A 72089-nucleotide genomic window follows, 5' to 3' on the forward strand; every position below is an offset into this window, starting at 1 on the left:
CAACTATTCTGCCCAATTGGCATTCTGGGTTTTCTCAAAATAGCATAAAAACCCTATGGAACCAATTGCAGGGTAGATAATCTATATAAGTCTGAGATAAATTCTACCATTTAAGAAAATTGAAGAAGAGGATAGACAGCTTATCATCTAACACTGTTTCCTTCTGGTCTGTCTTGTAAGTTTGAATATCTCTGTTGGGAGTCTTCAAGGACTGCACATAAGGAGAAAGGTGCCAAAAGACTAAATAAAGCAATGATTTTTTTTTTCTCATAAAGCAAAGAGAATCTACTAATGCTCGCCTGGTGAGTTTGACGTCGATCTTCAGCAAACTTCTAGAATAGATTATTAGGAAGATGATTTCTGAGCCCTTAGAAAGAGATTTACTAATCACTAGAACCAGCATGGGTTCATTAAGAACAAGTCATGCCAGACTAAGCTCATTTCCTTTTGGATGGGCTTACAAGACAAAGCTGCAAAAATCATTTACCTGGGCTTCAAAGATCAGGACAAACACTTTTGTGATGTCCTGGAGAACACAGAGAAATGGGGGATGGCTGATAATATGGAGAGTTGAATGTTTCACTTGTTAAATGGGCATATACAAAATATATGGATTCAATGAATTATTGTAAACCCAGGAAGACACTTGGATAAGGATGAGATATTGACCAAGTGGGACTAAGACCAAGCTTGAAGGGATATTTGTATACATCTACAACAGAGAATAACAATTCTTATTGTTGTCATCATTTGGTCTTCTACTTAATAGTATTCTAATTATGGAACACCTTTACCTATTATGTTTTATTTCATCCTTACAACTTGCAAAATAAAAATAGTAATTATATCCATTTTACAGAAATGAAAATTAAAATTAAGGTTGTACTATTCAGTAATTTACCAAAAGGATGAAGAATTATGAAACTTAACATAAAAAACAACAACAACCACCCACAATTCTTACTCTGATGCAGTTCAGGCAAATACCAAATTGTATATTTCAGGTTCAAAATTAACTGCATCAACTCAGAGTGAAGGCAAGAATTATCAAGCAGTATTTCTAATAAAAGACATGGGGTTGACGCCAGTTATCTTCAAATCTAGAATAGGCCCACTTAGTATGAGTGTAGTGGGTTTACTAAATATGCTATTGAGATCACAGGGATATATTCATGAAAACATAATGCCTATCACATTGCAGGTGATAGTTTCTTTGTATCCAAAATACATCAGAGCATCTCTAAGATATCATTTTACACTGGATGCTCTATTTGAAGAAAATTGAGATGTTTTACTTGGAAAAGCAAAGAATTCAAGGAAAATTTTTGTGTTACACATTTTCTATGGGCCAATTGGCATAAAAGCTGATAGGAGGTGGCTCTCAAAACGTTAAAAATATTTCCCCATCATTCACAGGTACCTGATAATTGAAGGGGCAGTATGCAGCAAGACCTCCTGAATCTAGAAGTTTTCAAAAAGCAGAGGTTGATCAGACACTTTTTTGGCTTATTGTAGAAAGTTTATGCATTGTATCATCTCTGACAGCCCTTTAACTTCTAGGTCTATGTTCCTTAACTGTGTCTGCATGAAGATGGTCAAATACGTCTTTAGGTTATCAGTCAATGAATTACTCAGGACTCACGGCTAGGCCCAAAATGGAATGAAAGCTTGAATAATATCCTACAAATTAAGGGAACTTTGGCTACTTTTGGCAAGTTTCCTTCCACAGGCCATCCTTAGAGGATTTGTCTCAAGTTCAAAATTAATTCTGGCCCCTACTGTACATTCTGCTAGCTTATGAATTCATGTAGATTGTTCATGGATCTTTTGCATGTGGTGCCAAAGATGGCCTTCTGAAATAAGAAGGGATTTTTACCACAAAGTCATCCTTGGTAGGTCAGTAAATCATGTGAATGGCTTGAATTATTCCTTAATTCTTACCACAACCAATTGAAAACATGAGTCCAAGCCAGGATTCTATAGAGTTAATTTACCACATGGTATGATAGCTCTGGCTAAAAGTGCATTGTTGGGGGCAGGAAGTGGTTTCCAGAACATCTTTCTTCTCCAGGCCTGCTGCCACCAGTAATGGGGTTTCCTTTTCAGGGATTGCCCCAGAATGGAGACCATTTCATCACATTGGTTCCCTCCTCAGCTGGAGAATCAATTTCTCTCTCTTACAGAGGGAAGTTGAAAGAATTTGATGTACAGCAGAGCATGGAATCCTGTGAGGGAAGGGGAAAGATAAGAGAAACATTGGAGAAATGTACAAGTATTTCTTCTTAGTTAGTTTAGTGGTCAGCTTTCATAGTCAAGGAAGGAAAAAAGAAGGGGGACTGGAATGGATTTCCATAGGAGGTCCACTGGTTCAGTATTAGCAGTGGACAGTGAATTAGGCCAAGGCACCTCCTTCCCTTGAGAGTGCAAGGTCAGAATCTCACAGAAACCTGACACGGCATAGCTTAGTGGTTATAAACACAAACTATGGAGCCAGACAGCCTAGGCCCAAATTCTGTCCCTAACACTTGCTAGCTGTGTGACCCAGGCAGTTTGCTCAACTTCTATGTGCCTCCTTTTTCTCTTTTGTAAGAAGTGTGAATAATGTTAGTACCTATCTCATAGATTGGTTGTTAGGATTAATAAATTTAAAGCTCTTGAACAAAGCCTAACAAATATTAACTGAATATGTGTGTTGCTTAATAAAATAAATAAAAGAACCTGGTAGGAAGGTGGTCAATTTAGTAAATACGTACCTATATATCTACTATGTTGCAGATACTGTGTATCTGAGAGTTCCAGCTTGGAAGCAGGCAAAATTGAATTTTACTTCTGGCTGTGCCTTTATCTGGGAGCTGGTTGGCCTTAGGATTTAACCTCTTGGAGCCTCTGTTTCTCATGTGTAAAACATGGAAAATAATAAGGAGTCTCACGCAGGGTTGTTGTTAGGAGTAAATGAGATATTATCTATAGGTGTGACATATAAAAATGGGCTCAGTAAGTGGCAATATATGACTTTTGTAAGCTGGGACCTAGAAGACAAATCTTAACAGGAAAACATGCCAAATCTTACATTTTCGTTAAGAAATACAATTGAAAAATAACACATCACTTACAGTAGTAAAAGACAAGGAAGAATTAAATTGGCAAGAGCTTGTGTGAAAAAGAGCTGTGGGTTTTAGTTGACCACAAGTTTCCTATGAGCCAACAGTGTGATTTGGCTGCCTGAGGACTAATGTAATTCTAGATGGCATTAGTAAAAATGGTTAGTTGAGATGCCACAAAGTAATGATTTCACTGTTCTCTATACTGTGCTGGTCATATTGCTAAAGATATATGGGACTGTATTCTGCTTACAATGTTTCTGGATGGACAATGACAAATTCATTGACAAACTGTTCAGGAGTGGTGACCTGGGGTGGGAGGGATTGGAAAACTCTTTTATGAGAATGAGATGAAAATAATCCAGGGAGGGAAACACTAAACAAATATTTGAAGCAATTATTTTTTTTCTATTGGACATGATACAGAACATATCCTATACCCAATATGTCAGTGAATGCTGTTGTTTCTTTCCTCAAATTATAGCAATAATCCTGCCATTTCTCATTGCTTCTTTGGCTACCATCCTGGCCTCACACAGCCTTTCTTGCCAAGATTGTTGTAATCACCTCCTAGCACATCTCTGTTTCCACCCTTAACGCCTCAGTCTGTTCTTTCTCCACAGAGAAATCTGCATGGCCCGATTTAAATATAACTCCATTGGCTTCCTATTTCAATCAGCATGTAAGTCAAAGTCCTTACAAAGACCTCCAAGGTCTTTCTTGGCTCAGTTCCCATTACCTCTCAGACTTCATCTCCTTCTAACTCTCCTCCTTGCTTACTCTGCTCCGGGCCATGCCAGCCCACTTGCAGCTCCACAGAGCAGCCAGGCGTTGTCCTGTCTCAAGGCTTTTGCACCTGCTGTGACTTCTGGCCAGAACCCACTTTGCCTAGATATCTGCACAACTTGTTCCTTCACATCCCTTAAACCATAACTCAAATGTCACCTTCTCAGTGAGGTCTTCTCAACCACCCTTTGAAAATTGTGACAATTTACTTTACAAAATGTCTGTATCTCTCTTTCCTGCTCAGTTTTTCCAAATAGCATTTGTTACCATATAATTCCATATTTTTAACAATTATATTAATTATCTGTTTCCCACACTAGAAGGGCAGGAGTTGTCATTTCTTTTGCTCACTATTTTATACAGTGTTCACAAAAGCGTCTGCCATATAGAAGGCAACCAAAAAATATTTGTAGAATAAACATATATAAAACGGACAAAAGTACTGCTCTGGTTGAATCTAGCAGGAGTGGGGTAGGCATGAATTCTGCCATCTCTGGAGCTTGGATTATTGATAGTTGACAACATAAATGCATTTGCAAATAAATGTTCACCAAACTCTGATAGCACCAGTGTGTCTCATCAAATGGAAGGGAAATCTCCACTTTCCAAACTTTGTAGGAAGCAGATTTGCTCTGGGTTGCAACTTGTGGCAAAACTGGAGCCAGTGAGTAAGGAGGGAACACACACAGGCAGATAAAGGATCAATAGAACAATTTGAGATTTGCAAGGATCATAATGTGGTGAGCTTCCTGTCCCTGGAGGTGTACAAGAAGAAGCTACCTATCAGCTTTACTATAAAGAAGATCCTGTACCGGATGGGGAATTGAGCCACACTGCTTTGACAATCTTCATAGCTCTGAGATGTTGAAGCCAAAGGCGTGGAAATTTATATTTGTGTTCTAAAATTTAGGAGAAGTCTCCCTTTGATGTTTCTTTTTGGAGTTCCGGAAACAAATTCTCCTGTCATAGGTTCATTCCACCCTAATTGAGATTCCATTTCCCAGAAATTACCTGATGCTGGGCTGATGATTAGAGGCCAGCCAGGGGTAAAGGGACTGATTCCCATGGCAACCGGGTTGAAAAAACATACCATGTGGAGAATTGTCAGCAACAAGCTACGTTTGCATTATAAATAGATATTTAATTCATTGAGATGGTTTGTGACGACAACTGCATTATAAATAGATACTTAATTCATTGAGATGGCTCTGACAGCAAGTAGGAAGTTAAATCCCAAAGCCATTCTTTAAGTATTTCACAGTTAATTGACAACTGTTTGTTTCCTTCTAATACATATATAGAACTTGGTTCTGTAAGTGGAAGAACGATACACGTGAGTGGCTTTTTCAGAAAGCCAGCTAACATTTCAGTGTTACAATATTTCTATTTGTTTTTCTCTGAAAGGTTTATCAAACTTTTCTCTGATTGCCCGAGTATCTCTGTTTGACCCTCTTTGACACAAAAGACCCCAGGTTCAATGTCTGGATTTCACAAGTGTCTTTTTCTGTCATGTTTGTCTTTCCTTTATCCTGCTTTTCTGACTAGGAGATTTCTCTAAACTTTACTCCTTGGCTCTCCCATGGTTTCTTCCCATTTCTTTCTCCCTTGGTGAACAGCTAAAACAATCGAGAGATCACTTCCTAACTTGCACGGCCCTATCACTAGCCTTGACAATATACACTTTGAAACACCCGAAGATCAGAAAACAGAATCCGTCCTGATCAAAGGACTTTTATCCTAAAACCAAGGACCAAGGACGGGCCTCCTTCCAGTGTTCAAAATGTACAGCTTGATTGAGAGTTAGGGATGCAGAGTTTGAGGGCAGAGAGTGCTGTTCAGCACAAAGCAATAATTAGGCTTGGCTAAATTCAAATGTAAAAGCACTTTTAAATGCAATTTTTAGAACTGCTATAAGAAATTAGTATAAGCGACTAATAGAATCTCATCAAATGGAAATCAGAGTGGGACTTTGTACTTCTACATTCCAAAAAGCTTAATACAAATTAGTCTATAATACTCAGAGTGTTTCATTCTGTAAGGATTAAGGGAAATGGGATGCGATTTTTTCATTAACTTGCTGGGTAAATAAGCTTCCTAATGCAAGAATATAGGAGCTACTTTTTAAACTTTATTGTAACCAAGGATAAATAATGCACTGTGTGCAGAACCCTTGCACATTGTTCTAGTGAACAGTGTTTGCTTAGAATTAAACAGTGTTGAGAGTCAAGGAACTTTAGGGTCATGTTTGAAGGGGTCATGACCTCCTCTAGGTCCCATAGATCAATTCTTCTGAGGTCTTGAACAAGGTTCAAGGAACTAGGTAAGCCTCCTACCCCAGTTCAACCCACCTAATGTGTACTGAATTTCCACTCATGGGGTAAAGAACATGCTGATCCAGAGAGAGGTTAGTGTCCAAGAATGACAGCCAGCTCCCATTTGGGGTCCTGGAAGGAACATTAGGTGTTCTCCCACTCCAAACTACATGTCAGCCAGGCATGGTGGCACACACCTGTAATTCCAGCAGCTCGGGATGCTGAGGCAGTTCAAGGGGAGCCTCAGTAACTTATCGAGGCCCTAAGCAACTCAGTGAGACCCTGTCTTTAAATTTAAAAATATTTTTAAAAGGGCTAGGTATGTTTCTCAGTGGTTAACCCCATCTGGGTTCAATCTCCCATACAAAAACTAAAAAAACTAAAACAAAAAAGTACTCCCAAGCCGAGCATATTGGTGCATGGCTATAATCCCAGCAGCTCTGGAGGCAGAGGTGGGAGTTCAAAGCCAGCTTCAGCAATTTAGTGAGGCACTAAACAATTGAGTGAGACCCTGTCTCTAATAAAATGCAAAACAGGGCTAAATCTAGGGCTCAGTGGTTGAGTGCCCCTGAGTTCAATCCCTGGTACTGCCTCCCCCCCCCCAAAAAAAAAAAAAACAAACTCCCAAAACAACAAACTACCCATGTCACCTGCTTCCTTACTCCCTGAGTTCCCACCACTAGAAGTGCACACCTTTAGGGAACTGGGGCTGTCTTTAGAGTATTGTCTTTTATCAATTGTTCATACTTTATTAAAAGGGAATTAATATATACCCTATAATTGCTACTAAGTATCACAAAGCACAGTTTCAAAGTTCTACAGAGAGCCAACCCTGCTGTGTGAAAGCAGGTGTTCTAACATGGTGAATACAAGGTAACATTAGAGTTTGTCTTCAGGCTCAACTTGGACAGAACATTGCCATTCATTCATTCATTCATTCATTCATTTCAATAACGGGATGGAAGGACAGAAGAATACTTCTTTTGGTGACCACATCTCAAACCAAACTGAGTTGTGGAGCTGCCCCCCTGTTCCCCATCCGTCCTTGTACTCCTTTTTCTGTACTTGTAGCCCTGTGTCTTCTTTTTCTGCCATGGAGATCAGTTCCAATTCACCATTTCTGCTAAGTTATAAGTGGGCAACATACCAATAGAAGACTATTGCCATAGTTTTTGCAGTTATATAGTGAATACTCTCTTTATTCAGAAGAATACATTTTAATAGAATTCCATGCACCAGTGAATCAGTACAGTGAGGAGTTATAGGGGTAAGGAACCTCTCTTTGGGAAACATTTCATCCTGGTAGAGCTTGCAACTCCCAGAATCCCCTTCACCCGGCTCAGGTGATTAGAGGTCAAGGAGCAGTAGATAGGGTTGACACTCAGGGTAATCAGCTGGATTTCCAGGTCTCTGAGGGTAAAGGAAAGGAGAGGAAAGCTCTTGTAAAGGGGATTATTATATCGGGACTGGCAGTTCCACTGAGATTCCCTGAGAGGTTGAGGAGGGAGAGTTAGTAGTGGTGTCTGGTTCTCCTTCTTGGTTACACTCTTCAAGGACTATAGTCTGATCTCTTCCATCTGTCTCCGAGCCCCTGTGTAAAGAAAACGACATGAGCAAGGGAAGATTCAGAACAATGAGCCTGAATCCAAGTCACATGGTACAGCTCAGATCCTGGAGGAGTATTTGGACCATTGTCCAGCAGCTCTCAGCATCCAGAAGGAGCCGGAGATGAGCACTTACCTGGTTCGGAGTCGAGGCCACTTTTTCCACTCTATGGCTAGCACCACCCCCAAGGCTACCACAACCACCACAATCAGGCTACTTCGGACAATGTTACCCACGGTGCATTCTTGAGCAGCAGTCCCTGGTGTATATAAAAGAGCAGAATCAAAGGCCATGGAGGTTAGCAAGTGTATGTTCCCCCTGGATCTCCTGCTACCCCCTCACTCTAGCCTCCTCCAGAGCTACGTGGGAAGGGTGAGCAGAAGGGGTGATCAGTGGTGGCACATATGCCACTAAGGAAGATAGCTCTCCTTTCCTGGTGGGTAAGAGGCCTTGAAGGAGTCCTGAACTGATATCTCACCTCATCACCATCCTTAGGAGAAAGATGACATTTGAGGTTTCCAAATCTCAAGTCCCTCCTCTCTCCTGATTTGGATTGTCTCTAGAGAGGCAGTCCCTGAGATCTCAGGTGTGTCAGGCCAGGACCCTTAGAGAGGGATTATGCACTCACCTGCTGCTCCCACCAGCTCCAGGGAATCACTAGGCTCAGACCAGATATCAGGGAAGGCCTGGAGGCGGTAGCTGCAGCTATAGTTCCCAATGCCTTTTCCTTCCATGTTGTTGATGATAAAGTCACCATCCTCTGAGAATTGCTGAGGTGCTTCCTCACCCTCTTGTTCCAGGACAAATTCGACACCCGGAAGGGGGCCTCGGCACTGTAGGGTGATGTCCTTCCCTAGCTGGAACACAGTGCTGGGCCAGGCTGCCAGAGAGGGTTTAGGAGGTTTATCTGCAACCAAAAAGAACACAGAATTCAGAGAATTGATCCCGAACTCAGCCCGACCCTCTGTGAACTGCTAAAGCTACACAATCTAACAGCTTGCTTAAGTATCCAGGACCTTACCAGTCACCCAGATCTCCAGGGAGTCACTGTGATTTGAAGCAGCGAGGGGAGCAGAGTCCAAATAATAAACACAGCTATAGATCCCAGAATCTTCACCTCTCACCACTGGCATCCAGAAATCAGCCCTGTACCCATTTGGCCTCTGTTGCTCTAAGGGCTCTTGAGACCCTTCCTTCAGTAGGACAAATGTTGAGTCTGGCAGTTCCCCTTGACATTGAAGAGTGATATTTTCTCCAGGGGCCACCATGGGACCAGGCTGGACTAAGAGGCTGGGTTTGGGGAGCAAGCCTGGAAAAGATTAATGCTTGGTCAGAGACAAGAGGACACTATCCAGTGCATCACCCCTGGATTCTCTGATAAAAAGGAAAGATTATTGCTTGCCTTTCCTCCAGCTCTTTGAAAACTATTTCCCATGAACCAGTATATTCCCTCCTGTTTACACTCCCCTGCATGTTTCAGAGCACCAGCCCATACCTGTGACTATGAGTTCCAGGGTGTTGCTAGGCTGTATCTTGATAGAGCTGGTCCAGTCAGGGTGGTAGTAGCAGCTGTAACGCCCTAGGCTAGCACCAGATATATTGGTGATGGGAAATGCCCCATCGTTACTGGTGGATCCCCAGAGCTGCATTGAAGTGGGTCCAACTTCTTTGTGCAGAATGTACCCTACTCCATGGACAGGACCTTGGCACCAGAGAGTAACATTCTGCCCAATGGCGACCACAGAACTGGGCACAGCAAACAGCCATGGTTTGGGGAATGTGTCTAGAAAGAGAATAAAGGTGGATTGTGGTGAGTACAGCAACTTGTCCCTCCCTGAATTAACCCTTTATCTTTTTCCTGGATATAGTTGTTCCCCTCAAGCCTTAGTCTAACCTTTCAGGAAGGAGTACCCTCTTTAACTTGTGCTCTATTTATCTCTATCCCAGTCCCATATCTTGTTTGTCCTTACCAGTCACCCAGATCATAAGAGGCATACTGAGATATGAGCCCCTGTTGGACATGGTTGTCTCATAGTAAATACAGCTGTAGTTTCCAGAGTCCTCTGTGCTGACAGTATGGAGGAGGAAATCAGCTGAGTTCCCAGAGGCACTCTGGAACTGTATGGGAGCCTGGGTTCCCTCCTGCAAAAGGGCAAACCTCATGCCCTGGAAAATCCCTTGGCAGCGCAAGGTCACATTCTTCCCGGGAAGCACCACAGGTCCTGGCTGTGCCAGGAGAGTGGGTTTGGGGTAGAATTCTGAAATTAAAGAGATCACAACGTGAGAGAAGCCCACCCACTGTGCTGTGAAAATAGCTTTTATAGCCTTATCATAAGAAACAATGTTACCTAATGAAGAAAACACAATTCTACCAACTCAAAGATAATTATTTATATATTTTCCATTTATTTTTTCTAGATATGCCCATGTCCATGTAGCTATAAGTATTTACATAAATGGGATTCCACTGTCTTCACAGTTGGGTATTCTGATATTTTCATTTAATTTTATATTGTAAACATTTTCCTATGACGTTAAACAGCCTTTGAAAATTATCATTTGCAATGGCTGCCTAACATGCAGCTGACATTTCAAGGTCTTCTGTTCTCTTAAGGCCATCCAGCCCACCAATCTCTGACAAGCCCAGCTAAAGAAAAAGTGGACATTGAACCTAATGCTCAAGGCCAAGCCACAAAAAGATTTTAGAAATATGACAACTTGAGCTTTGCTCTAGGTTTGAAAATCCCCATCTGCCTCACTTCTTTCCTCAGAAGTGAATTATTTGCCTCTCCCCTCTCCTTTGTCTCTCCTTCCTGTAATAACATGAGCAGCTGTCCCACATGGACTGTTCACCATGTGCCAGGCGCTGTCCTAAGCACTTAGTGTCTTTTAGAAGGAACATTTCTTCCTCTCCCACTGACAGGCTTTCCACTTCACTGTCCTAGGGTGAGCACCACATCCACCAGGATTTCCCCCTTCCTAACCTGTCACCACCAGCTCCACAGGGTCACTAGGCTCAGACCAAATAGCAAAGTCATAATAGCGGCAACTGTAGTTCCCTCCATCACCAATGCCCACTGAATCGATCACAAAGTTAGCTGTATTGGCCCCTGGATTTGCCCAAGACCGGTCACTGGCTGCTATTTCATTGCCATCTTTGTAAAGAATAAAGGTCACGTGCTGGTGAGGGGTGGAGCAGTTGAAAGTCACTCGGGCACCAGGGGTGACCACAGGGCTGGTCAATGTCTTGAAGAAGGGCTTGGAGTACATTTCTAGAAAACACACACACACACACACACAAATAACACAAAACTGAATTAAGAAAAAAAGCAAATATTGGTTCTAGGAAGCTGCTCTGTTTTCAATTATGTGTTAATTCAGAAATAGGTGCATTTAAAAATCTTACATAGGTGAGTGCAGTGATAAACACCTGTAATCTTAGGAGGTTGAGGCAGGAGGATGGAAAGTTTGAGGCCAGCCCCAGCAACTTAGCAAGGCCTTGATCAACTTAGCAAGACCCTGTCTCAAATTTTTTAAATTATGTATATATGAAGGGCTGGGGGTGTGTGGCTTAGTGGGAAAGTGCCCTTGGGTTCAATCCCTAGTATCCCTAGTACCCCCCCCAAAAAAATATTACTCAGGGATCCATCACCCCCGTGTCTCATTGCCTCCATATGAGTCCTCACTGTCAATGGGGCAGGCAATGGACACTAGTGAAAAGTGCGAATTTTCACTGGGGCTTTGCTGGTTCTCTGAGCCTCAGTTTGCCTATTTGGACCAGAGGGGGGAAATAGTAGCTGCTCCACCTCCCTTGAAGATTTGCTCTACAGTTAAATGAGATAATTGATGGGAAAATAATTATAAAAATTAAATCACCCTCCACAAACCCAAGCTATTAATAACGATTATGGCTATTAATATCATGCAGCCAGAGGCCCTGGCACTCCCAGCGCCACGCCTGCCTAGCTCTAAGATTGGACACAGGCTCCTGGGACCGGCAGGAAAGTTTGCCCTGGGGAGAGGCTTTGCCTCCCCCTCCTCCCTCACACACCCTTTTCAGCTCTACCTTTTATGACAAGCTCCAGGGGCTCACTGGGCTCAGACCACTTAAAGGGGCGCTTTTCAGTGTGCATACGGCAGCTATAATTGCCTTCGTCTTTATCCTCCATTCTTTGGATTGTAAAGAAGGCTTCTCTCCCAACGGCACCAAGTTGCTGGACAGGTTCCTGTTCTCCCTCCTTATACAGAGCAAAACTCATGCCTGCCAGCCATCCTTTGCATCGGATTTGCAGTTCCCGGCCCCAAACTGGGGGAGCAGCAGAAATGACAGGTTTGGGGAGGATGTCTGGAAAACAAAATGGAGTGGGAAAGGAGTCAGAAGTTTGGAAGTGCTCAGATGGGACACTCAGAGTCACTTTGTCAGCAAAAAAGAAATCCATCCTGGGCTGGCCCTAGGCTCTTCCTGTCAGGCTCCTCTCACTCTCTTCCCCGCCCCTCCCCCATCCCAGGGCCCCTCCTCTCCTCCCTGCAGCACAAGAGTCCCAGGGTCACTGGGGATCACTCCAGGGGGATCCTTTGCCTTTTCTTACCTGTTCCCACCAGTTCAAGCGCCTCACTAGGCTCCGACACAGCCATTTCCTCCCATGAATGGCAGTGGTAACTCCCGGTGTGGCTCTGGGTCAGAGCGCCAAGGGGGAAAGCAGCCCGGACCTGCTCTGAGGCCGGGCGAGTTGCAATCCACCCAGTCCCGTCCTTCAGCAACACAAACTCCTTAGTTGAGCCAGAAGGGCTTCTGCACCAGAGGGTTAAGTTCTTCCACGGGGCCAGAGGGAAGTTTGTCTCTGCCCACAGCTCAGGCTTAGGGGTTGGCATGATTATTTCTAGAAACAGCAGAGTTAATGAAGCCATTCTCCCTCCTTCCTTTCCTTGCCATTGAACCCCCTGCCCAGATCACATTGCCCACCTCCCCTTTCGACCCCAAACCGAATCCTTTCCTTCCTTCCTTTCTTCCTCAGGTGCTGGGGAAGGGGGAATCTGATGTGTCAGTGGAGCCTCAGAAAAGTGCAGAAGCTTGGGGGAAATTTTGCAGGCAGAAAGGCAGAATTGGAGGCTGAATTTTGCCAGCAGCTTTAGCAAGTGCCCCTTCCTGGCTGTCCTTCCCTCCCAACCAGTCACTCCCTGGCCACTGACACTGACACTCTGTAGTTATTTCGGATCTCCAGAGAGGAATGTCCCAGTCTGGAGCAGGAAAAACTCACCAGTCTCTTCTGTCAATACCCCATTGCACAGTCCTGCAAAAGAAACTGCTGCCAGGGCTCTGCCCCCTCCTCCACAGGACTTCACCCCGGCCTTCTGCCCAGGCCCCTTCCCCACCCCCTTGTACTCACCACAGCAGAGAAGGGCAGTGATTATGAAGAGCATGGTGACCCCTTGAGCTGTTCCCAGCAACCAGGCTTCTCTAGCGAGACCAGAAAAGAGATGAGAGGAGTTGCTGGGATTAGGGGGAGGGCGGAGAGAAGGGGGCGGCAATTTATGTCATTGGCTTGCTCACTACCCAATGGGGATTGGGTAAGGCCAGGATAATGGGATATAATCTTTTCTGACATCGATGACTTTTCTTTTGGAGGGCCTAACTACCTATAAACCCCTTGCTCTTTCATGACCCAGATGCCCCCCTGCCCCTTTCCCTCACCCCAGCCTATATCATATGTCAGCTCCCCATGGCCTCTGATCAGACTGTTGCTGGAATTGAGATATCAAATGGGAAAATGCTTTTGTACCTGTAGTTCTCAGAACTCCTGCAGCTCAGTGTGATCGGCAGCTCTGGGTGGTGAGTGTGGGGTGGAGGGAGAGACCTTGAGTATTTCTGTGTCATCAAGTTTAAGTTTGGCAGCAGTTGTTATTATGGCAGTATTGGTCCTCAGACCGACCTGCCTCACCTGCCTTTGTTATGGAAGGGTTGCCTAGGCAGCCGTTGTGAATTACCAGAAGACTGTCAGTGCTGAGCTAAGCTTGTCAGAGAGTGGGATTCCCCTCCCCCTCCCATATTATGACAGTGCAGCAGTGTTGGAGTATGGGTCCTTTAGAATTACATGATATTAACCCAAAATCCATTTGACACTTTCTATTTAGAAAACACTGATGCACCCAGCTCCTTCCTGATGAGGAAAACATGCTTTTGTAGCTGTTTTCTCTGAAATCAGATTTCTGATCTTATTCTTTGATTCAATGCTCCTAGACTGGGGTCAGGGCACATGAAGCTACATTTTTTTCTAACTCCTGGCTTGGGGGTTATCTTTATGTGCATGAGACTCAGGACAGAATCTGAACCAAAGGAGAGTTGAACCTCACTGAAACTTTTGGAAAACTCAAAGAGTGGTGGTTTTTGCAGAAGCCTTTGGTGTCGCCCCCTCTTGGTACCCAAACATTCTACCCCGCAGATCCCAGCGGAAAACACAGACACACATAATCATAGTCATCATCCATTGTGTATTGAATACTCCCAGACACACAAAGGTCTATGATCACAGTGGCAGAGGGGTACAGCCAGAAGCAGAGGGAAGAGGAAGAGAGCAAAGCATTCAGGAGGTGACGCCCCCACTGGTCTGGAGCTGCCATTTCTCTTCTCATTCTCAAGCGGAGTAGCCAGAGACAAGCCACAGGGATCAAGGAGAGAGGTGAATAGCCCAGAGGACACCGAAGGATCAAAGGAAGTAGCAGGAGAATCTGTTTGGCTTGTCATTTTGAGGGTCAGATGAGACAGTCTGACTCCCTGGCTCCATCCATTGCCTCATCAGATGCCTATTCAGGTTAAGACTGTATTCCCAGGATGCTCTGCACAGGTGTTTGGAGGCCAGAGTGGCAGAGAGACAGGTTTCTAAGGCAACTAGGATGGGCCGCAAGGCTCTTTAGCCCTTGAGAGTTAGGGGTAAGGGTGCAGAGTTGAGGTGGGAGTGGATAAGAACCTGGGAGACAGGCAGCATGGCTTGTTAATAAGAGAAAAAGTTCAGATCAAGTTTAAAGAGAGAAACATTAATCATGCAGAGGGACAGGGTGGTTTGTGGGTTTGGTCATTCTCAGAAGGGATAGGGTTAGTGAATGTGGTTCTGATAGCTTCTCCAGCCTCTGAGAATTATGCATTTCTCCACCCTCTGGCTTGGGCGATGACCCCTCTGTGAGGTGAAAGAGAAACAGCTGGAGTGAGAAGGTCTTGTTTCCTAAACCCAGAAGATGGGGGGGGGGATACATAAGGTGTGCCCCTGTGCCTTGTTTCAAATAGGGTGTAACCAGTTTCTGAGACTTGGGGATCTTGGACTGAACTTGGGCAGGAAACAGGGTCTGGGGCCAGATAGTTACCTGATTCTGAGTCTCCGACACTTCCACCTTATCCACAGTACTACCACCAGCAAGGCGACAAGCTGCACAATTAGGGACAACCTGATAGCTTCATTCAGAACGTAATTCCAGGTGAGAAAGCCTGTGACCAGAGAAGACCAGAAGCAGGGGCCTTGATGGAGACAGGGACAGGTACATGAATATATTCATGGGGGGAATGCGGAGCAGATTACTGAGAGTGCTTCTGTGGGGGAAGGTAAGGAAAAAGTGAACTTCTTTTTCATGGGAACTTTGGAAGTTCCTGCTCTCTGCCTTTGAATGATTGTTAGACCACCCCCAGGGGAAGGGTGCCCAAATCCATGGGCCCTGACTTCAAAGTTCCCGAGTCCCCTTTTCATATCTTTCTGGGCACTGCTCTGAGATCCCAGAATTATGAAGGGGCGTTCCTGTGAATAGTTATCCTCTCACCTGCTGGCCCCATCAGCTTCAGAGGCTCACTACGATGAGACCAGATGTTAGGATGTGCCTCTACACGATAGCTGCAACTGTAGGTGCCTATGCCTTTCCCTTCAACATTAGTAATGATGAAGTCACCATCCGCTGAGAATTTTTGGAATTTTTCTTTTTCTTCCCATTCCAGAGAAAATTCAAGTACTGGATGAGATACTCGACACTGAAGGGTGATGGCCTTGCCTAGCTTGAACACAGTGCTGGGCCAAGCTGATAAGGTAGGTTTAGGGGGCTTATCTGAAACCAATCCAGAGATGAGAGTTAGAAGTAACCTTGCACTCAACACCCTCTTCCCCACCAGAAGTTTATAAGCTGCCCATTTGATTATCTCTTCCTTTCCATTTCCACTTGATCAGTGGCTTCAAAATTTGACCATGTACTAGAATTCTTATGCTATCACCTGGGTGCTCTAACACTCATGGTTTCTATCTTCAATGAGGAAGAAGTCATATCTGTAAGCTTCTTCTGGACTAAAGGACAATACTTTTTTCCTGGGGTTGCAGTGGGGTTGGGCCATGTTGAGAGGTTAGGGCTTAAGGAACAAACCTGGGAGAGAAGGCCCCTAAAGGATTTGGAGAAAGTTCTATACCACCCTCATAATATGTTTATCCTTGGCTCATAGCTCCAGGAGAGTGCAAAGGGCCACTAGCTTCTTCTTAGAACACTGTAATGGTGATAGAAACAAATAGGTTGGTGATAAAAACAGTTGTTAGCACTTGCCTACAACCACAAGCTCCACAGAGTTGTGTGTTGCCATCTTAATCGAGGTCTTCCAGGGGAGAAGATAGTGGCAGCTATAGATGCCACTATCACTGTAGGTCACATTGTTCAGGAAGAATGATTTGGTATCATTGATGCTGGTGGCATCCAATAACTGAAGAGGTTTGTCTTCTCCTTTCTTATAGAGTGCAAGCCCCACTCCATCCACTTGTCCTTGACAGCGCAGGCTCACATTCTGACCCATTTGGACCACAGGACTGGGCTGAGCAAGTAGCCGGGTCTTGGGGAAAGAGTCTAGGACAAAATGTAAATATAAAGAACTATACAGTCTAACTCCCCCCACCCCGAATTTACCCTTGGTAAATACTGACCCAAGCCCAGTTACACAAATACTCCTCTTTTCACCACTGTTAGCCCTGGCTGCATGACTAGGCTCTCCAGGGGGCCTAGAAGGAGTTTTATATCCTTAGCCCCTACCATATGTTCCATAGCATACCCCTCTCTTACCAGTCACCCAGATTTTCAGGATATCACTAAGGAGTGAACCCCTGTATGACCCATCATAGTAAAAACAGAGGTAATGTCCAGAATCTTGGCTCTTCAGGGACTGGAAGAAGAAGTGTGCCTCGTTTTTTATTGGCTTCTTATGGTAAAAGGACTTCTCCAAGTCTTCAAGCTTCATTAAAGCAAAGGTCATGCCATAGATTGGCCCTTGGCACCTGAGATTCAGGCTTTCCCCAGGTGCCATCATGGGCCCCGGATAGGCTGTCAGAGTTGGTTTGGGGTAGAGTCCTAAAAAGGGAAGAGACCCTGAAGTTAGAAGTGGAATGATTCTTCCCTATTTTTATTTTCCTAGTTTCTTTGGATAATAAGTGGTAACTGAAATTTGTCCTTTTCTCCCTTTCTTCCTTGGATCTCTGCTTCCTCTAGGCCACAGTCAGGGTAGGTTCACCCACGCCCCTTCCCTCTCACAAGACTATCAGCTCCACTGAGCTCTGATCTTGTGTAGGTGTGTGTCTCAGTGCAATATCTACATCCATAATTCCTTGCATCTTCAGGTACCTGAAATGACAAATGTAGCTCTTCCAACCACCTGCAAAACCAAACCTCTGAAAATGACTGATTCCATCTTTGTAGAGCATGAATATAGAATAATATTAAGGAGAGCTTTTTAACACATTAAGCCCACTTAAGATCCTACTTCCAACATAGGTTTGGAGGAGGTGGATAAGGAGGGTTTAGTCAGTAAGTCTGCAAACCAACAAAATCTCTGTTAATGGAGTCCCACCCCCATTTCCATGAATTCTTCTTCCAAAATGATTGAACTATAAAAGATCAAATTTCACTCCCATACCACCCCTTACCCCACCCCAAACCCAGGTACACCCACTTAAATGGATCAGCTTTGTCATACTTTCATGGAGCATTTAAGAGGTGTCAGGCATCAGATAATTCTAGGAGTACAAGGGTTAAGAAGGCACCATCACTACTAGCAAAAAGTTCATGGACTAGTGGGGATACTAGTGGAGGATTCTGGTGAACAGGTAACTACAGTAGTGTGTGTTAGTGGAATCTGTGCTGGAAGGGCTTGTGTACAAACATTGATACACACAGTTCAAACAGACAGTGCTTTGTTCTTTGATCCTCAATAAAAAGCTATACTAATATAATGGTAATATCTACCATTTATTGAGAACTCATATGCCAGGCACTGTACAAATATTATACTTAGGCAAATCCTCACAACAACCCTGTGAGGTAGGCATTTTTCTTATATCAATTTTGCAGATTAGGAAACTGAGGCACAGAGAGGAATCATACAATAGGTTGGATAGATATTGTTATCTAATTTTAAAGTGGAGGAAACCAAAGCACAGAGAACTGAAGTGAGTCACTCAAAATCACTCAGGGAGGCAGTGTCAGAGGTGAAACTAAGAATCAGGGTTATTACTTCTAAGTCCAGGGCACTTTGTGTAGCACCCACAGTTTTCTCCCAAGTCTATTTAGCTTGATGGAGGGGACTAAAGCAAAAGTGAACAATTCCATATAAAAGCATCCAGGCCATTGGGGCTGGAATATGTGTCTGGCATTTGGATACTTGGGGAGCCCTCTTCTGTGTCTAGAGCTTGGTGCCATCTTACTGGCTCTATTGATATGGGGCTGAAATAATTTATCAAGCCATTTCTAAAATGCAATCTCTCACTTTTTTCACTTGTCTTGTTTGTTTTTAATCATCAACAATAGCAATTTTTTCTATTAACTACACTTAAAAATAACAATTGCAAAAAATAATTTAAAAATCAGTTTATAAATTTAAATTTAGATTTAAAAATTGGTTTATAAGACTGCAGTAGCAGTGCCTGGCACATTAGGTGCTCAATAAATACTGAACAAATAAATGAATGCATAATATTCAACAAGTAGAGAAAGTACAAAGCTATGATGAAAGTTTCTGGGCAGTTGGCTGGGCTCACTCACTAGCCAAATAATTGGCTCCCATCCATCTGCCTTGCAGCGTGTGTGATTCTAATTTACATTATATCTTAGTAAAATGTCAGATGACTCTACCTCATGAACCTTGCAGGGTGTAGGAACTAGTTGAGGAAAGTAAAACCAGAAACCCTGGCTCAACCAGCCATGATCCCTGGGATAATAATTGTAAGATGCCAGCAGCCATGGCCACACCCACCTGCTACAACCAGCTTCAGGGGGTTGCTGGGCTCTGACCACAGAGTGGGGAGCATCTGGATGTGAGTGCGGCAGATGTAAACTCCTTCGTTCTCAGGTGTCATGTTGTCAATGGAGAATATGGCCATTGTCCCGGTTGGGACTTGGTAATCCACTGGCTCTGCGTATCCCTCTTTAAACAGCATGAACACCAAATCCTGTAGCCAGCCATGGCAGAGGATGTTAACATTGCATCCAGGAATAGGTGGGGTCTCAGCCTGGATCCAAAAGATGGGCTTAGGTAGCTGGCCTGAAAGAAAAAAAAATGAACTGGAATTAGGTAGAACAAGGATAGTGCTGCCTGGAGAGCTGCAGAGGAGAGCTCTACTTTAAATAAGGCTTCCTTGCATGATCCTTATTTGCTACCCCTCCTTCCCCCACTTCTGTTCCAGAGTCTATACCTTTGCCACCGTGCATTGCCTAATACAGAGTAGGTACTTATTTACTAACTGTGGAATGCATGTTTCCGTGCATTTGACATAAGTGAATGAATGAATTAAACAAACCCTGCCCTGGAAAATCAGGATCTGAATCCCAGGAGTTGGAGGTTATTCATGAGTATGTATCTCTGTCTTTTTTACCTGGTGCCTCTAGCTCTAGAACTTTACTGGGCTTTGACCAGCCTGTTTCCTTCCAGTAGCAGCACCTGTAAAGACCTGTATTGGACTCAGTAAGGGCACCTAAGAAGAATGAAACTTGAAAGGTCTTGTAGGAAGGGCGGATCCAGGTCATCTGTGTCTTATCCTTCAGCAGCAGGAATTTGCTTGATATCCGAGAGGGGCTTCTGCACCAAAGTGTGATGTTCTCCCAAGGAGCCTGGGGGTAGTTGGACTCGATCCACAGATCCGGTTGAGGTTCCATTCCTGTCATTCCCAAAGATCATAAAGATGTGAGCAGTCAGCCCTCTCCAACCCATAAAGTAGCCCACAATGTAACTCAAAACTAGCTCCAAGCCAGATCCCTCCTTTTGCCTTTCCTTGGGGGCAGGAGTGTCTGCTTATGTGGGACCCCAGGATATTTGTTCAAGGAATCGAAAATGAGTTGGGGAGTACAGTGCTTTCCTTTGCATCTGAGATAATGCTCTTCATTTTTTTTTTCCTTGTGGGAAACCAAGGCATAAAGGGAGAGGCTCTGATTCCCAAGCAGCTCATCTATCTTTGGGATCTCAAGGCAGTTATGTTCAGGGTCACGCAGGCAGGACAATGTCTTTGGATCCTATGGGAAAGAAGGGACCTGAGGGGTGGGATTCACTTACCTATCGGTGTCTTCCCTAGACTCAGCCCTAAAAAAAGAGATTATGGGTGAATTAGAGCCCCTCTGTCCCCACTCTTCCCTCCAACCTTAATATTCTCCTCTCCCTCCCAGAGATACATGCTCACAGGGGTACCTATGATGAAGTCACTTGCCCCTCAACCCTTCCTTGTACTCACGAATGCAAAAGAGCAAGATGAGGAATGTCCGTAGCATGGTGGCCCCCTCCCCTGGTCTGTCCTGGATTGTGGGGCCTCTGGTGCTGGTCGGCACCCTGAGTCTCCGATTTTGCTCCTCAGTATGTAGTAGGATCTAAAAGCAAAACTGTTTTTACACAGGGGACTTGTTATGCTTCTCAAAGTTTAGTATAAACCACTGAATTCACTCAACAACCCTTCATTCTACTCCCTCACAGGCACGCAGGATATTACAAAGCTACCTGCTTCATCCTCTCCTTGCCCTTACTTTTCACCTGCCCATCTCCTCACTGTCATTTTTGTAGAAATTTCTACTTGTCCCTGGGATCTCAGAGGCTCAGAAGGTGGCCTAATGTAAGCCTGCAGAAGCCCCATGGAATGAAGGAGATGGGAGATATAGTCACCTTTTCAGATCCTTTGTTCAGAGAGTCTCTCTCTCTCTCTCTCTCTCTCTCTCTCTCTCTCTCTCTCTCTCTCCAACAACTTAGCAAAAAAGGCATTACTACCATCCCCATTTGGTTGATAAGGAAAATGATGTTATTCATTCACCAAAGTCAAAAGTTACTAAATATTCAAGCCAAAATTCAAATCCATGTTTAACTTCAAGGCCTATGCTCCCCTCTCATCCTCCCTCAACCCTCCAACCTAATGTTATGAAGACATTCTCTTCTCATTAGTATCTTTTACCCCCCAATTCTCAATCCTTAAGTAGGAAAATCAAACTGATTACACTTAATTAATATAAGGTATAAATGATTCATTGCCCACCCATAACTTCTAAGCAGTTTTTATCACTGCCCTAAGGAAAACGGAAGTGTTAGAAATTTTAGGAAATACCACAAGGATGTTTGAGTGCAGGGAGGCCTTCTGATTTTTCCCGAAGTCATTATGGACTACAGGCCCTGCATAAGGTGAACCCCTAAGCCTTTGTGTCTCTCCCCTTCCCCAAGAGTAAACTTCACCAAGCAGAAGTTGTGTACCCACCCCCACAAACTCAGGCTAATTCTCCTCTACTAAATTTCTATTCAGAGTCTGAGATCTCCTGCTGTTTAATCAGAACTCAGTGGAGTAGGGTAGTGGTGGCTCCAGAACAGAGAAAGGGACTAATTTTGCTTTTCCAACTGACTCTGGGACCTCAGCCTCTAACTTGGTCCAGTGCTGACATTCAGCAGAATGGAGGAACAGGAAGAGAGGAAGATTCTTTTTCAAAACCTCTGGACTAGAGACTAGGTGGACAGTGAGAGATCCAAGAAGGCAGTGCTTCATTTTTCATTTCTCACTTTGTATTGAAGGAGGCTTAATTTACCCTCTCTGAACTTTTCTTACCTGTTAAATGGGGGAATTATCTACCTAGTATTGCTATTGTGGTAGATTAGAGAATATACATATTGTGTCAGCACATAGTGGACATTTTGTGTTAAAAGGTGATTATTTTTTTTCTTCTTTCCAAAGGGATGTCCAAATGGTGTAGGACCCTGAAGATGCTCTTCCTCTCTCAGTTCCTGCAGCCCCTTGTTCCCACTTTTGAGGGCCAGGCCAAGGCTTGGATGCCACCCTGTTGCTTTGTTCCCCTGGGGCACTGGGCCAGGATCTATTGGGGGAAGCCAGGTTCTACTGCCAAGGGAAAGGTTTGACCTGGGATTCTACCCAGGAAATGCCATCTGAGGCTCCAGCCTTTACACGTGGACCCCCAAATCAGGGTCTTCACTTCCTGGGGGCTTGAGTGGATTCAGGAAACCTGGGCTTCTCAGAATAATTGACCATTCCTCAATCACTGAGGAAACTATATCATTTATATCGAGCCAAAATGATTAATCTTATGCTCAGGGAACATGGCAACAGCCCTAAGCTTCAGGTTAATTGGCCACGCCCATTTTTGCCCTTTTACCCCCCCACCCCCACCCCCAACTTGGGCTGTTTAACCATTTTACCCTCTCTTTCTACTCCACCCCAAGCACTTTCCCCCCACCCTTAGGCAGCACCGCAGTGCTTTTGAGGGTGACATACCCGAAATTTCTAATGGCTCGCCCCCTGCATAGCTTTGAGGGCTCCAGCAATCAAAGGGGTTGGGCTCGGCGGGGTGCCGGTTGCATGCTCCGCTGAGGGTTGGGAGGGAAGACTGAGAAGGAAAAGGGAAGATATCTACAGTGCCCAGAGATTCTCAGCGAGGCAGGGCTGGGATCCGGGGAGGGAAGGAGAAAGGCAGGGATGAAGGGGGTAGGGGGACAAACTGAGGAGCAGTTTACAGCAATTAATTACAGTAAGGAGACTCTTTCGGGGTTTTGTTTAGGATCTGGTGGCCAGTAATTAATCTTCAGCCACTGGACTATGCGCTCATTTGCAGGTACTTACGGTAGTTGAAGGCCCGCTCCGATGCTGGAGATTCTCCAGTGAGCTCCTCCAGATGCAGCAAACTGCCCGGCATGAGAAGAGCTGTCTAAGGACAGCCTCTCAGGCTCCGAGCCCCGCCTCCCCTCTCCCCCGCCCGCTGCTGGCCCGCCCCAACCTCCGCACCTCCTTCTCTGGGCTCCGCGAGCCCACCTCCGCCAACTCTGCCTAGCACCTGCAGTCCTCTGGCGACCGGAATATATACGCCCCTCCCAGCTCCCCGCCTCTCTGCTGACTCCCTGCAGAGGTTGCCCAGCCAAACTCAGGCCCCTGCCCCCTGCCTGTCGCTCAGAGTCTCATTGGGTCACCGTATCCTGGAGGGGGAGATGGCCAGCTCTTAAGTCAGCCAGAGCTGTAGATCCTCCTCGCCAGCTCTCAATTGCCATTAAAGGGCTCTCATATATTCCTGGGCTCATTTAGTGCCCCAGGGGTTCAGAAACATCGCTACCATGGTTTAGATGCCTACTATGTGCCCCCGACCCCTGAGCATCTGTTTATCTCTAAGCTTCACAACCCTGCAAGATAAGTGTTTCTTCCCTCAGTTTTACAGATGAGGAAACTGAAGCTCAGAGAGGGTTAAGTAACTTGGACAATCTTCAAAGTCCAGCTTGGGATAAAAGCCCAGGCTTTAGAGACATACAAATTTAGATTTCAGTTCAGGTTCCACATTCAATAGCTGTGTGACCTCAAGCAAGTGAATTACATTCTCTGAATCCCAGTTTCCCTGTTTTTAAAATAAGACAAGACAGCCTAGTTCATAAGACTTTAATGAGATAACATAAGTAAAACTCACAACAGAGTAGGTCCAGCACAGTAGGTACTTACTAAATGGTAGCTGTTGCTGCTACTAATAGTAGTAAGCATTGTTAATCTGCAAAGCCTTCCTCAACTTTCTTAGAGCAACATGAATTTGATAATATAGAACAAACTTTCATGAATTGTTGAACATGAAATACCTTTTAACATGATAATGTATGGATGAGGCACTAACCAAAAGCTCTTGACATATAACATGTGATAGGATTAAACTCAATGGACTCACAGACCAATTGATTAGCAATATGTACCTCACAAACCAATGGGTTAAAAAATAGCCAAACATTTCTTTATATGCATGTGCCTTTTTTAACCTTCATAAAAGATTATGGGTTATCTAATGAAAAATACCTTAATTTGGGGCTGGGGATGTAACTCTGTTGGCAGAGCTCTTGCCTAGCATGCACAAGGGCCTGGGTTCAATCCCCAGCAGCACCATAAATAAATAAATAAATAACTGCTCCTTCTTTAAAAAAAAATAACTTAAAAATACCAGAAAACTATGTGAAAAATAAAGTAGGGCTTTTTTAATGTGCCAGTTGAACAATGTATCTTCATGCATCAGGTGACACCAATTATGGCTTCCTGGCATTCTCCCACATACCATTATGCACTGTAGATTATTGTGTACTGATTAGAATAGCCATATGAATATAAATATGTGTTTCTGGGAAAGTTATTTTACTTCTCCAAGCTTCATTTGCTTGTTTGTAAAATGAAGATAAAAATTGTACTTACTATCATGCAGGGTTTTGGGTCGGATGGAATAAAAACTGCCCTCTAAACCACTACCATAGGGCCTGAGTCACAGCAAGCAGCCATGAATTCAACAAGTTTGTTGGGTACTTTCTTTGTGGCAGGCATTGTTTTGGATGCTGACAATTCAGAGAGGATGCTGGTTGCTTCTCAAGAGTCTGCAGTCTAAGGATAACTGGTGATAGAGAATGAGTAGGAGGCAGCCAGAGAAGGAGGTGCTTTGAGAGTCAAAGAGGACTGCAGTAGGAACGGCCAGCAAGGAAGGCACAACAGTATGTTTGCGCAGAACTGCAAGCAGTTTGCTGTTACTATATGTCTAAACCAGGGTGGTGTTAATGGAGGAAGAAAGGGGAGCAAGGGTTTCCAAAATATGGAGAGGCAAAATTGGACAAACTTGATGTTTGTTTGGAACAGAGTAGTGACAGTTATTATCTGTCAGAGTGAAAGTATCCGTGATGATTGATTTTCAAAATATTTATATAGAAATCACTATAATAGTACTTTATAAATCTGAACTCATTTAATTTCCATAGCAACGTTATGGAGAAGCCATCATTTTCAGCTCCATTTTACAGACGAACATACTGAAACACAGGGCCATTAAGCAAATTTCTCAAGGGCCAAACAGCTAAAAAGTGGCAGAGCTAGGATTCAGACCTAAATTGTCTGTGCATAGAGTCCCATATTCTGAATCACTACTCTATGCTGCTTCTGCATTGAATAGGTAGAATGATATGACCAGACTGAAAAAAAAAAGGGGGAAAAAAACTATGAAAGTGCTTCATAAAATAGAAAGGCACCAATCAAATGCACTGTTAGTAATGTGGAAAGAAGACGACAGAAGATCCCCCTGCTCTTTGCAAGTTCTTGGGCACAAGCTTGTACTTTTGGAAAGCAGCCTGAATCTAGAGCTCAGAATCTACTCCCCCCCCCCCACCACCATTTGGCCTTGGAAGCCTGAGAAGGTCCTGCCTGGGCTGTGTGGGTGAGAATACCACACACTCTCATCTTTTGGTCTGGGACATTATGGAGTCTTGAAGAGACTTATTATTCAGGCTTCATAGGAGCCCCTCATTCAAACTATGGCTGGCAATTGAGATGCCAGAAGCTTCGTCTCTAGGCTACCTCCGTAGGTTTTGAACTCTGCAGCCCACAGAAAGAGAAACATTTTCTGGCCAATCTCCCTGAAGAAACCTTGAGTTGCCCAATATTATAAAGCTAGGAGTAGAGGCCAACAGGGTCTGGGGTTAGGACTCAGCAGAGACAGAGTTCCTGACATTGATTCTGCTGCTCTTCCTCCATCAGGGATCCTGCATGTCTGTCATTCTGAAAATCTCTCTCTATCTCTGTCTCTCTTTCTCTCCTACACACACACACACACACACACACACACACACACCCCATTCAGAAGACCTGTTTTTTCTCCTGTTTTATTACTCTAGAGTTAATTGCTTTCCACAACTCTTCTTTCAGGGAATAGTTTGAGAATGACCAATCTTAATCCTAATGGCCAAGGCCTCCTTTGACTGTCTGTATTACCTAAATTTGGTGGGGTGGTATGGGAGCTCCCCTGCCTTCATTGTCCTTCTTACAGGGGATGACAAAAATATTCCTGAATTTCAAACTCTGAGCACTGGGGCTGTAAGGGAATTCCTCCTGCAAAAACTTAGAGTCACCTCTTATGGACTATAAGCCAACTATCAAACCCAACGTCCTGGGTTCAATCCCCAGCACCACCAAAAAAAAAAACAAAAACACAAAAACAAACCCAAAAACAACAAAAAAAAAAAGAAAAAAGAAAGGTAGAACTCAAAAGGAAGAGATGGAGAAACAGCAAGGTTCAGAGTGATCTGCAGTCTTTCACCCCAATCAAGTCCAGCATAAGAGGATGAGGTTTTTTATTCTCCTAAATCTGTCTTGTAGTATCCTAAATAAGAGATGCACAGGGCAAAGCTAGCCTCCTCCCAGCAATGTGCTGGAGCTCGCCAACTCTGTGCATCTTATCACAACCTCGTATTCAGTGACTTAACAGTGGTAGCTTGAAATTGGTCATGGTCAGAGGATTTTCACCACAGAGGAAGCAAATGCTGCAAAACAGGCATCCTCTTTAAAACATTTACTAGCAAACCACTTTCTTCCAGTTTTATGCTTTAAGACAGTAAATTTTACTGGCATACAGAAAAGTTTGCAACCCCCCCCCCCAAGAATCCTGATCATTTCCCCACACTAACAAGATAAAGAGCATTGTGTTAGCTCTCTCCTCCTGCCCCCACCTCATTGTGATGGTAAACCACCTGAGGAATGTGTCCTGTTGATAATGCATCTTCGAACCCCTCCAAACTTCTGAGTCTGCCAGAGCCACCATCCTTTTCTACACTGGAAAAAAGGCATGGAGTAGATGAAAGAGGCTTTCAGGTACCAATAAGCAAGTGTTGTTCCTGAGCAGACCCAGTCTGAACCGGATGGGGAGTTTGGCTTTGGAGGTGTGGAGTTTAGAGCTAGAAAGGGACTTTGGAGCCAACCCACAGAGCTTGGGTTTCAACTTATCCTTTGTCAAGCATTTCAATTATGAAGGACATAGTTTGGGGCAGTAAGTCACTTGCAGAAGCTATCCCTGAGGGTATTTTCAGGACTGTGCTGGAAGCTTCCTAGAGTAAATCACATGCAAGTAATGAACCAGAACTGAAACTTCTTTAATCAGAACACTCATTGTAAGCCATAAGGTATTAGACAGAGACCCACATGATCAGGCTTCTGTGTGTCTGTCACAGAGCCAATGAACAGTGTGATTACCTAGGTGAAGCTAACTTAAGGTTAATGGGTACATAGAGAAAATGAGGTTTTATTGTGCTTCAATCTAGAAGGGCCAAAGGATTCTGTTTGGCCCTCATACCATTTACCAACAGGATCAACTACTAAACTACCAGCCCCAAATTTGCAATCTTCCCAGCATCACAAAATGCCTTTTTTAAAATATGAGCAACAGTGTGCATCTGAATACATGGTGGGCAGGGGTGGGTGGTGGTTCTAAGATAGACCTATAAAATGTGGGGTGCACTGAGTATAGGCTATGCAGTGTTTTAGTATCCTCTTTTCCTGTGCTGGATCAAGTTGGTGGTAACAGAAGGACGACAGATAGATTCAACCTCACTGCCTAGGTTGGGCAGTCAGAGAGGGTTCTGAGGGCAGTTCAGGTTGGCCCCAGGTAGAATGCTTCCAAGTGCCAGTATCAGGAAAACCTTATTCTGCTTCAAAGTCTGACTTGCCTCCAGTGTGTTTAAATTGCAGACATTTTCATGGGGGATGGGGAGGGAAGAAGGAGGGGGATGCCACTCAGGAATGCACAACTAGGCTTTTTGTATTTACTTTTAATCACTTGTCCAAAGGAAAGTTTAGAAGTTAACAATTGGGTTCTTTTATCATCCGATTTATTGTATGATTCACCAATTATATAATTAAAGTTAAATAGAGATGTCAAAATTGCAAGAACAACACAAATCTACAATTTAAAAACACATCACTGCAATATAACCCACTGTTTACAATCTGTTTCTAAAAATAACAGTTTACAGGCAATCATTTCAATGTACATGCATCTCTTAGAGTTCTGTTTGTTTGGGGCCCTAAAATATGATCAAATTTTCTATAAGATACATGTGCCTTGACATAGGGTGGAGGTGACTTCCAGCAAACAAGTCTTTTAATTTCATATAGTTGAAATATTTAGATTATATTTAGATTGAAAATAAAATTATTTATTTCTTATTTGATGTCTAATATTTCAATGTCTCCCTATCTCACCTAACTTGAATTATCTTGCTATATTCACATCCTCTTTTTCATTATCCTTTCCCATCCCATCCCATTCATTTTTTGTTTTTCTTATCCTCCTTTCCTGTGCACAATGTTTTTTTGTTTGTTTGTTTTGTTTTGGCACCAGGGATTGAACTCAGGGGCACTCGACCACTAAGCCACATCCCCAGTCCTATTTTGTATTTTATTTAAAGACAGGGTCTCACTGAGTTGCTCAGGGCCTCACAGTTGTTGAGGTTGGCTTTGAACTGGTGATTCTTTTGTCTTAGCCTCCCAAGATGTTGGGATTACAGGCAGGCATCACCATGCCCGGCTCCTGAGCCCTATGTATTTATGCATGTATATGTATGTATATATGCTTACACACTCATGCATACATATTGCATATATATATATATATATATATATATATATATATATATATACCATATGTGTGTATGCATAGAAATTGGTACACATACATAACAATAACAACTTGGTACAAAGTCACATTTTTATTTTCTTTTTCACTAATCACCCTGGCAAAAATACAAGTAATCATAAAAATAAGATCTACATTCTATTAAGAAATTGGCTTTAAGCAAGGCATGGTGGCACATGCCTGTAATACCAGTGATTTGGGAGACTGAGGCAAGAGGATTGCAAACTTGAGACCAGATGCAGCAACTTAGAGAGGTCCAAAGCAACTTAGTGAGACCTTGTCTCAAAGTAAAAAATAGAAAGGTCTAGGGATATGGCTCAGTGGTTAATCACCCCTGGATTCAATCCCCAGTGCCCCCAACCCCCCAAAACATAAAAATGAGCCAAAAAACCTAGAAAACAAAGAAGAATTGGATTTTATAAGTGAATTTAGTCACTTATCTCCAGGAGCACCTTCTTGTGCTGCAGCTGCTCTTGGTAAAGCCAGTAGTTGAAGAATTTTACTGATAAACGCCTTGAAGTCATTTTGACTGTCAAAGACTCTGCTCTCACCTTCAATTTGGAAAGTTAGCCTGGCTAGATGGTTCATTTGGTGTTTTAGGCCCAGGAACTTCAACTGGATAATTTTCTCCAACTCATTCTCTCTTCCATTATCGCTAATGCATAGTCAGGTGTCAGCCCATCTTTATCCTGTAGAAAAAAATCTTATTTCCTCTGAGCATCTCACAAGATGATTTTTTTTCTTTCAAGTTGAAGAACTGTGCCATTATGTGCCTTTGATTTTTAGTTTGAGAGGTATATTTGAGTGGTGATCTGTAAATTCTGTATATAAGTTGAGATCTATGTTTAGCTTTGGAAAGTTTTTTTTTCCCCCAATAATTCCCTTAATAATGGCTTCAAGGCTACTCTCATTTTCTGCACCTTCTGGGATGCCAGATACATGAATATTATGCCACCCTGATGTACTTTCAAGATCTATCACCTTTTCTTGCGCCACGAAGAGCTATTTTCTTAAAATTTTTATCTTTTGAGACCCAAGCTAAATTTGGTTCTCGTTTGTACTGTCTCCTTTCCATGGTATTTTTTTTGTTTGTTTTTTGGGGTTTTTTTGGCAGTTTTTCTCTCTCGGGTTTACCTTCAATTCCTGAGCTTCACAGTGTTTAGGGAGCTTTTCCTTTGTGCTTTTAAAATGTCCACTAGTCCTACATCACTTTCAGGGTGACTCCTTCACCTTGGCTCTTTTTTCAGGGTTTTTGCCTGCTACTCCTCTGGGCCAGTCGTAGCTCTTTAAAAAAAAAATATGGAACATTTCATGAAGTTGCGTGTCATGCTTGTGCAGGGGCCATGCTAATCTTCTCTGTATCCTTCCAATTTTAGTATATGTGCTGCTGAAGCTAGCACCAGCCATAGCTCTTGAACCCTCTGAGGTCCCTTCTTCTTTCCTGGCATCATAGCACTTCTTGCTTGCTCTTAAGCTTGTTTTCATCATTCTTTTCTAAGCTTGGATACTTTAGGTTTTCTTGTTTCCTATTCTTGTGGCTGAGGCTTCTGACTTGGCAATTTAGTTTTGCACACAGCTGCTTTCTCTGTCCTCCCCCACCCCCCAGAAGCTCAAGAGCTGAGGTCTTTTCATTGAAATGCAAGACCTACTTTAAGCTGAAATCCTCAGAAATCCTGTAGGAAATTAAGGTATAATCAACTGATGTGCTCTCATCTAATAGCATTGATGGAAAGAGCTTCATTACCCTATAAGTGAGATAAAGAAATACACAAGTGTATGAATGAAACAATAAATGCACACACATAAACATACATAAGGACTCTAAATACCTGAATACACATGCATATAAGCATGAAAAATAATATAAATAGTCACACAGATACATACACATGGAAACAAATACGTACATAAAATTAACCTCATGTTTTCAGATTTAGTCTCTGCCTGGCTGGGAGTACACAGAATATTTCTGATTAAACAGCTAAATTCATTCAAGTTATAAAGCAGAGAGTGAGAGAAGTTCACCTAAATGTTTCAGTGTTTGTGGAAAGAGATTTTGACTTTGTGTCAGAGGGCTTGAATTTCAGTTCTGGCAGAGCTATTTACTAGCTGTGTAATCGTGTGACATTTGGCAAGCTACCGAAAGTTATTTGAGTCTCCATCTCCTCATCAGTCAAATGAGTATTAAATAATTGTGAGCTAAATCTGAATATAGAATTCTCTATTTGCCTTCATCCTTTTTTTTTCTTGGTACCAGGGATTGATCCCAACAGTGCTTAAGCACTGAGCCACATCCCCCTTTCCCTTTTTATATTTTATTTAGAGACAGGATCACATTGAGTTTCTTAGAGCCTCCCTAGGTTGCTGGCTTTAAACTCACTATCCTTCTGCTTCAGCTTCCTGAGCCATTGGAATTACAACTGTGCACCTCCGCACCCAGCTATTTGCCTCCATTTAATCATATTTTATTTTTGAATCATATTTTAATATATCTCTTTACAGTGGTATCTGGGATTTAGATTGGTGGGGGTGGAAGCAGGACAGTGACAGGAAGGGTAAAACCTCAATAGGTCTTAAATGGACAGGTTCTCAGGTCCCACAGCATGTGTGATTTTTTTTTTTAATTAAAGAATAAGGATTCAGCTTGATTACACCCCAGTATTGTTGAAAGATGGGAAAATAAAATTTTCTTTCAAGATTATAATTTGGGCTGGGATGGTAGCTCAGTGGTAGAATGTGTGCTCAGCATGTGTGAGGCACTGGATTTGATCCCCAGCAACTATAAAAATTTTTTAAAAATATTATGATCCGGGGCTGGGGTTGTGGCTCAGCAGTAGAGTGCTCGCCTAGCACGTGCGAGGCCGTGGGTTCAATCCTCAGCACCACATAAAAATAAATTAAAAAAAGAAAGGTATTGTGCCTAAATATAACTAAAAAATAAATATTAAAAAATATATTATGATCCACTAGGAGATACATACATGTTCACAAATAAGGATAATACAGCATAGAGCACATAAGCTTTAAAAGAGTGTCAAATAAAGCACAAAAGGAGCATAAATGAGAAAGCATTTAATTCTGACCAACAACACTTAAGAGTTCTTTATTCAAGCCTCCCCAACTTAAGTTCACATCCCTGTCACTGGGCATGTTGAGGGCACATATGAGGCTTCCTGATCAGAACATCCATATCAGTGTTACCCATTTGATGTCTCCCTAGCATTTCACTATATGCCTCACTTTGGAAGTACAGAGCAAAGAACCTCAAAGTATAGCAGTGCAATCTTGGGTGGAGAGAAGGGCTGGAAATGAGTCTGGAGACATGGGCAGAAGCCAGGTCATTAAAGACCATGTGTGCCCTAGAGCATTTGTCAGTAAAATTTCATATTTGTGCCAAATTGAAAGGCCAGGTCATGATCTAGGTCCAAAAGGATGGCTTGTGTCCATGCAGAACATGACCTTCTCTAGTTCCGAATGCTCTCCCGGTTATGCTATCCTGGGCACAGATCCTCAGTGACAGGGCTCAGAGGCCACTTTCTGAGCTGACAGTCCACCTGTCCCTCTAATTCAGGCTCCTAGTAGTTCAGGTTTCTTTCTTTCTTCTTTCTTTCTTTCTTTCATTCATTCATTCTTTTTTTTTGACACAATACCTTTATTTTATTTATTTATTTTTATGTGGTGCTGAAGATTGCACCCAGTGCCTCACGCTTGCTAGGGAAGAGCTCTGTCACCGAGCTACAACCCCAGCCCCCTATTTAAAGTTTCTGTTCCAAAAGAAAAACTGGAGATGGGGCAGTTTACAATTAGAGTCACACACAATTAAATACCCATGTATGAAAACACTGGCCCTTTTCAGCAGTCTAATAATTTTAAAATTAGAGTCTGTCTTAGACTCCAATGTATCCAAGTGGAGGTAAATTTTAATGGGTTTTGTAGGAAGACAGTTTAGAGAAGAAGATATTGTGTAGGGAAAATAAAAACAAAAATAGGTCTAACAAATTCAAATGCAAAAGGTGATTTCATCAGGTTACCATATGAATTCTGAGAAATACTCAGAATTGTTATGGAAAATTAGTATAAGCACCTGATAGGATTTGCCTAATAAAAACTAGAACAGGAACTTGATGCCTCTTTCTTCAAAACAACTAAAAAACAGGAGCTTAGAGTGTTTTGGTACTGTGAGATCTTAGGCAAATACAACTTTTCACTTATGCTTTTATTAAAAAATGTTTATTGCACAGCTACTTTTTTTTCTACTTTGGGGAATACATCAGTAAACAAAACAGAAAAAACCCACATATTACTCAATAAATGTTTTTACTAAGTATCTAGGTAGAGACATTTTTAATGCTTGCATATAAGGATATGTTTTCAATACTGTTACTAAAAATACAGAACTGACTTTTGCTACTAACTACAGCGATTGAATTTTTGGACATCAGTTAGTATTGTCTGGGATTGGTTGTGGGTTTGATAACTCTAAGAAGAGTTTTGGATTGTCCTATCACATCTCCTTTCCTGAACCTTTTTATTCAAAATTAAATGACAAAGTAGTACAGGAAGTATAAGAGTATAGGAGAAAGTTGATGAAATGTTCTCTGCATATTTAAAAAGGGGTAGAAAGAAAGGTTTGGCCACAGCATTAAAAATCTTTTTGATTAATCCTATCACCTTTATCTACATGATTTTTCCTTTTAATGTTTTTAACAAGACCTCCCAAAATTTAGGAGAATATATTCCAGTAGGGGAAATTGTAATGCCAAGGAAATCTACACTACAATTGTCCTTAGGCACTGTGATGTTAAAAATACATATTAACTAATGGAAATAGTGCTGGACACTAATTAAAGTATCCAAATGACTTGTCATTATTAATAACCCAGGATTTCAACAAGGAGCACTTGCTGTGGAAGTTCTGTGACTATCCTGGGCACAGCATGACAATATTTTAAAAATATGTACACCATGAAAGAATCCCACTTGAAATAGCTGTAAGATGGCGCCAAAAAGTTACCAAGTAGAACTTAGCACAGACTCAAAATGAAATGGATTTTTTTTCTTTTTTTTACATTATTAATGAATCCATGAAGTTTATTTTTGCCCTCATATCTAAAAGAAGTCCCTAATAATGTTGTTTTGTTTTGTTCTTAGTTTTATTGATTTTATTTTTTTAAATACATGACAGCGGAATGCACTACAATTCTTATTACACATATAGAATACAATTTTCATATGTTAGTATAAAAGAGTATGTTCACACCAATTCATGCCTTTATATATGTACTTTTTTTGTGTTACAATTCTTATTACACATATATACCACAATTTTTCATCTCTATTTGTATATAAAGTATGTTGACACCCAACATACTTCATGTACTTTGGATAATGATGTCCATCTCATTCCACCATCCTTGCTAATCCCCTGCTCCCTCCCATTCTCTCCCACCTACCCCTCTTCCCTATCTAGAATTCATCTAATCCTCCCATGCTCCCTCTCCCTACCCCACTATGAGTCAGCCACCTTATATCAGAGAAAACATTCTGCAATTGTTTTTTGGGGATTGGCTAACTTCACTTAGCATTATCTTCTCAAACACCATCCATTTACCTGCAAATGCCATGATTGAAAATTTCTTCTTATGACTTCTAACCTATACTAAAAAGTAATTTAAATTTTATTCTATTTGAAAAAAATATATGACAGATAATAATATATGCTTTCTTGATTTTTCAAATGGTTAACTCCACCACTTATTCATTTAACCAACTTTTATTGAACATCTACCATAAACAAGGAACTTGCAAATATTTAATGAAATACAATAAATAAAGAATGGAAAGAGATGTGGGGATGTGGTTCAGTGGTAGGGTGCTTTCTTAGCAAGCACGTGGCCCTGGTTTCATCTCTACTATTGCAAAATAAATACATAAACAAACAAAAATAAACAATTATTTAATTAAAAATAAGTGGAGGGAAGGAAGAACATGTATATGTTGGCAAGTTAAAGATTAATAAATTTAGTGTCCTCATACTAATGAATAAAGACACATAAACAAACAAAAATAAAAAGTACAATGTGCTAAAGTTTGATAAGAAAAATTCAAAGTAAAATGACCATGGGAGTTTAGTAAAGGCTAATATTCTTTCCAGCTGAGGGGATCAGTGCAAGCCTTGCGGTTAAGGTCACATGTGAACTGAACTCTGAAGTATGGCTGGATTAATCTAGCAGCTGTAAATACTACATGGTTAGTTCTCCAAGAGTATAGAGGGTGACTTATTCATCTATGTATCTCCTAGACTCAAACAGAAATAATGCTAACAACAGCTACTGTTTATTAAGTGCTTACCATTTTGCCAGGCACCACGTTAAACATTTTACACAAGCTGTCATACTTACCTTCAGAAGATTCCTTTGTGACACAATAGCAGCAGCAACAACATTTATTGAATGTTGACTATGATCCAGGTATTGCTTAAAAACCTTCTGATGACTATTAGTATCCCTTTCTTACAGATGAGAAAACTGAGAATCACACAAGTTAGTCAGAGGGAAGAGCTGCAATTTTCACTCAGGTCATGTGATTCCCAAACCTGTGCAATCATGACTCAGTATCTGTTATTTTGAATAAGTGAATGGAAATGGAATAACAAAGGAAGAGAGATATTATGAAGCCAGAAATCACTGAATCTGCAAACTGTTTTTGAGGACAAATGGCAAGACTGAGAGCAAGAGAGAGAGGAGAAGTGACAAAACAGTCACTGTATTTTCAGTCTAAGCTAAAAGATGTAGAAGTTTTTCCTTTTGTAAAAGATAAGCTATGAGGAAAGGAAGGGGAAATGGAAATACGAAAGACAGTAGAATGAAGTGGACATAACTTTCCTATGTGCATATATGAAATCACGACCAGTGAAACTCCACATCATGTGCAACTGCAAGAATGGGACCTTAATAAGAATACGTTATACTCCATGTAGGTATGTCAGAATACAGTCTACTGTCATGCATATCTAACAAAAACAAATTTTAAAAAAATTTAGAAAAAGGTAAGCTATCATGTACTGAACTTTTAAAAATTATTTTATGTCAAATTTGAGAAATGTTATGATATTTCTAAGGACATAGAGTAATATCCACTAAAGGTGTCCTAGAAAAAACCTCAAAGAAAACATGCAAAATGTTCGTTCTCATTGTTTAGATGATAGAGAATTATTGCTGATATTTTTTTTTCATCCCTGTATTTTCTATTATGACAACAAATACTCTATAATTTAAAAAAAACTTTTAAAAGGTGGTTAAAATTTTAGGGCAGATTTTAAAAGTAAAAATCATGTTAGAAATCATGTTATATTTATATATAAAGGTACCAAAGGGAATTTCACCTTTATGTATATGTAGAAGAAAGGAAATTTAGTAGGAGCAGAGGAGGGAAAATTGAGGAGGGAGAAAGGGAGAAAAGAAGTGGGGAGAGAATGGGGTTTGAAATCAAATTCCTTGCATGTATGATTTTTGTCTGTACCCAATTACTATGTGTAACTATAATGCTATAATAAAAATAATAATCAGAATTCTGAGTCATTAGGCAATGCACATTTAATATTTAAATATTTAGGGGGTGATGTGAATATTATAAAGGATGTTACACTTTCAACTTTTAATTTATTTTTGGGGGGTACTGGGGATCTAACCCAGGGACACTTTTGCCACTCAGCTACATCTCCAGCTTTTTTTTTTTTTTTTTTTTTTTTTTTGAGACAGGGTTTCACTAAGTTGCTGAGGGGCTTGCTAAATTGCTAAGGCTGAGCATGAATTTGTGATTCTCCTGTCTCAGCTTCCTGAGTTATTGGGATTACACATGTGCTCCACCATGAGCAACTCAATTTAGTTTTAAATGGTTCAAAACTATGTATATTATATAGAGTACATGTTTACAGAATATGCATTCTATACATGATACATAGTATATACTCTCTTCACATATATAGATCTATCTATCTATATGTATTGAGAGAGAGAGAGAATCTGAACATTGAAAAGAACGTTATCTGGGAATTTTAAAAAATAATCTTGCAACATTTTTCTGAATTTAAATTGATGTTAAAATTAGAAAAATTAGTTTGAAAAAATAAAGTAAAAAAGCCAAAAGAAAATGAGTATATAATGAAAGTAAATACATGTATGTATATAATTTATACATAATTTTAGAAATAACAAAGAAAATAATCATTCGAATAATAATATTTTTACTCTTCCTATAGTATCAATTTCTGTTGATTTTTCTATCCTTGCAAAATTTCCAGTTTTACAAAAAGAAACCATTTCAAGTTTGCGTAATTATTAGTCATGCAACCTACAATATAATTGTAAAGGTTAGCTTCTGTATAACTACTTAGATGCTATCTTGAAATGGTTAAGTCTTAATGTTGTTTGACCATTTTTACTGAGCTAACTAACTGCTGAGTTGAACTGACTTGGCTGTTTGATTAAACATGTGGTCAGAAAAAGGCTTTTGGGAGTGAGGTGGAGAAAATGGTTGAACTAATGGGGGGCTGTTAATCCAAATGGTGAGACTTTTATGAAAATACAGATTGCCATGGGAACCAAAATAGTAAAAAGAAGAGGAAGAGGAAGGGGGAGGGGAGGAGGAGGAAGTCATGAAGGGCTTGTGAAATTGCTTTTAGTTCTGTTGTTCAATTTCCATGAGATTAGATTTGATGACTGTTATTATTTTATTATAATTCCTTATCTATGTATGGTACCATTGTTTTTTTTTCCACCCGAAGTGCTCACAGATTCTTTTTTTGCTTTTATCTTTGCAACAATGCTGTTAAACAGAGCCTGGGTGCATGGGGCTGATGCTTATTTTCTCAGCTATCTTAGTATACAGCATCTAATTGCAGAAAAATAATCTGTTCAGAGGTGATGGTGCTTTTGGACTGAATGTTGATGTGCCATATATAATAAAGTCATTATAATTGGTAATGGACATATAACAGCTTATGATACTTGTGAAAGATGTCATTGAATAGTATTCTTAGCAGTTATAAAAGACTAGGCATAAACTGAAAAGAACTGAAAATATACTAATTATGTGTCCTACATTGAAAAAGTTTTCTTTGAATATGTGTTCCCTCAGAGTTTGAGGAGAGAAATAATAGCTAACAACAACCTACATTTTCTTTTAAAATGAGAAGACCATTCTGTGATTTTTTAAATTCATCACCTTCTAACTTAATGTCATCTGCTGGAAATTATTCAAATAGAAAACAAGAGGATTTTCTAAGACTCATGTTTATCACAAGGTAATAAGGTTAGACTGAGCTATTTTAATATAATTTTAATTTTGGCTGTAAATAATTTGTATCCCCACCAAGGTTAAAAACACAGAAAGTACACATAAACATTAAGTAAAATCTAAAAATTTCCTGAAGTACATTAGCCATCCCATTTATATAATAAATACCTTGTTTGTTTGTGACCATCTCAACATTAAGCTAGATAAGTAGATGCAAAAATGAAGGGAGTTTGATTTGTGATGCTGTCCATTGCCCAGCAACGAGGGACTATGGTTGTTTTTGCAGCATTGCACCATTTTAGGAAGCTGGGGACAGTCTAAGCATATGCCACTTTTTTTCACCTTAGGCTGAAACAGACAGCAAAAGATAATTTAAATCTATTATTTGTCAACAGGTTGAATTGGAGGACATTTACATTTTAAAGATGAATTTTGAAAATTTAAATGCCCTTGAATGCTTAATTATCTGTGCCTTCATTCTGGAAATTAATTTTTTTTTTCAGAATGAAAACAAACCAAAATAGGACATTTACTTGACTACAAAATTGATGAGAGTTGTTTTCCAAATATTCAGAATTAAGCTTAATAATGCATCTAAAATAATTTTAAACATTCACAGATATGGATCATGAATGTAAAAATCCTGCATTTGGGTCCAAAACAACCAGATGTACAAGCAGAGGATGAGATGTGGCTAAGTAGCAACACCCATAAAAAAAGATTTAGGGGTTTTCAAGGGACTGTAAGCTCAATATTATTCAGTTGTGTGTTGAGGCTGCACAGAGAGCTAAATCCATCTTCATCTGCATTAATAGAAAGATAGAGTCAGAAACAAGGGAGTGATAGCGCAGCCCAGCTCTGTGCTTGGCAGACCTGTACTTGAAATATTCAATGAGAATAGCAGGATGGGGGTGGGTGGGAGGGATTGGGTAGCAGCCACAATCTACTGGTGCATCTGGAAGGGAGAGAGCAAGTAGCCAGAGAGTCTGGAAACCATGCTGAGGAGGGGCGGCTGAGTCTTGGGCTTAGACCGGACTTGAGAATTCTTGAAGAGGAATGGGAAGTAAAAGTTGTTTTGAATCCTCCCTCACCATTGTCTTGCCTGCACCCCACTGTGTTTTCTCCCTCCTCTGCCCCTCCTCCCCCTTCCTACTCTTCTTCCTCAAGCAATTTACCAATTTGCCTATCTGAGGCTGCTATTATTTTCATGCATACCCTAAACACTGCACTTGCCTGCGCCCCTTTTACATTTCTCCCTTGTTCTTGTGCTTCCTCTTCTAGCCAGCGAGATCGAACCGCAGTAAACACCTCCCCAACCCGCCACCGCCACACTCCACATTTCTTTTTTTTTCCGGAAGGGCTTCCTGTCCCTGGGAAAGGAAACAGAATATGAATTAAGCAACACAGACCCTTAAGCCAAGGCCTTGTGAAAAATGTCCTAGGTACAAAAGGAGCAATTCTAATAAAGCTATGAAATGAACTTCTTTAGTCCCCCTAATGCTCACTGGCATTAGACATGGGAATCTGAGCAAGGCTCCTCATGGGTGGGCTGAAAGTGCACCTGTAACACTAATCTAGGATGCTTAAATATCAGGTTCCTATTTAACAAGGAAAAGGAAAGGGGAGTTTGTTAATACAAAAGTTTGAACATAGAACATCACCATCTGAATGATTAAACCTATTTCAGAGGGCTGAAATACTAATGACTCCAATTTGTCAAAACATAGGAGTTTTAATGGGGGGCAGGAAGGGTTGGCAATGGTATGCAGCATAGGAATCAACAACTGCGTACTTTAAAGCAAAACATAAAAGCTCTATCCGGCTGAAATTCTCAGAATCACTATAGGAAATTAGGTGTAATTGACTGATGTGATCTCATGTAATAGAAATGGGACTGAGTGCTTAGTATCCTCACAGTTAAAACAAGTAAATAAAATGAGTTGGCAATGCTTAAAATGCTTATGGTGTGCAGCAGTTCATGCAAATTGGTCACATCTTTGATTTAAACATTTTGTAAATATAAATTTCTATCCTAGAACATAACAGATAGAAGGAGAGGGAAAGAAAAATAAAAAGCAGGAGGCAAAAGGAAAGGGAAAGACAGACAGAAAAGATGGGAATAGGAGAAAAGGAAGAGAAAAGAAAGAGAAGGGGGAACAGAAATAGATTAAAGAGAAATTTAAATAGGAAAATAGAGAAAACAACAGGAAGAGAAGATGCAAATATCTGCGTAACTATAATATATCTGACTTTATAAAAAGCTTCAAAACAGTGAGAAATCATAGCTTTCTTTTTTCCAACTTGTGATCACCAATACCGACATCCTTATAACAATGCCAATGAATTAGAGTTGGGGAGGGGAAAGGTGGATCCTCATGGGTTCTCAATCCTATAATCTCTCCCAGGACCCATTCATCTCCTTCCAGGTACCTTTGCTCTAGGTTGAGGGACTAAGCAAGCATACCACCATTGCTACTGAAATGTTCACAGCAACTTTGTTCATAATAGATCCAAACTGGAAACATTCCAAATGCCCATTAACTGGTGAATGGATAAATTGTGTTATATCCAAACTACAGAATACTACTCAGCTGTAAAGTGAGGGGTAGACTCTGACACATTTAACAATATCAATGAATCTCAAAAAAATATTATGCTAAGTAAATGGTGCTAGACCCAAAAGGCTATGTATTGTATAATTTCACTTATACAATATTCTAGGAAAAGCAAACTAAAAGTATGGAGAATAGATAGGTGATTACCATGGATCATGGAGTCATGGTTAGGAGTACCGTATTTCTGTAAAGAAAACTAAGGGAACTTCTGAAAGTAACGAAAATATTCTTCATGTGATTTGTGGAAATGGTTACATGTCTATGTATATTTATCACAACTCAGAACTGTATGTTTACAATTGGTGAATTGCAAATTACATATCATATATTATATCTCAGTAATGTTGATAAAAACAATTGAACAAATAAAAAAAATTTGTCCAATGTCAATCTACTAATAGATGTATGGTCCTGGCTTCTTTCTTTCTTCCTTGTACTCCAAGAGGAGCAATGTGTAGAAAGAAGATATGTGGGGCCCCAAAGCAGAAATTTAAAGATTTTTTCACAAATTCCTCATTTTCTTGTTTATCAAGTTAAAAATTCCTCACACTGGCATTCAAGGTCCAAATTTTTCTGTTTGTTTGTTTGACAAGTGATTGAACTCAGGGTTGTTTAACCACTGAGTCACATACCCAGTCCTTTTTTGTATTTTATTTAGAGACAAGGTCACTCTGAGTTGCTTAGGGCCTTGCTTACGTTGTTGAGGCTGGCTTTGAACTCGCAATCCTCTGGCCTCAACCTTCCAAGTCGCTGGGGTTACAGGCATACACCACCTCGCCGGCTTCAAGGTCCAACCTTAACTGCTAGCATTCTCATATAGGTCCTTTTTCTCTCCCCACCACCCCTCTCGCACCCGGAATTGAACCTAGGGGCACTTTACCACTGAGCTACATCCCCAGACTTTTTTTTCTTAATAATTTTTTAGTTGTGGATGGACACAATGCCTTTATTTTATTTATTTTTTATGTGGTGCTGAGGATCGAACCCAGCACCTTGCATATGCTAGACGAGTTCTGTTCCGTTGAGCCCCAGCCCCAGCACCCCCTCAGACTATTTTATATTTTTATTTGGAGACAGGGACCCACTGAGTTGCTTAGGGCCCTGCTAAATTGCTGAGGCTGACCTCAACTTGCAATCCTCCTGCCTAAGTCTCCCTAGTCCTTGGGATTACAGGCATGGGCCATCATGTACAATTTTTATAGGTCATCTTGTTTTTTTTTTCAGGCAGCTGCTCACTTCATACAACATGCCTTTCTTGTCCACTCCCCTAGCATACTCTAACTTTATTTCAACCTACTTGCCTCTGGTGATTTCAGTTTCCCTCCATTTTATTTTTCTTTTTGTTTTTGGTATCAGGGATTGAACCCAGGGGTGCTGGGTTAAAAAATATATATGATATATTAAAATGTATATATGTTAATATATATATATATATGAGACAGGGTTTCACTGAGTTGCTTAGGGCCTTGCTAAGTTACTGAGGCTGGCTTTGAACTCAAGATCCTCCTGCTTCAGCCTCCCTCTATTTTCTGGCATGCCTTATCCTCATTGATTCAACAACTATTTATTGAGGACCTACTGTGTGCCAAGTAAAGTGCTTATAACTTGGTATACTTTACCAAGTCTAAACAGGTCTGCCAAAGTCTTTATCTTCACATATCTCACAGGCAATTAAGCAGACCATTACATGGCACTCTGGAAAGGGCTGTAAGAGAGGGGAAGATACAATCTATTAGTACCACTGAGGAAGGGACTTTGCTTAGACTTGGAATGGAAACGTTCAGCAATGGTATCTCAAAGGAGTAACATCAAAGTGGAGACATGAAAGATATTTTGGAGCTCGACAAACAAAGAGCACTACATGCAGAGCTAGGATGGAGAAAGTTCTGGATTAAAATGATTTGTAAGTCAGAGACATAGAGGATAAAAAAGGTATGAGATGATGCTAGAGAAGCCTGGTCCAGATTATGAAGGGCTTTCAACACCATATCAAAGAGTGTGAAGTTTGGCTTTAGAGTAATGAAGTACCAAATGAAAAGGTTTGAGCAGAAGAGTGTGATCCTCATGTTGGAGGTGAGAAAAATCACTACATCTAGTGTGCAGAACAGATAAGATAAATAGACAGGGAGACCAGTTAATAGATTTTTCATTTTTTCAAGTAATTTTGACTATGGCAGTGGCCAGTGTAATAGAGAACAAACATTTTAAAGATAAAGGTAAAATTGGCATTATATACCAATAGATTTTTGTGGTTTGAGTCAGGGTGACAGGGTGGTATCAAGGATGACTTTAATGTTTCTGTTTGAAACACTGGGTGCATGGCGGTGCCATGCACTGAGATAGGAACACAAGAAAGAGAAAAAAAGGTAAAAATACAAGTTCAATCTTTATTTTAAATATCATTTTAGTTGTAGTTGGACACAATACCTTTATTTTATTTATTTATTTATTTATTTATTTATTTATTTATTTATTTATTTATTTTTATGTGGTGCTGAGAATCAAACCCAGCACTTTGCCAATACTAGGGGAGTGCTCTACCACTGAGCCACAACCTCAGCCCTACAAGTTCAATCTTGAACTTGGACATGTCAGCTCATGTTTCGGACACTTGTCTACTCTTTACCATATCAACCAACCCTATGTGAAATCCTAGAGCTTGGTTTACTTCTCTGGGCCTTTGTGTTCCTAGAGACTCCCCAAGGACAATGGAAATCCTTGAGGCCAAGGGTTTTCTCTGAGACTTCTACCAACTCACAGAATGAGTTAAAAAAAAAAAAAACTTGCTAATCAATTGAGTATTGTTATGAGTCATACCCACTATTGGAGATAGTTAATAATAAAGAATTGCTCCAGTACAAATAACAAACAAATATAGCATGCCAGGTTTAAGCCATGCCTCCATTTACCAAATTAGAAAATTAAATTTCTTTTAAAATCCATCAGAACTACTTAATATTTAAGTGAGAACTACTGATAATTATTTTGTAGATGAGACAATCCTTTGGTAATTATTTTACTTAGATGGCTGACTCCATTCCTCAGGGTCTGAGATGAGGAAAGATGTGGTGGAACAAAGCAGTTGAGTTCATGGCACCAGGAAGGAGAGAGAGAGAGAGAGAGAGAGAGAGAGAGAGAGAGAGAGATCCATTCAACAAGTACAAAATATAAACACCAAAGACACTCCTTGCAGCCATATGCTACCTGTCTATGGTTACCATCCAGTTAATCTTAATGCACTGATTAGGTTAAGGCTCTCACATTCCCATCTTTTCTCCTCTGAACCTTCTTGCATTGTCTCTCATGTGAGCCTTTGGGGAACACCTCACATCTAAACCATAATAATAATCTTAAGAATCATGCCCTTTGAGAATGTTCAACTTGAAAGAGCCCTGCAAAGTACAAACTCTAGTTGATGCTGGAACTCCTTCTACAACATCCATGTTGTGGACATGTAGTTGGTACTTACATACTCTTAATGACAGGGAACTTACTACATCTCAGCCCAATTCATTCTATCTTCAGACAGATCTGAATAGGTGTTCTTCCTAATAATTAATCTGATTATATCCCAAAGTGAAATACTTCATTTATGTATTATTCACTTTACAAGCTTAAAAGCATGGATGATTAGCCCTTTTAATTTTTCCATTATCTAAATCAACTCTTAACACTTTCTTCAACCATTCCTTATATGATATAGTTTTGCATTCCTTACCTAGCCTGATTGCTCATCTGGTGTGTGCTAGTTTATTTATAATCTTCATGTATTCTGGTACCCAGAAATGAGCAAAGTATTCCAGGTGTTATCTTGCAGGGACACAGGACTGCAGGATTATAACCTCCTTCATTTTGGATGTTCTATTCCTGTAAATATAATCTAAATGGAGCTGTCTTTCTCTATGGAAAATTGCTGGTTTACATTGAATAAGTGTGGACTTCAAACTATCTTTTGCATGCACTGCTGCTAAGCTATGATCTGTATGAACTAAGCAAAATCGTCAAGTGCAGTTAAAGCTCCATCATGTTCCACATGTTTTTATCAAATTTTAAAGTTACTATTAATAGATTACATCTCTCTTCACCTACACTCATTTGCCTTTCTCTTTTACATACATGAAAATTGCATATAACATTGATCCTTATGTTTTATTAATTTTGGAGCTTGCTATGGACTGAAAGTTTGTGTCCCACTAAAATTCATTTGCTGAAGCGCCAATGCTTAGAGTAACTGTATTTAGAGAGAGAGTGTTTTGGGAAGCAATTAAGATAGAATAGGGTCCTAAGGATGAGCCCTGGTGCAACACTATTTGCATCCTTACAAGAAACGACACCAGAGAATTCACTCCATCCTTTCCATATAAAGACACAGAAAGAAGGAAAAAAGTCAACACCAGAAACCAAACATTTCAGCACCTTGATCTTGGACTTTCAGCTTCTAGAACTATGAGAAAGTAAATTTCTATGGTTGAAGTCATCTAGTCTGTGGTATTATATTATGGCTGTCTGAGCAGACTAATATAGGGCTTTAGCCTAACATAGTGCTTAGTGTATTATCAGAGCTTAACAGAAGTCTGGCTATTTGAATGATTTGAATGAAAGGTGAACACTGCATAAAATAATTTAAAAAGTGATTTTTGTTTTGCAGTGCTGAGGGTTAAACTCTGGACAAGTGCTCCAACACTGAGCCACATATCGAGAAGATTTAATATTTTTAAAACAACAATAATATGCAAAATTGAACTACAATACAACACAATCCCTATCAAAACCCCAATGTCATTTTTTTGCAGAAATTAAAAATCCATCCTAAAATTGACATGGAATCTCAAGGTATCCTGAAGAGTCAAGACATTCTTAAAATGGAAAAACAAAGTTATGATATTCACATTTTGTGATTTCAAAACTTACTCCAAAGCTACCATAATTAAAGCAACGTAAATGGTACTGACTCTCACATATATATTTGCAAGTCTATAACTATCCATACATTTGTAACTGATTGATTTTGATTTTTTTGGTACCAGAGATAGAACCCAGAGATGCTTAACCACTGAGCCACATCCCCAGCCCTTTTTATATTTTATTTAGAGACAGGGTCTCACTGAGTTGCTTAGGGCCTCACTAAGTTGTTAAGTCTGGCTTTGAACTCATGATCCTCCTGCCTAAGCCTCCTCAGACACTGGGATTACAGGAGTGTATCACCATGTTCCCAGCCCTGATTTTAATTTTTGACAGGTGCCAAAACCACTTGATGGGGGAAAAGAGTAGTTTCTTTAAAAAAAATTGGTGCCAGGACAATTGGATATCCATGTACAGTAGAATAAAGTTGGGCCCTTACCTTATATCCATATTACAATAATTAACTGAAAATTATTTGAAGACCTAAGTATAAGAGTAAAATCTCTAAAACTTCTAGAAGAAAACATAGAGATAAATATCTATGACTGCCGCAGTCTTGGCTGGGCACAGAATCACGAGCCACTCAAGCAGGAACAAAACTTTATTTTGAAAAAGCCGCCAATACTCTGTAGGCGCTGGCAAGCCAAACCCGGTCCTCCCACGCAGGCCTCCACTGGAACCGTGCGTTCCCCCGAACCGGGGGTCCCCCGGACCTCCCCCGGAATTCCCTCCTACTATCCTTCCCCAACCAATGGGAACTCTCCATGAGTCCGGTAACAGGAATCCGGTAGCAGGCCAAGGTGAACAGCAGGAGTCCAATTTCCATATGAATGTAAATCTTAACATAATCATCTCAGTGGCTAGCTGGCGTCACTTTACAACCAAAGGTGCCATACATCGTATATTTGCTTGTGGCTCCTAGCATATGACCTTTGGTTTAACAATGTTTTTTTTTTTTTTTAAATATGGTACTAAAAGCATAAGTAACAAAAGAAAATAAGTAGATAAATTTAGCTTCATCAAAACTAAAACTTTTTATATCAACAGTGTTAATAAAATGAAAAAATCTATTAGAATTAAAGAGTATATTTGCAAATAATGTATCTGTCAAGTCATTTATGTGTTGTATGTATAAGGAGCTTTAAACTCAAAAGCAAAAACAACCCAGTTAGAAAGGAGAAAAGATTTTAATACCCATTCTCCAAGGAAGATATGCAAATGACCACAATCTACATAAAAGATGCTCAATGGGAGCTGAGGCTGTGACTCAATGGTAGAGTGCTTGCCTGGTATGTGTGAGGCCCTGAGTTCAATCCTCAGCACTGCATATAAATACATAAAATAAAGGTCCATCTACAACTAAAAAAAAATTAAAATAAAATGTTCAATGTCATTAGTTATCAAGAAAATGCAATTCAAATCCACAATGAGGGGCTGTGGCTGTGGCTCAGTGGTAGCGCACTTGCCTGGCATGTGTGAGGCACTGGGTTCAATTCTCAGCACTGCATATAAATAAATAAAATAAACGTCTAACAACAACTAAAAAAAAAAAAAGCCACAATGAGATATCACTTACTACCCACTAGGTGGTCATAATAAAAATAAAGAAAAATATTAATTGTCTATGAGTATTAAGAAATTGGAACCTCATACATTGTTGGTGATAATGAAAACATTGAAGCCAGTTTGAAAACAGTTTGACTGTTACTGAGTAATTATATCATATGACCCAGACATTCTGCTTCTCGGTATATACACAATGAAATAAAAATAGGATTTCAAACAAAATCTTGCACATGGTATATACTACAACAAAGAAAAAGCTTGAAAACAGTATGCTAAGTGAAAAAAGCAAAACACAAAAGGTTATATATTCTATGATTTCATTTATTGATACATCCAGAATAAGGGGCTGGGATTGTGACTCAGCAGTAGAGTGCTCGCCTAGCACGTGTGAGGCCCTGGGTTCAATCCTCAGCACCACATATAAATAAGATATATCCAGAATAAGCAAATTGATGGTTTCTAGGGCTTGGGAGTATGGGACGATGGGTTGTGGTTCTTTAATTGGTATGGGGTTTCATTTTGTGGGGCTAAAAGATTTCTGGAACTAGATAGTGATGATAATTGTACAACATTATTAAGGCATAAAATACCACTGAATTGTATACTATAAAAGGCTTAAAATGGTGACTCTTATGCTGTGTGTTTTTGCCACAAGAGAAAGATAATATTAAAAACCAAATTTGGGGCTGGGGCTGTAGCTCAGTGGCAGAGCACCTAGCATGTGTCAGGCACTGGGTTTGATCCTTAGCACCACAAAAAAATAAACAAATAAAATAAAGGCATGCTATCCATCTATGACTACAAAAAAATTCAAAAAAATTTATCAAGTTATAAAAAAAAATTTATAATATGACCAAACTGGATACAATTGCTTTAATATCTGAATAAATGACATAATAAAATTAATTTATTATTTAATAAAATAAAGGGCAAAAGCTACATAATTATCACAATAAAGCAGAAGAACATTTGATAAAATCTAATACCTAGTCATGTTAGGGAAAAAATACCTCTTAACAAATCAAGAGTAGAAGCAAATGTCCTTGATCTAATAAAAGACCTTAATAAACCCCACAGCTGATGTCATACTAGTGAAAAAAATGTTTACTTTTGCCACTGTATTCAACATTTTTTTTTAAAGAGAGAGAGAGAGAGAGAGAGAGAGAGAGAGAGAGAGAGAGAGAAAGAGAGAGAGAATTTTTTTTTTACTATTTAGTTTTCAGTTCTCAGCGGACACAACACCTTTCTATGTGGTGCTGAGGATCAAACCTGAGCTGCACGCATGCCAGGAGAGCGCGCTACTACCGCTTGAGCCACATCCCCAGCCCCACTGTATTCAACATTGTAGTAGGAGTTATCATAAGGTCAATAGGAAAACTAGAAAGAAAGGAAGGAAGGAAGGAGGGAATATGGGAGTTTAATAGAGAGGGAATTAAAAATATTAGAGTTTTTAACTCTCAGGAGATAAAACAATAGAAGTAAGACTGGTATATTGAAAACCATAAAATTTTATTGATAAAAATTACCAAAATAAAATTTTGGCAAAATATGATTTGCCAACAATCTGTAATTATAAATAGGCTGTGACCATTTATTTGTGACAATTTATTGTGCTACCAAAGACAGATAGTGAGAAGTTGTGATAGACTGTATGACCTGCAAAATCAAAACTATTTACTATCTGACCCTTTACAGGAAAAAATATTGCCAACACTAATCTAAATAAATGAAAACATTTCATGTTCACAAATTGGAAGATCTCATGTTGTCAAGATGGCCATTCTGCCCCAATTGATATTTACATTTAAAGCAATCTCTATCAAGATCCCAAGAGGTTTTTCTGTAGAAATTGAAAATTTTATAGTAAAAGTTTATATGGAAATGAAAACATCAAGAATACCCAAAGTTAATTTGAAAAAGAACAAATTTGGAGGACTTACATATCTCAATATCATAACATATTATCAAGCCACAATAATCAAGATAATTTGTTATTGGCACAAGGAGAGTCATGTACATCAGTGGAAGCAAATTTAATATCTAGATACAAATTCTTACATTTTCCATTCCAACAATGATTCCAAGACAATTTAATAAGGAAAAAAATATTTTCAACAACTGATCCTGGGACAATTATATATCCAAATGTAAACAAAAGAAAACAAAAACAAAAAAGGTAAACAAGAAACATATGTTTACCTCATATCATACACAAAATTAACTCTAAGTGAACATTAGACATAAATGTAAGAACTAAAATTGGAAAATTCTCTAAAGTAGAATAAAGTATAAGAAAATATTTATATTTTTTTAGACAAGGATTTCTTAGTTAAATACCTAAAGCATGATCTTTACTTGAAAAAAAATTATAAATAACATTTCATATTATTTTATTCAGCTTTTTTGCTGCTGTGACTAAAAGGATCTGACCAGAACAAATTTAGGAGAGGAAAAGTTTATTCACTCTCCAGATACAAATACATATACCCCAAAGCTATGCCCCCTGTGCCCCACCTCCTCCAGCCACACCCCACCTGCCTTCAGCCACCACTCAGTTAATCCCATCAGATGATTAATTCACTGATTGGGTTAATGCTCTCATAACCCAATCATTTCTTCTCCAAACCTTGCATTGTCTCACAGGTGAGCTTTTGGGGGACACCTCACATCCAAACCATAACACATTTAATGAAAAAACATTTATGCATAAAAAGAAAAACTTGGTTGGAGGAAAATAACTCAATAATAAGAATACAAATAACACAATTAAAGACTTGGATAAAGATTTAAATAGATTTTTTAATTAGAAAATAAACAAATCATTAATGCACACATGAAAAGATGTTCAGTATCATTAACCATTATGGAAATGGAAGTTAAAGTTATGATGAAATGCCAATACACCCTCTGGAATGTATCAAAAAAGATAGATGATACCAATGGTTGGAGTGGATGCAGAGAAATTGTAATCCACATTTGCTGATGAAAAAGCAAAATGGTACAATCAAAATGGTACAAAATGGTACAATCGGAAAAGGTCTGGCAGTTTCTGTTAAGTTTAACTTAAAATTATCTTATGACTGAACAATTCCACTCTTAGGATCTATCCAAGAGAAATAAATACATATCCAAAGACATGTACAACAGTGTTAATAGCAACATTGTTCACAAGAGCTTTGAAATGGGAACATTCAGTGAATGTGCAAAAACTATGTAGTTTACCTATAACTTGGAATACATTTTGGAAGTTTAAACAAAAAAACTACTGATATGGCCTAAAACCTGAGTGAACCTTAATAACATTATACTAAATTAAAGGAGCAAAATACAAAAGCAACATATGTATTATTTCATTCATATGAAGCTTCCAGTATAAGAGTAAATTTTTTACAGACAGAAAGCTGATCAGTGGATGTCTAGGACTTTGAGCAGGAGCTAAGATTAACTCTAAACAGACACAAGGAAAACATTTAGAAGAATGAATGAATTGTTCTTAAAATTAGATTGTGGCCATGGGAGCATAACTCTGTAAATCTATTTAATAATCCCTGGATTGTTACAGTTACAATGGGTGAACTTTATGGAATATAAATTAAATCCCAATAAAACCATGGAAATAAAGATAAGAGGAAATTACAAATGTCTTTATGCTAACAAATTTGTCAGATCCCTTCAAAATATAATTTACCAAAGCTGATTGAAGATAAAATTGATATAAGAAAATGTGAATGTTTTAATCAAGAACAATTAGAGGAGAAAAAGTTTATTTGGCTCACAGATTTAGAGATCTTAGTCCACAGATGGCCAGCCCCACTGCTCTGGGTCAAAGGTGAGGCAGAACAGCACTGTGAAAGGGTGTGGTGGAGGAAAGTGATTCAGGAAGTAACAGCAAGAAGGTGGGGAGGGAGGGAAGGAGAAAGAGAGAGAGAGAGAGAGAGAGAGAGAGAGAGAGAGAGAGAGAGAGAGAGAGTGTTCTTTCTCACCAAGGACAAAAGAGGTACCCCAAAGGCATACCCCCAATGCCAACCTCCTCCAGCCACATCCCACCCGCCTACAGTTACCACTCAGTTAATTTCATCAGGGGACTGATTCACTGATTATGTTAAGGCTCTCATAACCCAATCAATTAACCTCTAAACCTTCTTGCATTGTCTCATACCATGCTTTTGAGAGACATCTCGTATCTAAATCACCACAGTGACTATCACCAAATCTATTTTAAAATGGAATTATCAAAAATCTTTTTATTGAGAGACTACAGACCTAGATGGTTTGATTGTGAATCCTAACAAAAGGTTAAAAATATTTATTCACTTAACATAATATAATAAGGCATACATCTAAAATATTTTATAAGGGCAACAGAGTTATTATTAGAGTTATCAAATACAAAACCTGCAAAGACATTACAAATAAATGAAAATAACAGATAAATTTCCCACTTGAATATACATACAAAACTTTTTAACAACATATTGACGAATTCAATCCAGCAATATGTAGAGGATAATATACTAAGAATGATGAATCCCAAGAATGCCAGGTTCAGTTAACATTCAAAAACTAAAGCCTTCTACAACATCCAGCATCCATTCATGTTAAAAACACTGAAGAAAATAGGGTATAGAAGGAACTTATCTCACCATTATCAAAGCTATATATGACAAATGAAAAGCCAATATCATACTGAGTGGAGAGAAACTAAAGGCATTTCCTTTTTTTTTTTTTTAAAGAGAGAGTGAGAGAGGAGAGAGAGTGAGAGAGAGAGAATTTTTTTTTAATATTTATTTTTTAGTTCTCGGTGGACACAACACCTTTGTTTGTATGTGGTGCTGAGGATCGAACCCGGGCCACACGCATGCCAGGCGAGCGCGCTACCGCTTGAGCCACATCCCCAGCCCAAGCATTTCCTTTTAAATCAAGAACAAGACAAGGATGTCCACTCTCACCACTCATATCAATGTAGTTCTTTTTTAAGAAAATATTTTTAGTTGTAGGTAGACACCATAACTTCATTGTATTTATTTATTTTTATGTGGTGCTGAGGATCGAACCCAGTGCCTCACACATACTAGGCGAACACCCTGCCACTGAGCCACAGCCCAAGCCCTCCATATAGTTCTTGAAATTCTACACAGAGCATTCAGGCAAGAGACAGAAATTAGAAGGATACAAACGGGAAAAAAAGTCAAATTATCTGTTTTAGATGACATTATCTTATACCTAGAAGACCAAAAAAATTCTATCAGAAGACTTCTAGAGTTGATAAACAAATTCAGCAAATTAGCAGGATATGAGATGAACTTTGAAAAATCAATAGCTTTTCTATCCTTCAATAATGTGTATGCTGAAAAAGAAATCAGGAAAACAATTCCACTCACATTAACCTCAAAACAAAACAAACAAAAATCAAAACTCTGGGAATAAATATAAGCAATGAGGTGAAAGATCTCTATAATAAACATTTTAGAACACTGAAGAAAACAACTGAAGAAGACCTTAGAAGATGGAAAAAACTATGTTCTTGGATAAGTACAATTAGTATAGTCAAAATTTCCCTATTGTCAAAAGTGATCTACAGATTCAATGCAATTCCCATCAAAATACCAATGACATTCTTTATAGAACCAGGAAAAAAAGTCCTAAAATTCATGTGGAAGAATAAAAGACCCAAATAGCCAAAGCAATACTGAGAACTAAAAGTGAAGCAGGATGCATCACAATATCAGACCTCAAATTATATTATAGAGCTAAAGTAACAAAGACAGCATGAAACTAACATTTAAATGGACATGAAAGCTAATGGAATAGAATAGAAGACACAGAGACAAACCCACATAAATACAGTTATCTCATACTTGACAAAAGTGCCAAAAACATATATTGGAGAAAAGACAGCCTCTTCAACAAATGGTGCTGGGGAAAACGGAAATCCATATGTAGCAGGAGGAAGCTGGACCCCCTACTTCTCACCCTGTAGAAAATCAACTCAAAATGGATCAAAGACCTAAGAATTAGACCAGAAGCATTGCAATTATCCGAAAAAAAAAAAAAAAAACCCAACAACAACATAGAGTTGGGCCAGGCATGGTTGCACACGCCTGTAATTCCAGTAGCTCTGGACACTGAGGCAGGAGGATTGAGGGTTCAAAGCCAGCTTCACCAAAAGCGAGGTACTAAGCAACTCAGTGAGACTCTATCTCTAAATAAAATACAAAATGGGGCTGGGGATATGTGGCTCAGTGGTCGAGTGCCCTCGAGTTCAATCCCTTATAACCCCCCCAAAAAAAATGAAACAAAAAACATAGGATCAACCCTCCAACATATTGGTGCAGACACTGACTTCCTTAATAAGACTCCTACAGCTCAAGAAAAAATCAATAAGTGGGATGGAATAGCAAAGGAAATAATGAACAACTGCCAGCTACTCTTCTGATGAAGTTAATATCCAAAATATATATGAAGACCTAAAAAAACCCTCAACATTTAAAAATAACCCAATCAATATGTGGGTGAATTATCTTAACAGACATTTCTCAAAAGAATATAAATACAAAGGGCCAACAGATATATAAAAAAATGCTGAACATTCTTAGTAATCAGGGAAATAAAAATCAAAACTACACTGAGATTTCATCTCATTCCAGTCAGAATGGCAATCATTAAGAAGACAAACATCCATAATTTGGGGGAAAGGTACACTGTTGGGGGTTTTGAAAATTAGTATAATTACAATGGAAATCAATGTGGAAATTCCTCAAAAGACTACAAATGGAACCACTATATGATCCAATCTAGCTATCCCACTCCTTGGTATTTATCCAAAAGAACTAAAAACAGCATACTATAGTGATACATCGTACCAATGTTTATAGCAGTGTAATTTATAATAGCTAAGTTATGGAATCAATGTAGGTACCTGTCAATGGATGAATGGATCAAAAAATGTGGTATATATACACAAGAGAATTTTACTCAGTCATAAAAAATAATGAAATTATGTCATTTGCTGGTAAATGGATGGAACTGGCTAAGTAAAATAAGCCAAACTCAGCATATTGAAGTTTGAACGTTTTCACTCATATGTGGAAGCTAAATGGAAATAAGGAATTTTTTTTAAAAAGGGTTTCAGGAAGATAGAAAGGATAATAGCAGATTAGAGGAAGGCTACCAAGGGAGGGAAGAAAGAAGGGCATGGAGAAATACTGGGGAATGAAATCTGTGATGATGTATGAACACACTACAGTGAATCTTGCTTATATATAAAATTATAATGCACTAAAATAATAAGAGGCCAGGTGCTGTGGTGCACACTTGTAATGCCAGTGGCTCAGGAGGTTGAGGCAGGAAGATTGCTAGTTCAAAGCCAGCCTTAGAAATTTTGTGAGACTCTAAGCAGCTCAGTGAGTTGGGAATGTGTTTTTGTAGTTAAGTGCCTTGGGTTTAATCCCAGATATCAAAAACAAACAAACAGGGCTGGGGATGTGGCTCAAGCGGTAGCGCGCTCGCCTGGCATGCGTGCGGCCCGGGTTCGATCCTCAGCACCACATACCAACAAAGATGTTGTGTCCGCCGAGAACTAAAAAAAAAAAAATAAATATTAAAAAAAAAATTCTCTCTCTCTCTCTCTCTCTCTCTCTCTCTCTCTCTCTCTCCTCTCTCACTCTCTCTTTAAAAAAAAAAAAAACAAACAAAAAGTTAGATAAATGGAATCACATAATGGGCTACTTTTGTGTTTTGTGATTGGCTTATTTCATTAGTATAGTTCTCTGGACATTTGTCCAAGTCATTGCATGTATGTATAGTTTGTTCTTTTTCTTAGTGAGTACTCACATGGTATGGAGGTACCACAATTTATTCATCCACCCATTACAGAACATATGGTTGTTTCCATTCTTTGCTTTTTATTTAAAAAAAGCTGCTATGTTTACTTTTAGGTTTTTATATAAACTTAACTTTTTATTTCTCTGTATTAAATGCCCAAGAATGAAATTTTTAGTCATATACTCCTTGCATGTTTAGTTTTTTTATTGTGCATGATAATTACACAGAAGAGTTGGTTTCATGGTGATATATTTGTACATGCATATAACATATTTCAATCAATTTTACTCCCCAATACTTCTCCTTACCACCCCTTCTTCTCTTCCTCTGATCCCTTTACCTACCCCAATAGTCTTCCTTCTGATGATTGCATAAATAAAATATGGTATATACACAATGGAGTTTTATTCAACCATAAGGAATAAAATTGAGTCATTTGCAGGAGAATGGATGTAACTGGAAGTAGCATGGTAAGTAGAATAAGCCAGACTAAAACAGGTGAGTATTGAATGTTTTCTCATATGGGAAACTAAAGAGAAAAAAAAGGGGGCAGGGGAGATACCATGAAGATATCTTTGGTTTTATAATAAACTGCTTGCTTGCCAGAGTTACTAAGCCCTTTTACATTCCTTCTACCAACGCATGAGTGATCAGGTTTCTCTGCACTCTCATAAACAGTTGGTATTGCCACTATTTTTTATTCTATCTTGATATGTGTGTAGTGGTATCTCATTGTGGTTTTAATTTGCATTTTTCGAATGGTTAATGATATGAAAAGTCTTTCAAGTGTTTATTTGATATTTTTATACACTCTTTGGTGAAATATCTGCTCATGTCTTTTGTATATTTTATAATTAGATTGATTTATTTTCCTGCTAAAATTCTAGTTACCAGTTCTTTGTTGAATAGATATGTGGTTTACACATATCTCTTTGTAGCTTGCTTTGCAATTCATTAACAGTGACTTTTACAGAGAAGGTTTGAAAATTTTGATAAAGTCCAATTTATCCAAATTTCTTATGTGGATCATGTTTTTGGTGTCAAATGTAAAAATGATTTGCCTCGACCTAGATCCTGATTTTTCTTTGTGATGTTTTTCCTAAAAAGTTTTATAATTTAATGTTTGTTTTATCCATGACCAATTTTCATTTAATTTTTCTACAAGGTATGAAGTTTAGGTTAAAGTTCATTTTCATAACATGCAATCTAGTTGTTCCAACACCGTTTGTTGAAAAGGCCAGTCTTCTTCCACTGAATTACCTTTATACCTTTGTCAAAATCTATTGGCATGTGTGCATGGTGTATTTCTGGGTAATCTCTTTTATCTGATCAGTGTAACACAATACAATATTACTGCATAAAAATAAGCTGCATTTTTTTCTATCACCAAGAATATCTTTGGAAAATGAAATTAAAAAGAAATTCCATTAGACTACCATGCTAAGTGAATTAATAAGCCAGTCCCCAAAAGTCAAAGGTTGAATGTTTTCTCTAATATATGGAAGCTAATCCAAAATAAAGTGGGGGGAATTAAAAAATGGAAGAGAGATCAGTGGAGTAGATGAAGAGGAATGAAGGGAAGGGATGAGGGATGGAATAGGAAAACACAGTGTAATTAATCTTACCTAATTTTTGTATGTACATATATGCATACACCACAGTGAATCTCACCATTATGTATATCCACAAGAAATTAATTAGAAAAAAAACCCTAAGTAGCAAAAATATCAGTAGAGTGGAGGGAAGGGAACAGGGGGAAGGAGGAGGGGGTAAGGGGAAGTACTAGGGACTGAATTAGAACAAATTATATTACATATTTCTATCATTATGTCAAAATGAATCCTAATGCTATGTAAAAGAAAAAAAGAACCAATAAAAAGCAGTTTCATTTATAATAGTTTTAAAAATAATAAAATATTTAGGAATAAATGTAATAAAATTATGCAGGACCTCTAAGCTAAAAGGTGTTAAAATTCTTGAGAAAAGAAATCAAAGCAATGTTGAAAAAAAGGGGGGGGGTAAATACACTATGTTCATGATTTAAGTGACTCTGTGAAGAAATCATCTCTCCTGTACATACCTGTAGGTTTAACACAATCACAATTTTTAAAATTCAGCAGATTTTGTTAAAGAAATTGAGAAATTGATTATAAAATTAAGAAGAAAATCCAAAAGATTTAGAAAAATCTAAACAATATTTACAAAGAGCATATTCAAAGGACATAACATGATATAAGAAATTAACATTAAGGTCAGGACAGTGTGATACTTGCTTAAGTAATGACATATATGTCATTGGTATAGAGCAATCAGGAAATAAACTTGCATTGTTTTATTTTGGGAGTGGTTACCAGGGATTGAACTCAGAGGTACTCAACCACTGAGCCACATCCCCAGCCACATTTTTGCATTGTTTAGTGCTTCGTTTTTTGCTGAGGCTGGCTTTGAACTCATGATCCTCCTGTCTCAGCCTCCTGAGCTGAGATTATAGGCGTGCACTACTGTGCCTGGCGTTGCATTATTTTGATTCTTGACAAAGGCACTAAAGGGGAAAGAAAATATTTTTATTTTGTTTTTGCCTTGGTTTTCTTTTTAACAGATGGTTTGTAATAATTACATATTCATGTGGAAAAAATATGAATCTCAAGACTTTTTAGACAGTATATATAAAAGTTTCATGTGTAAAAATAAAGAACCTCAAACCTTTTGTCATAGCATTCACAAAAATTAATTCTAGATGGATCTCATAAGCTTACACGAATAGGCAAAAATCATAAAACTTTCAGAAGAAAACACGACAAACATCTTTGACCAAGTATAGGAGGCAAGTATTTCTTATATAGGTCACCAAAAGCAGTAACAATATAAAACTGATAAGACAGATTCCATCAAACTTAAAAATTTCAGCTCATCAAAAGACATAATTTGAAGTAAAAAGTCAGGTACTGGGAGAAAATATCTGTAAAATGCATATCTGACAAAGACAACTATTAAGATACATGTACAGCTGCTACAACTCAATATGAAAGAATACAAAAATTGAAATGTACAAAAGTTTCCTGGCCAGTTTGGAAAACAACTTATAAAATTAAACATAAAAGTCTCATATGTCTCAACAATCTCACTCCATATTTGCCCAAGTGAGTCAGAATTTTTGATGCACACAAAAAGCTGCACATTAAGGGTTAAAGTGGCAATATGCATTATTTCCTCAAACTCAAAACAAATTATATGTCTTTCAATGTGTGAATGGGTAAAAAAAAAACTATAGTGCCATGGAATATTATGTGTCAATCAAAAAGAACAAATGATTGATTGATACAACTGCATGGATGAATCTTAAATGCATTTTGCTAAGTGAAAGCAGCCAAACTACAAATGCTATATATTGTACAAATCAATTTATTTGCTACTCTGGAAAAAAGCAGAACTATATAAGAGAGAAAACAGATCTGGTTTTCAGGAGTTGGAAGAGTAACAGAAGTTGATCACAAGGGGAAACACAAGGGCATTTTCAGGTGGTGGAAATATTCTGCATGGTGCTGTGCATACATGACTATGTATTTGTCAAAAGCCATTGTACTATACATCATGAAGACTGAGTTACTGTATACAGATTTTTAAAAATCATCCAGGATGTCTTGGGAGAGACCCAGGATGGAATACCGACTATGTCAAATTTATCTAACTCTATTGTATATATCTTTTTTGCAGTAGACGGATAAGAAAGGAGCTGACTTGATAACTTTAGAAAATTAGTTTGTCTTAATATTATTTTAAAGATAAAGACAAAAAGAACTGTACACAAACACTGTGCTCTAATTAAATATGTTTCTTTCAAGGTTATGGTTTAACAATTTTGAAACTTCATTACATGTATACTAACGTTGGAAAATAGCAAATGTATTATAAATAGTAAGGGCCAGGTTTCTCTACCAGAGAATTAACAAATAAGCAATGAGGGTGTATTAGTTCTCTATCACTGCCGTGACAAATTACCACAAGCTTAGTGCCTTAAAATTATGTGAATTTATTATCTTACAGTTCTCCCTTCCAAGTACTAATCAGGCCTGACCCTTCAGAGCTTTCTAGATAGACAAGATCAGGCACCTGCAGGATGGTATGACCATGGACTATCTCACAGTTTAGTAGGTAGAATTCCAACAAGGGTCTCAATGGGCTGAAATGAAGGTGTCAGCATGCTGCATTCCTTTCTGTCTGCTATAGGAAAAAATCTGTTTTCTTGTGTTTTCCCACTTCTAGAGGTCACTCATATTTGGTTCATGGCATCCTCCATCAAAATCAGCAGTGTTTCATCCTTCTGTGTCTTTTCTGTACAGTCACATCTCCCTTCTACTTTCTCTTTCTGCCCTCCTGCATAGACCTGTAAGGACTCTTGTGGTGTGATGGGCCCATTCAGAGAACCAAGAATAATCCCCATATTGTATGATCACCTGATTATGAATCTTAATTCCATCTGCAACCGTAATCCTTTTGTTGTGTAAGGTAGAATATTTACCACTTTCAGGAATTAGGAAGTGAATGTGTTTTGGGGGGCATAATTCTGCCTACCACAGAATGATGGAATAATAAAATAAACCCTGCATTGCTGGATTGAATTTAGAGACATCAATGAAAACTCATATTTATTTTAATACATACACATATGGATACAAAATGAAATACAGGCATCTGTATATAAATAGATTTCCTGGTTCTGTCCATCGAGAGGACGTAGCAGTAGCACTTCAGCAGCAGCCAGCAAACCTAGGTCCAGCTCTCAGTTTTTAAATACTATTGTCTAATATAAACAGCTTGGGACCCTTGAAGAAATAGATAGAACTCTAGAACTGGGACAGGGAAGATAGAAGAAAAGACTATATTTTTATAGTGACCAGAAGTGGTTTTGAAAAAACACAAGGATAAGGCCATGTCAAAAGGAAACAGGTCCCAACCTGGAAGAGTCCCTAATGGCTAGATGAATTGGAGTAACTCAATAATTATAGTATTATATCTTTAGCTAAAGAGTAAGTAAGTCAAAAGTGATAAAAATAAATAATTAAGTAAAGAAATGGGAAAGAGAGAGCACCTCTTCTCTATAGAAGAATTACAATTAAGATAGGTAGAAGAAATAGAGGAATTAGAAAATTACCATTAAAAGAGCAAACTAATACTTTCGGTAACCAAGATTTGCAGATGAATGCTAAAATAAGTGGATGAAACTTGAAGAAGAAATTACATATTCCCAACTCCTTCACATATTATGAATTGTTGCAGGTAAGATATGTTTAATTTTCCTCAGTTTAAGTGTTGGATAGACTTACTGATTTGCTTCTAACAGAGATCAAGAACTGTTACCTTGTATGTGTATGTGTTGTTTATTTAACTGAGTACCTAAGTTTCTGAGAAGAGTAAATACACAGGGAAAAAAACCTAGTAGACATTACCTTGGCCAAGGTTAACAACACCATTAGTAATAAATCCTATGTCTATTATATACACTCTGGCATAATATGCTGAGAAGGGTACTTTGTCTTGAGTATTCTCCTTAACCATGACCCTAGTCTAATCTTGAGGAAACTTCAGACAAAGCCAAATTGAAGGATACTCTACAATGTTTCTCAAAAGAATCAAGGAGGTGAAAGAAAAGGAACACTGAGGAACTTTCACAGATTGGAGGAGAATAAAGGAAAATGAGAAGTAAGTATAGTGGGGCATTCTGGGTTTGACACTGGTACAGAGAAAGGACATCAGTGGAAATAGTGATGGAGTACAAACAATCTAGTCAACAGTAATGTGCTAATGTTAATTTTTCATAAATATATGTATCATGGTTATGCAACTTGCCAACATTAAGAGAAACTGGGTGAAATTATATAGAAACTGTAGTATATTTGCAACACTTGATAAATCTAAACTTATTTTGTAATATTTTAAGGGGGCAAAAGTTTTGAACAGATATTTCAAAAGGGTAAATATATGAAAGGACAATACACATGAAAAAATACACAATATTACTAGAAATGAAAGAAAAGCAAATTAAAACCAAAAAGACATATAAATACACACCCACCTGAGCAGCTAAAGTTAAGAAAATTGTCAACACCAAATGTGGGCAAGATAGTGGAGCAATCAAAATTTCTCTACATTTGGAGTATAAAATTGTACCACTTTGGAAATGGTCCCAGCAATTTCTTCTAAGACTAAATCATCCTATGACCAAGCAATAATACTCCTACATATTTAGTCAATATAAATAAAAACATATGCACAAAAAATTTTGCTTACAAACATTCATTGAAGATTTAATCATAATAGCAAAAACTGGAGACAGTCTACAAGTTTATCAATATAAGAATTGATAAAAAATTTGGTGTACTCATAAAATTGAATACTACTCACAACAATATGGAACCAACTACTCTGGAACATGGAAAAATATGGACAAATCTAAATACTATTATTTTGTGTGAGAGAAATCTCATAAAAATGCTGTCATACTAAATTCATTTGAATTTGCAGAACTGATAATATTGATCTATTGTAGGAAAAAATCAGAACAGTAGAAAGGGAGAAAAGGAGGGTGGTGCAAGATCAGTGGAGTAGAGGAAGAAAATTGAGGGGGAGAGAAGAAGGTTGGGAAAGGGAAGGGAATACAGAATGAATTTCACAAAATTACGCTATTTACATGTATAAATATACCAGAGTAAATCCCACTTTTATGTATATCTATAATGCACCAACTGAAAAATATAAATAGAAGGAAGACCAGTATAGTAGAGGAAAGGAGATAGGGGAAGGGAGGCAGAGAGGGAAAGAGGGACTGGAATGGAGTAAATTAAATTCCGTGCATATATTATTATTTCATAATGAATCCCACTATGTTAACTCTAATGCACTAAGTAAAGCATTTTTTAAAAAAGGATAAACATGTGGGCATTTGTCAAAACTCCACAATTGTGGATTTAAGACTTTTGCATTTTGTTGTATGTAGATTTAAGATCAGAATAAAATCCATAAGCAAATTCTGAAGAAATTTGAAGAATATCGAAGAATTTAGGAAGGAACGTATTGATGTCTGCAATTGACTGAGAAATGCATTGGAGAAATGGATGGAGAAAGGAATGGATCAACTGGGGGATATTAGATGATGTAAGTATAGTATAGTGTTAATGGTAGAATTTAGGTTATGTATTTACAAGTGTTCATTTAAAATATTTTCAATTTTTCTATGATTATGAAGACCCTTATAAAAATTTTGGAAATAACATCAGTTGTTAAATGATCAATTTCTACTGAATAATGCCCATGAATCATAACGTAAATAATACTCTCTTTTGGGGGGGTACCGGGTATTGAATGCAGAGATACTTAACCATTGATAGACCTTTTTATTTTTTATTTTGAGACAGGGTTTCACTAAGTTACTTAAGGGCCTCACTAAATTGCTGAGGCTGGCTTTGAACTTGTGATCCTTGTGCCTATGCCTCTTGAGCTACTGGGATTATAGGTGTGTACCACCACTCCTGCTCTTTTTTTTTTAAGAGTCCATTTTGGGAAGATTGCTATCAAAATAGATTAAAATAAAATGTAATACTTAAAAACTGGTGAAGATATAATCAAGAAAACACATGAGCCAGGAAATATTTATTAGCTGGGTGTAAAAGTTTAGTGCCTCTTCAGTGACTGAAGGGGATGGGATTTGAAGGGGGAAAAACACTTAAATGGTAGCCATAGTCATTATGGTAGTAAAGCATTGTTCAGTGGTTACCAAGATACTGCTGTGGGTAAGTCAATTGGCCTATCTTGAGAAAGAAACAACTTCATCACCCAAATTATTGAATGGGTAAAATCAATTAGATGGTGTTGAGATGGTGACAGCTATTTAAGAGGTAGAAGAAGGACTAGAGTGGCACATAAGCAAAGGCTGTACTTGGTTGCTATCACCATCAGGATCTCAGCATTATGTCTCAGAGTCCCAGGAAGATCACAGAAACATTAGAAACATTGCAAATATAGGGAACTCAAAATGGATACTCCACATTGTAGGAAAACAAGTTCATGGTGCTGACTAAAATTTGCTTTTTCCTCACTGGGCATGCTCTAGAAAACTGCTTCTCAAAGGGGGACATTCTGAACATTAGGGGGTCTTTGGTAAGTCATGGACTCATTTTGGTTGCTCTAATACTCAGGAGGTTCTACTGACATTGAGTGGATGGGGACTAGTGATGCTGGTTGTCCTAAAGTATATGAAATAATTCTATATAATGAACAATTGTCCTGAATTCCATATAGCTTTAAAACATTCCAGTGAACTTTGATAGGTGAGAAAAACTGTTTATGTTCATCTGAATCTTGTCTGGTATTAACAGCAGCTTTTTCCTACTTATTTCCTGTATCTCTGCCTTTTATGTTTTCCTTTCTTATTTGTAATGGCTCCCAATCTTCTTAAATATAAACTTATTTATTATAAATTCACATAATCATGTATTTCATTTTATTGTTGGATGCAATCGTGCCCTTGCATTTATATATTGAAATATGTGTCATTTTATTGTAAATTACTTTCCTTTCATTCCTCATTTATATTTGTTAGATGACTATACTGATATTTTAAAATTATGCATGTAGGTAGGTTAGATTATGTATGAACTTCATTTCAGGATAGTGAAGAGTGAGTCACAAAATATTTGTTATTAAGAGGGAGTATTAGGTCTCATAGGAATGAGAACTATTGATGTAGAGCTAAGAATGAAAGCTGAATATGAATAATAAGTAAGGCTTGAGGTTGTTAGAATCGTGGCTCATTATTACTATAGTAGGTGGAACAAATCTTCAGTGTGAGTGAGCCACGGGAGCTGAAACTTTCTGCCTGAGAAGAATCATTACTAGTGTGTGTCAGGTACTTTTCATCAGTACGTCAATTTATCTTCACAACAATCCTGTAAGATAGGTTCTATTATTATCCCCATTTTTCAGATGAGGTAATTGGACCTCAGAAAGATGAAACGAGTTATCCAAATCCTCTTAGTTACTGAGTGGCAGAGCCTACAATGGAACTTAAGGTCTGTTTGATACGAAATCCACATGTTTTCATGTTATCCTGCTCAGTCTCTTGAAGAGAAAGCTGTAGAAGAAAATGCTAGACATCTCCATCCCTATTCAGAGAAATCAGCCTGTGAGGATCCATGAGTGAGGATATTTCAGCATGTGTCAAGTGCTTCAAGCTGAGCTAAGAAATCAGAAAAAAAAGTATCATAGGAGACCCTTGCCCTCAATGAATTTCTAATATAATTGGATATGGAAGATGAATAATAAGCACAGGCTTACTCAGAAGAAGAGAAAATAGTAGCTGAATGCATAGCATGTGTGTATGTGTGTGTGTGTGCTCCCATTGTGTCCCATGTATGTCTGAAGGGAAACTCAATGAGTGCTTATTATGTACATGGTAAAAATCAATCCCAGAAAGATACTGAAGACAGTGAAATCCTGGAACAGGGAACCAGTCTTTGGGGAAGAACGAGAGGAAGGCACCAAAACATAGATGAAAGGACACCCTTACTTATCTGAGGCTGAAGGTCCACAGGTAAAGGGGACTGCAACATAAAAGAAAAGAGAAATCCAGACTAGGGAGACATCTGGCAGACGTACTGTGCAAAGGCCAGGATGAGGTCATCCTTACCCATTGAGCAAGAGTCAAGAGAGGAGGGAATAAGTTAAGAAGCCAAGGAGACTAGAAAAGTTTTGGAACATGCTGTGGGCATGAATACAGCCAAAAAATCAACAATAGATGAATAAAAGATTGTGGAGCTGCCTGCAGGGCTCTAGTGAAGTTAAGCTGCTGGGATTTATGCATTTGTTGATTATCCACTTTGTGCACTACCCATAGTAAATATTCAACCCCAGGCAGCCGCCTCTGCACCATCCCTACTCTCGGCCCCCCAGCCAATGTTCTGTCTCATTTATTCCTAAGTTGTGAGCAATCTTAGCAACAAATTATGAAGACAGAGCATACACACATAGGGTTTGCTGTTATAATCAAAATTTACAACAAAATTAATCTGACACATATTTAATGATATGCATAATTGTTATTGTGCTGGGTGGCAATTAGGCATAAATTGTAAACAGTTCACATAAATGCCTGTAATTAGAATTACTTCCAAACAGTTAAACCAAATTCTTAGTTTCTTTCCTGAGTTTGTCAGCCCTTGTGTATCCCTCATCTGCACCCACATCAGCAGTGCAGTTATTGAGTTGGCGTTAATCATCACCTTCATCAAGCACTTGTTATGTTAGAGGAAAAAAAATCTGGGGTCTCTTTGCCCAACAGCTACCTCTGGCTGCCACTCAAAAGGCCCTCTCATCTAGAGTGCCCATCAAGAGCCAGTATTTGCACACCCTGTTCTCTGTCACCATCAAAGGTTACCCCCTACTCTTTTCAGAGGGATGTTGGAAGGAGTCAGACAGGTAACCCTTGGTTAGTGGTGGCAACAGGGGAGAAGAAAACTTGACTCTGAATCTTCATAACTGGAACTCCAGGAGCAGGTAGATGACAGGGTAAGGGAAATTGACTGAATTCATTATGCAAGCCCCTCTCCCTACCTCCATCCCATGAAATGACTAATAAAGTCCTCTTTACAGTGTCTTTAAGGGGATAGATTCCCACTAAAAAGAAACCCTGCTCCAGCCTAAACCTCAACATATTCCTCTCTCCATTCAACAGTAGTGTTGCCTGAAATGCTTTTAAATTTCAGAAATGTGTTGCTTTTATTTTGCCATTAAAAATAAATGGCTTCAAAAATCCCAAGAAAGCCATCATATACACTGCAATATGTGCCAGTAGGCTAAGCCATACAGTGAGATAGAGAGACCTGGATGCCCCAACTTGCTGGCAGTGAGAGTTTGGTATTTACCCTCTCTGAACCTCAATTTCCTCATCTGTAAAATGGTGATAACAATAGTATCTATCTCATAGAGCTGTTGTGAAGATTTTATGAGATCATGCATATAAAACATTACCACACTGCTTGAAATGGTCATTGACTATTAGATGCGTTCATTCTTACCATGGCTATTGTTGCTTTTTAGAGGTAGTCTTGGCTGCCTCATTAATGTGCTGTCCTTCCAAGTGTTTAATTCTGAAGGAAGCAGAACTGCAGGAAATGAATGTATGAAATGCTGGTGGTGAAATCTGGACAACGGATCCACAGATGACCTTAAATCAAATAGAACAGCACAGATGGCTCAGACCCTCATCTATATTCCATTTTGTTAAGGCAGGTTGGTGCTGACCCAGAACATGGTACAGCCTGGCATCTAGAGGAGGCCTAAGCCACACCAGATGAAAATAATCATCAAAAACATTCATTTAATCGCCAGAACTGTAATGTCTGAACCCTCACTGCAAGACCCTTGGGAGACGAGTCATATATGCAAGATATTTTAGAACGAGAGACAGAGCATGTGAGTTAACATGAACAACAAGTACAACAAGGACTAATGAAGGGGTATCCTCTACAGTGGTAGCAACCAGGGTGAAGGAAATACTCTCCTTTGCTTGTGAGGTTTAGGAGAGCTGCTTTTCCAAGAAAGAAGTTTTGAAGTGAGTGTGTATAAATGCTAAATCACATGCTATATGTAAAAAATCCAGTGTCAATCAAGAAGCATTTTTCCCATACAGCTCATACAACTGAAATTCTGACCTTACTTTGTGTGCCTCCTAAAATGATATGGATTCTGTGGCCAATATTTCAGTTACCATGAACTAAATAAACAATTGAACTATGTTCATGAATTCTGTGGCTCAGGAATCTAGACAGGTCACAGTGGGAATGGCTTATCTCTATCGCACAATGTCCGGGACCTCAGCTTGGAAAACCTTTTGATTGGAGGGGACTTGACAGCAAGAAATGGGGTCATCTAGAGGCATCTACACTCATATATCTGACAGTTTATGCTGGTGGTTACTTTTAATCTATTAGTGCCCTGGTCATGCTATATTGGTCAAAACCATTACAAAACTTCCATTTTCAAAGGGAGGGGACATAGATTCCACATCTCAGTGGGAAGACTATCAAAGAATTTGCAGAGATGATGTAGACCCTATAAGATCTTTAAGGGCATGACTTTTGTCTCCCCAGAAATGGAAAACATCATGTGGCCTCTCCATGTGATTTGCTCACAGTATGGTGACTTCAGGATAATCAGACTTCTTACAAGGTATTCCAATGCTACAAAAGCAAGTTTACTGAAAACAAGGCAAAAGTGACAGCACTTTCTACAGTCCAGTCTTGGAAGTCACTTCCTCTATTCTGAATTCTACTACTGTGCCCAGGATACCCTGTTGGCACCCATGTTATTCTCCATTGGTTCAAACAGTCACTAGTACTTTGGGATTTAAAGAGGAGGACTTTGATCCCACCTATTGATGGGAAGAATATTAATAAATTTGTAAATGGTAGCCACCAATCTATCAAACCATGACCATTAACTACCCACTTATTGACTAACCAGGGGGTAAGAATTCTAAAGATATTTTCTCGTTCATTTGTTCATCAAATTTATATTGAATGCTTACCGTGGGTCAGACACAGTAGTTCTGAGAGCCAAACATGAAAAATATAAGTATACCCATGATTACACAATTACCACTTTGCTAAATGATAAGAAGAATGAGGAGATATTAAAATGGAGCCTAACCAGGTGGGGGTAGGCTGTGAAGGTAATTTAGATGAGGTGGCCAGGAAAGGTCTATCTGGTGTTAAAGTAAAGGAGGAGGAAGAAGAAGAAGAAGAAGAAGAAGAAGAAGAAGAAGAAGAAGAAGAAGAAGAAGAAGAAGAAGAAGAGGAGGAGGAGGAGGAGGAGGAGGAGGAGGAGGAGGAGGAGGAGGAGGAGGAGGAGGAGGAGGAGGAGGAGGAGGAGGAGGAGGAGGAGGGGGGAGGGGGGAGGGGGGAGGGGGGAGGGGGGAGGAAGAAGAAGAAGAAGAGGAGGAGAAGAGAAGAGAAGAGAAGAGAAGAGGAGGAGGAGGAGGAGGAGGAGGAGGAGGAGGAGGAGGAGGAGGAGGAGGAGGAGGAGGAAACTATCAAGTTCTGAGGAGAACTTGATATTCCAAGCAGTGAGAATGACAAATTCAAACATTATAAGGCACAAAATGATTTGCATATTGAAGAAACAAACAAACAAAAAAAAACAAAGGTTTCCAGGGCTGGAGTCATAGCTCAGTGGTAGAGCACATACTTGCCTAGCATGTGTGAGGTACTGGGTTTGATTCTCAGCACTGCATATAAATAAATTAAATAAAGGTCTATCAATAACTAAAAATATATTTTTAAAAAAGGATTCCAATGTAGACAGTAAACATAAAATCATGGCACATGATAATGTTAGACTGGTAGATAGTGGCTAAACTCAGCAGTTTAATAAGTTCATTCTTCTTTAGTTTGCCTTCTTTTCTAATTAAGCACTGCCTCATTTACTTTCACACTTTGTTTTTGGACTGGAGGTTGAACCCAGGGGCAATTAACCCCTGAGCCACATCACCAACCCTTTTTTATATTTTAGTTAGAGACAGGGTCTTGCTGAGCTGCTTAGGGCCTCTCTAAGTTGCTGAGGCTGGCTTTGAACTCATGATCCTTCTGCCTCAACCTCCCAAGTCGCTGGGATCACAGGCATGAGCCACAGTGCCAGGCTACTTTCACAACATTTGTTGTTGTCAGAAGACTTTAAGGATGTTTTTCCTATGTGAGAAAAACATAAGAAGTAGATAAAGAGAGAAACAAATGTGGTTCTTGCAGAAAAAGTAAGGTGGATGTAGTCTGGTGACATTGTTTGAGCTGTCATTAAATGTTGGGCAGCAGCATCCACAGTTTCCACAAAGCTGCTCAGTCAACGAACATATGAAATACCTTGGTGTCGAGCTTGTGTTTTGCTTGCCAATAATGATAGTAAACTGAGATCCTGGCAAAACTGAGAAACTCGGAAACTTGGCACCTATTTTTCTAGCATCTGCTTTCAGCCATCAGACCTTTTCCAGTTTTTCAGATACCTCTGTGGTCCATACTGTTTTACTATATCAATGTAGTAAAGGGTTCAATGACATCCAACAGTGATGATGAGAACTATTAAAATAATAATTAGCACATATTGAATACCTCTCATGTGCCAAGAGTTTTACACATATTATCTCTTTTAATCCTCCTAACAGCCTTGGGAGGTAAGGTAGTACTAGTATTGCCATTTTACACATGAGAGACTTGAAGATCAGGGAGGCTAAGTTCCTTGGCTAAAATCACAGAGCTGATACATAGAAACTAGTCTGAGTGATGATTCCACTCTTTTAGGTGCTATTGAATACTGAAACTCTTCCAGACAGCACAGAATATAATTAGGCACCCGAAAACTTTGCATATGCAGTGCCCCTAAAGGTGAATATTTACCTAATTTTTCATTTTAATCCAGATGCCTGGCTTCATATAGGCCAAATTGAACTGTTGCCTGTGTAAAAAGTATTTACCCTTTCTCAAGGCATTACCTTCATAACATAATTAAGATTAAAAAAAAACAATTTCTTATTTGCATGTTGGTTTAAGAATTTAAGTCCCTAAACTAACACAAACCACCATTTTGAGCTTTAGCTATCCTTGGAGAGAATGGCATGTAAATCAGCCTCCTTAAATACTTTGAATTAAGTGATATGCAGATAACAGCTTGCCTTTAATGGATATCCTTACCTGATCTCAATAGGGCCCTGTCTCAGGTATTAAAAAGAAGAAACCCAATTAGCTCTAATTGCTGCTCTCAATGGACATGTTGCCTTCTCATTGGCAAATGGCAGCTTCTGCCATGGAGGAACAAATGCCTCTAAAATTTCCAGGTGGACATATCCCTCCCTTTTTTTCACCCTCACACTTCTTTTCTCCACAGTGTATCATACAACTCACACACCCCTAAGAACTATAAATTCAGAGTTAGGAATGATCTCCTCAAAGGAAGGCAATCAATCCTATTCCCAGCAGGTCAGGTGACTTCATCTTTCTCTTGTGGGGGTTTAGTTGAACAAACATTAACTAGGTGCAGGGTCTATGTCTGATCTTGTATAGGTGGTCCAACGGTTAGAATGAAGACCTTTCAAGATGTGTTCACATCAACTTTATTCTTTTTGTGCCCAGAAGAGTGTTATATGCATACAGAATGTGTTCATCTTTTTTTTTTGTACCAAGGATTGAACTCATCCCTAGCTCTTTTTAATTTTTTTTTTAAATTTTGAGACATGGTCTCAATGAGTTACTTAGGGCCTAGTTGCTGAGACTCACTTTAAAGTTACCATCCTCCTGCCTCAGCCTCCTGAGCTGCTGGGATTACAGGCATGTATCATGATGCCCTGCTACACTTAAATTTATATTTAACATATTTATTATATGTTGAAGTTATATTTAACAAGTATGCAAAAAATATAATGAATGAATGAATGAATGAATGATTTTATCTTTCTTTCCAATGGCCCAAAGCAATGCTGTGACCTGACCCTAAGAGGAAATGTTCAAGATTCTCTACCTCTTACCACAAGATCTACTGTCAAATTTGCCCCAAGAAAAATATCAGACTTTTAGAACTGGAACTATTCTAAAAGCATTATACAGCCTAGCCAGTACTTTAGGCAGGGACAAATTACCTTATAGGAATTTATTATTAGATGGGCAGAAATACACATATGCAAATAATTACCCTAGACAATATAATGCTAAAACAGAAATATGTTCAAAGTCTTGTACTAGCATAGGAAGAACTTTAGAGGGACAGTAAAGGCTTAGAGTACTTCACAGAGTGTGTGACATTTAATATTTAATAATTGAAGGATTGAAAGGAGTTAACACAGGAGGAGGGAGGCAGAAGCAAAAGTGGAAACAGCATGTACAAAGTCACGGAGTCACCAAGAGTATGAGACATTTATTATGTTCTTAATTGGCGGTCCTTGTAGCAGAGGTTGGTTAAATACTGAGGAATGTAGACATATTTCTATTATAGGAAGATCACTCTGATGATAAGGAAGAAGAGCCTAGGAAATCATTCTTACTTCTTGACAGTCCCTTTCAGGCCTTTATTATTATACCAACAATGGTGGACTGAGAACATTAAACATAGAGCTCATATTTTCTCCCTTGGGTTTTCCATTCTAGAAATGGGAACACATCAAATTGTGGGGGTTTGTTATGTTCAGTAAATGCTGAGGCAACTGATACCACCAAATTTGTATGTATTTTTTAGAACATTCTATGAACCTATAAGTAATTGTATTATATTTTTCTTTTACCTTTTTTGCACAAATGGTGCCAGACTATACGTACTGCACTACAACTGGGTTTTTGCATTCAAAATATAATGTGTAGATCTGTCCATGTCAGCACATGCAGAATTCACTTGTTATTTGTTGTTGTTGTTTATGTTTGTTTATTCATAGATTTATTATATTCCATTGTATGTGTGTTTTAATGCATTGAACAAATTAGATTGCTTTTATCTTTTGTTCTTATGAATAATCCTTAAATAAAAAGTTAAAATTGGGCTGGGGTTGTGGCTCAGCTGTAGAGTGCTTGCCTAGCATGTATGAGGCCCTGGGTTCGATCTTCAGGACCACATAAAAATAAATAAATAAAATAAACGTATTATGTCCAACTACAACTAAAAAATAAAATATATATTAAAAAGTTAAAATTAATTTAATGCCAGGATATTTTTATCAACAATCTGAGGGGGAAAGGGGAGACATTGGTATTAAACTGCAACACATTTCCTTTTTCCTTCTCACTTTACATCTAAACAATGTTCACCTAAGAAAGGTTATCGGCACTAATATCTTCCATGGTCCAAGAAACCCCTCAGTCAGTGAAAAGAGTATGAGTTTGGTGATAGGTGAGCCTTGGGCTCAGATTCAAATTGTGGTTTCATTACAATCTAGCTGGATGGTTTTGAGTAAATGAATTAGTCTTTGAGAATCAGTTGTGATCTGTAAAATAGGGACAATAATAGCAGCTACTTCGTAATGTTACTGTGAGGATTTAGCACACAATGATCCACAGAAGGAATTAGTATAGTGCCTGGTACCTACAAAATGTCCAACAAATGAAACTTCCGGTTCATAAACAGGG

At 39.1% G+C, this 72089-nt stretch overlaps 2 protein-coding genes across 2 annotated transcripts; both read right to left on the minus strand.

Annotated features, from left to right (window-relative positions):
* Window positions 1–7380: 7380 nt before the first annotated feature.
* On the minus strand, window positions 7381–15850 carry LOC308639609 (immunoglobulin superfamily member 1). Its single transcript, XM_081277864.1, has 13 exons — window positions 15608–15850; window positions 15161–15281; window positions 13192–13262; window positions 13063–13095; window positions 12394–12684; window positions 11871–12149; window positions 10789–11076; window positions 9775–10062; window positions 9300–9587; window positions 8826–9113; window positions 8433–8711; window positions 7940–8063; window positions 7381–7790 (listed from the first exon to the last, which is right to left on the minus strand). The coding sequence occupies exons 1-13, from the start codon at window positions 15618–15620 to the stop codon at window positions 7655–7657; spliced, it is 2499 nt and encodes an 832-aa protein (XP_081133990.1). The 5' UTR covers window positions 15621–15850; the 3' UTR covers window positions 7381–7654.
* A 1288-nt stretch (window positions 15851–17138) lies between these two features.
* On the minus strand, window positions 17139–23006 carry LOC308639546 (immunoglobulin superfamily member 1-like; the record flags this gene model as incomplete). Its single annotated transcript, XM_081277752.1, has 6 exons — window positions 22897–23006; window positions 20527–20659; window positions 20352–20378; window positions 19678–19959; window positions 19059–19346; window positions 17139–17161 (listed from the first exon to the last, which is right to left on the minus strand). Coding segments are annotated over exons 2-6 (657 nt in total), but the record flags the coding sequence as incomplete, so codon positions are not given.
* Between the last annotated feature and the right edge of the window lie 49083 nt (window positions 23007–72089).

The sequence above is a fragment of the Spermophilus citellus genome (assembly GCF_964194105.1).
Source record: "Spermophilus citellus genome assembly, chromosome: X".
Taxonomy (NCBI): domain Eukaryota; kingdom Metazoa; phylum Chordata; class Mammalia; order Rodentia; family Sciuridae; genus Spermophilus; species Spermophilus citellus.

Coding starts and splice junctions, on each gene's coding strand:
- LOC308639609 (XM_081277864.1), bottom strand. Junction 9,588..9,774: donor TCTTATGATCTGGGTGACTG/GTAAGGACAAAC, acceptor TTCTCTTTCTAG/ACACATTCCCCAAACCATGG. Junction 9,114..9,299: donor CCTGGAACTCATAGTCACAG/GTATGGGCTGGT, acceptor AATCTTTTCCAG/GCTTGCTCCCCAAACCCAGC.